Raw genomic sequence first — 69,619 nt, forward strand, 5'->3', positions numbered from 1 at the left:
TCCACCAGTTAGTCGACGGGCGTGGCGATGGCGGCTTACTCCGCCATGCAGAATGGAGCCGAGCACTTTGGTACGCGAGTAAAAGCAAGCCGGCCAGTCGGTTACCACACGAGCGAGCGAGCGAAGCTCACCGCGTCGAGTACATGACGCTACGAACGCCGCTGCGAATGTTGTTACCTCAATAAAACACTTAGATCCCTCCGGTGAGCTTTTCTAATTGAATTTCTCAAAGTAGCTTCTCATTTTATGTTGAAGTCCGCTCGCCTTCTACGCGAATTCACTGCTGCCACTTGAACTACCTCTCCGACTCGCGAGCCTCATTCAGAGCTGGTTTGCTGCTCCAAAAGGAAAACACGCCATGTATTGCGATCATAACTTCCAATCTTTACCTTCCGACCGCCGACGTTTGACAAACTCCAAAACATTGATTGAATTAGACGCAACGAATATTTACGCGTTCCCGTCCTCCGAGTGAGTGGTGGTCGCAGCGACCACCACCACTCTCCAGAGTTACACCTGTACCGTGCGGTGCCTAAACAGATTTGACACATCGAAGCGAAGCTACAGACATCAATTCTGACCGAATGAGAGAAAGGAAGAAATGAAGCTCCGGAGCGATATTGAGTCGTTACCCGTTGGGCTGCGTTGAAATATTGCCAATAAGTAAGTAGGTATATTTTTGGTGCCGGGAGCTTAACCCCCATGCGATTTATCTCTTGCGGCTTGATGCTGCTCCGCTTGCTGCCTATCGCCTCGTACACCGAGGAGAACACATACACACTTCTTTTTTTGTTATTGGATAAAAGTGAAAATAACTTATTTATCCCCCAAAAGCGGGACCGACCGCGCCGAGAGTCTCACAGAGGATGCCTCGAGTCTTCGATAGAGCCTCGGATGTCGAGGCTGAGACTCTGGCCCGAGTAAGTTGGGGTTCTCGGTCCAATTGAACTTCTACACTTTGCCAGCGGGAGAGCGTTTTTACGCCGGGGGATGAGCCCGCTACAAGGCTTGCAGTCCGGGGGAGCTTCTGTCGCGAGAGACGGCTTCGAGTCCGAGCCCTAGAGCGCAACCACCTCACCCCATGGCAAACCGATCGGCTGCGCCTCGAATCAGTCTGAATATGTGAGTAGACAAACCAGTAAAAGTGATATATGCCGATCGAGTGCATGTTTTATCTGGGAGCAGCTCACTGCACAGATTGACCTGCTATGTATGGGAAATCATAGGCGGACTGTTGCACATTCGTCGTATGTTGCCAACTGATAGCTTGCATCGCGAGAGCTGCCGGTTGGTAGCGGAACTCACTGAAAATGAGGACTCGAGCTTTCGAAAATGATTGTGAAGTGTCGGCTCTGGAATCTTCGGTAGCTATTATACGAGGACTCCGAGGAGGGAAATCCTCCCAATAGAGTGTCATGAGTCTTCACCGACGTTTATGGTCAGTGTATATTTTACGACGATCCATCGCCTCGATCCGGTGGAATTTTCCGCTAAATAAGGTCAACTGCAGAATAAAACGATTGCCCGGGAAGAAAGAAAGAAGGAAGGAACACGGCGAGCATCTTGAGTCTGGCATCCATAATTAACAGAGGCCATTGACAACAATGCGACACGGTTCTCCTTTTAGCAAATCTCCTACGGGACTCCTACACTAAAACTCTCCCCCGGTGACTGGGCTCGGGCGGCTTATACTCAAGGCTGGTGGCTAACTTGCCTGGCTACCGCTTGCTTGCTTGCCCGACCGACCGACCACCCGCTCGCCCGCCTACGAAAGAGATAGCAGCCTCTCTACTGATATTATGCTTAATTACAATAAGTGGCCAATGATACCGACGGAGTAGCGGACGGACAAAGACACTCTCAGAGAGCGACTCGTTCGCTTGACCGGCAGGCGGGTAGCCAATGGACTCGGCCCGACAGACAGACATTGTCAGTGATAAGCTCGGGATTCTGCGCTGAGTGACCGAGAGTAGCGGGCACGGGGTAGAGGGCGAGATTTTATTACTGGTCGCTTCACCTGAATCGCCTGCATCTACTCGAAATGTCGTCATCGGAGAATTCCGGCTTCAAAATCACATGGCTGTGCGCTGTGAGAGCCACGCTTCAATTTCGGTATCCGAGACCTCGGAACGAGGGGGATCGAAGTAACCGACGAACCGAAACATTTTTGGTGAAACCAAATTACGGTCGAGGAGTCCTCGAGTGCGAAGAATATATTTCATCCTTTGTATACGAACCGAATCCACGACGACCAGTGAAAAAACAGGAACTGGGACTACGTTCTGTCTGCGTTCCTGGTGACACCCGCCAGGGCTTCACGCTCTAATTTCATCCCTTCCATCGCAGATGTATCTCTCAGCTGCTGCGATCGGGCGGACGTCGTTGTTCGCACCTGAGACTGTCGATTACGGTCACTGTCCACTCATTCATCTTCTTCGTCCATCTCATTCATTTGTCTTCATGAAGCGCCTGGACGTATGGGCTATACATTTTTTCATGATATCATGCTAAGGTAGTGCCTTCGGGGTCCTCATGCGTGTTATACCACGGTCGCGATATACCCGACCACGAGCCGAAGAGCTGTGTCATGAGGCCTGCGTTAAATACGACATACGCCAGATTGACCTAGCGTGCGACCGAAAGGACGAACGAGCGTCCTTCGGTCGGAGCGTATGAACGACGATTGCAATATCCCTGATGGTCCACAACGCACCGACTCCAATTTAGAGGTCCCTTGAGTACCACTGCTACTACTGGAATCAGCACAATCTAGATATCCGCGGATCGAGGTAGCTGTTTGCCAATAAAAGTTCTTGATGGACAATAATAAAGGAACGAACAAACAAACACTCGGTGAATCTCGCCGGGCAGGTAGGAGCTGATTCCGCCGCACCTGCATTGTGCCTACACGAGCACGATGATATCCGATAGCTGCTATGCGGTGACGGTCGTCGCGCGGGGACCAAATGAGGAGCAGCGGGCTCACTCACATCTCGAGCGATCCATTCACAACGCCTCAATCGTACAATACTTTGTACACAGAGCATTCCCGGAGGATACGTCGTCATGGGAGGGTGGGGCAAGGGTCGAATGGTACGCAAAGAGTAAACAAAATAGGAGAAAGGACGCCCGAATAATCGACGTTCATCTCATGTGACTTTAGCCGTGTGCAAGATTGCCGGAGGCTTCTTGTTGATTGCTTGCGCCCATAGTAAAGATGCCAACAAATAAAGAACCGCGGCCCGGGCTCCGAGCGGCTAAGTAGCCATCATCCGACTCGGCCGACATAGATGCTGCTGCCGCCAACGCTGCTGTATCTGATGGTACTGCGATTGCCGGTCCACATTGTTGACTACGATATATCGGGGAAGAACCCCAGCGATGTTTACAACCTCGTGAGGTCACGCATCACGTGTGTATTATCGCGACGGCCGACTAAGCAGATATTTATAGACGGCCACTTAGTGAGTGAGCGACAGCGTTGGCGACATCGACGACAACGATGAAGACGCCGACGACCAGACCTGGATCTCCAGCACGGAGTCGGCTCTCCGAGCGCGAGCCAGAGCCGGAAACTTTCCTCACGCTCAAGTGCTCTGGTGCTCCTTCGGCATTCCATCATCAGATTTCTTTGCCGAAGAAGGAAAATCCGGTGCTCTCTGTTTATTGAGTCGAAGTCGTCACCTTCATGCCCGCGGGTCCCGATGATGACTCTGATATCATAGTCCGTCAGAGTTCTGAAGGATCGCTTTGCGCGTCACTGGCTGGTCACGAACGCCCCCCACAAGCGATCGGACCGACGGATAGACGGGCGAGCGAGCGAGCAAGTGAGCAAAACTAGCGGGAAATGACTCGTGGAGAAGAACGAGCAGAACGGCATAGAAACTCAGGCGCAGGGCTTGATCATCTGTCGCTCGTCTCGTAATTGGCTACCGTCAGGGCGTGGGGCAGGCAGGCGGCCGGTCGGTCGCCAACCGACCGACCGGTGACCGTCGGACGAGCCTACGGTGGCCGAAAAGAGCACGAAAAAAAGCATACGGAGGGCGCGCTGGACTCGAGCAATTAAACAAATCCACGCTCGAACTCCCGGTGCTGAGTAGAGGCAGATGATTTTTCCAGCTCTCTGCACACAGGCATCCGTGGCAGTCATGCTTTACTAGCGTTATCGTCGCAGAACGATTCTCATTCCTGAATCATCGTCACCAGTAACATCAAACGGTACTTGGCTGGCTAGGAGGGTACGGACTCGGTACGAGGTTGCGGAGCCCGAGCTCTGGCTGTCGTTTAGGGGTGGCTCCCTTCTCATGTGTAGTATACGTCTGTCATGATAGTGAATCCGTTATAGCGATGCCGGCGCACAACGCCCTTCGCGTCGTCGGGGGATAAAAGGTGAGGTAGAAGATTTGAACGGGAGCGGTACGGGGGGAATGCCTTTCCGAGGTAGCCTTTAGGCCGGCTCACGTCGGCGTAGTAGTGGGAGCACTTCCTTTGCTAGCTCTGAGGAACAAAGCTCTCTCGACTCTCAGTCGAAAGTACTCTCGGAATACGTGATACTCTCGAGAATGATATTTGTGAAGGAAACGACGCGAGGACTTATCCTTTCCCGATGTCGATCGCGAGAAACCCCATCCGAGAATATTCAAGTCCGCAGCCAGGAGCTTCCTTGTGCCGGTCCCATCGATGCGCGTATTGGACGAACGTGCAAGTAAACGCCTCTGCGCACCGCCATACTCCCGTTGTACGTTTCTTCTCCGCGAACGGTCTTCCGTCCTGTCGTTGATTAGACAGACTGCAGAAGCTGGAGACCGAAAATGCGTGGTCGTCCTCAGCTGAGCTCCCCGAGCCTACAGCCCTCAGCGCTCCCGCAGGTCAAAGTCTCATGCCATCTTCAATCATTTAAGAATTTAGAGCTTGAGTTCATCCGGGACCACATGAAGGAGCCAAGAGCCCGAATGGCTGGAATAAGACGAACAGGAGGAGGAGGAGGAAGACCAGGGCCGGGGTGCAAGTCTGCTGTTCGGTTGGCTGTACGTTAGAGGACGTCGACGGGAAAGCCAGATTATACTTCGAAGGGGAGGGCTTTGACCGACACTAGCGCCACGGAACACTGCATTGCGCAGATCCAGCTCTCTACCGGAACCTCGGACTCTCTTCTCGAACGAATACTCTCCCGTATTTTCGGAGAATTTCCGGGATAACGCGATCAGGGAACTCGCTCCGGCAACCAAATATCTGGGTGTGCGAATCGAATCCGCGGAGCCTTCAGATCTGAGCGCGGAATGAATGAGTTAACTCATGCCACGCCACTGCGGAAGAATCGAGGGGGTGCCTCTCGCACGCCTTGGGTCACCTCAGAAAGCACTGAAGGCCTCACTCGGATCGAATGCCTCGGCCCTTGCCCGAGCGGGGAAACTCTCGGGGAAGAAGCAAAAGTTCTCGCTGTTCGTAAGTTCGCGCCGAGAGTAGGTGGCTGCGGGGTTTGAATTATCCATCATCCGATCGTAGGACATTAACTTGGAAACGTATTGCGCCCGAAACAAGCGACTTTCTGTCGTTTCAGCTCCGGACTCTGACTCGAAGGTTTCAGGGAAGAACACTTCGCTGCACTGCGAAAGCACACCTCGCTCGCGATCATCATCGCCGAGAGCAATTCGTCCCCGCTGACGCTAAGTGGGACCACAATAAAAATGTCAGATCTGCTCGAAGTCGGGTACAGGAAGGCTGTCGGAGCGCTGGGGGAAGACACAAAGATTGTAGTATGTAAATGATACACGAATGAGCAGCGAGAGCTCGCTTTCGCCGAGAGAAGCTGATCGCCCTGCTGCTAATAACTCCATGATCGTATTATCGTGCTGAGCTTGCAATTAATGGATTAACACGAGCTGCAGAGGAGTATGACGAAAGAGAACGAGTTGACGAGCTCAGCGACCGACTGAGTCAGTTTAGGGTCTGGTTGAAAGAGTGAGACAACTCCGGCGGTCTGATTAGCTCTCGATTCCCGCCTGCATAGTTAATAAATTCGGATAAACTTTACAACCCTCTCGACTCGAACACGGGATTAGTGCTTCCTCGCTACTCGAACTCGTCAATAAGTAAGCCTTTCACCACGAGTTTTGGCGCCTCCTATCTCTAGAGACGTTATGCCATGTGATATTCCTGTCTTATCGGACTACGGGAGTGCCAATCTGGGCGAGATTCGGGTGGGTTTCTGCAAACGAACCTCGAAGAGCAAAGTCAGGCGAGCGCGTCGTTTCAAACGTTCACTCTCCCAACGACTGGTCTCGAGCTTCATTAGCATCAGTAATTGACCACAGGCCCGAGGCGAGGCAAGGGTAAACAAGCCTTTGAACTTTAAAGAGCATCGTATGTATCACTGGCCAGCCCCCGCGGTAAGATCAGGCAGAAATTTGCATCGCCAAACACTGCCACCGGGTCAACAATGACACCAGCCACATCATCACATGTTGTGGTCGATACAGCGTCGCCGGCTGAGATCACCACTCTCAGGCAAACGATTTTAAGAGCACCTTTCGTAGCACCGAACTTGAATAATTCTCCAGAACTACACTTCTGTGTCGCGGTCCCAGGTAGAGCATCCTCGAGGAGTCCAGTCGCATTTGCACAGCGAGCCTCCGAGCGGACGAAATCCTCCTCGTAGACGCCCGCCGCTACAATATAGTAATAAATATATTCGGATTATCACTGTTGCTCACAATGCGTTTTCGCTATGGGGTTCCAATATCATATGTTAAGCAGTGGTCACGGTAATCTCCGAGAATGCTGCTGCCTCGGTGGCGAACTGAGTGAGGAACAGGACCGAAGCAACCGAGTTTGCGGGGCACACCACATGATGGAGATTTCGCTATCGCCGAGTAAGCACTCTTTCACGCAGCGCCGAAGACTATGAACGCACCGGATTCTCCGCGAGTTTTCGAGATGATCACGCTCAAACACGCTCCAGACTCCATGGTGCGAGCCCGCACCGCAAAGCTGCGCGGTCCGGCGCGAACTGCGGCAGATATTCCGCAGATCGAAGAGACGACCTGCTCTGGAAGACTTCCAGTCGGAGAGTGGACTGACAGACGTGGCGGAGGCTAGCCGCTAGATTCGCTCGAGGTCTCACGTCCCTCTTGCACGTCTTCATTGGACACGTAGCCATCATCGCATCACGTCCAGCCATCAGCCAGCTCGACACCCACTCGACGTACTGGGTGCAAGCAAACTTGCGGAGCGAACCGCCACGGAAGGGTGCACTCGGTTTTTCCGCATCCTCCCGTTTTCTGACCTCGACCGCGATTCTGGGACCTGGAGAGGGGATCCCTCGCGAGCGACCCTCGAGGACTTCCTTCAGACTTGGACTGAGCCGACCTCCGAGTTGAGTTCCCCACTGTCTCGCGGAGATACAATGGGTGATACACTCGCGCACGAACGGTGTCTTCTGCTCGAACAGAAGAGCGCACTGCATAAAAACTTGTGTACATACCAATTAGGAACGCTCCAGGTCTGATTCTGCGTTGGACTCTGGTAGTGAGACTGCTGTTGCTGGTACGCCGCAAGGGGCACCAAAGACGACACGGAAGACACGCAGTCCACCGACTGTCTGGGCACCCCGGTCAACATGCTGCGGTGGCTGGATGGCGGGGGCCAAGCCAGAGGATTGCACGCAGGTCACGGAATGATCTGGATGCCAAGGCACGCACAAGTCACGCACTCTGCCTACGCCGTCGACTAATTCGTCTGTGGTGCACGCTCACTCGAAGGAGAAGTACCTCCTCGTCGTCGTCGTCGTCGTTCCTCCTCCCCACGTCGTCGTCGTCGATGTTATCCCCCTCAGCCACTCAACCAAAGTCTGTCGCGACCGCGCTCACACACTCGCGCTTCAGATACCACAGACGGGGGACAGGGGTCTGAACCCGGAACGCAGACTTCGACAGAGGAGGATACCCTCAGTAGAAGTGGTGATCGCAGTAGTTTCGGAACGGAACGTCGAATCGACGAGACGCCCTCGTCATTTGCTTCTTGATCACGCCGTTGGTGTCCTGAGGCACGCTCACTTTAGTCCTGATGCTGCAGCCCCACGCCTCCGTCCAGGCGCGACATGACTTCCATGCAAAGCACTCACTAGCTGGCGGACGGACGGACGGGCGGGCGGTTTGCTTGGTTCTTTGCTTGGCTGCTTCGCTCGGCCGTCGTGGTATTTGGATCGCTGGCTGGCAGGATGGTACGCGGGCGGGCGGGCGGGCAGGCAGACAGTTAGGCAGCCCAATGGCTGGCTGGCTGGCTGGTCGCGGTTCGGCCGGCGGCACGCACCGATGTCCCGTTCTGACTGGCTCTCTGAGCTGGGCACGTCCGTGCACGTGCGAAGACTCCCAATGGAGGCTCGTCGTTCGGAATCCGAGGGAGCTGAGGACATGCGCGAACTCCGACGGCTGGCCGGAGAGCCACTCCGAGAGGGCCTGTGACGTCAAAGCTCCGCCTTGATAGCTATTATGTCGAAGCGAAAGAGAGCGCTTATATGGAGCCGCCGCCGTCGCCGCCGCTGCCACTGCTCTAAGTGCTGTAGCCGATCGCTCGCTCGCCCGCTCGCTCACTCGGTGCGGCCCTAAGGCGCTCCGGACGAGTCCCTTCCCTTTTTCTGCCGTTATTTTCTGCCTACCTTCTTTACTATTCAACGTTGACCATCCGAGTAATGGGAACATCGACGAATCGTTGCAGCCCTACACTGAGCCATTTGGTTCGCGGCAAGAAAAAAATGTGCCGACCGAGGGGGAAGGCTGGAAGCATAAGACCCTACGACGTGACGAAGGACTCCACGTAGTCACGCCGTGACGTCGCCCGTCTGTCTCCTTTCCTGCTCGCTCATCCGCCGCACGAACTCGGAAGTGGCGGATCGTATCTTCGAACGGAGTCCAGTCACGGTCTTGTGGCGATGTTGCTTCTTGAGTTTCCCGAGGAAGATTCTGAACCTCGGGCAATGGTGTGCCAGACAAGACATAGGAAGTTCCCCGGATGATTTCCGAAGTCCGCGAAAGCGTCACCGATTCGTCGGGGCTGACGTCGAGAGCATTCACGAATTTCTAACTCGATCTCAGGTTCGTGACCGATATCGAACTCGGCGAAATCATATATGCAGACGATTGATCTGGCTCGCTCAACTTACCTTCGGATAATCCTGTCATGGTTCTATTCTTTGGAAAAGAGCAAAGCGACTCATTTTCCGGAAACGATTTAAATACACCAGCTGAGCTATTTTTTTGAGCATGAAGAGTTGTCTGAGGATTTCCGCAGCCTCGACTCTGCGGTCGGCAATTTGCTTCCGCAAGAGTCGGACGACGTGGAACGTGCTCAGGCTAGCGAATGGGTTTGTTGCTCCATTGTACAACAATGAGAATCTCAATTCTGACGATTTGGCGATGAAATGTCAAACGCGCTGACCGCTCGACCATCTGATCGGCTATCATTTTTCTCCAGCGAGGAGCTGAGGCTCGTCAACAGTGACGAGAAATTCTGCAGCGAATCCTACCCGGTGAGTCGGTCTACGATTCCTTTTCGTCGCTTGTTGGTGGGTCGCAGACCATAATTCTCGGCTTTTCGTTTCGCAAATCTTTCGAGACCGTCCAGTCGTTGAGTGCACAGCCATCCTTGCAGCAAGCCATCTTGCACAATCCATCGATCATCGCTTAATGTGCGAATAACAGCTTAAATCCCACTGACCCTTGATGGAGGGCGGGTGCGGGAGCGGCGGTGGCGGGCCGACGAGCAGACGGACAAGCGAGCCTTCTAGAATCGGTTAGCTTACATCTGTATGTCTTCTTCGTGTGCGAGCTGATGTCCTGCACCATCTTGCTCGCTGTCTTGACCACTCGTGAGATGACCGATCGCCCCTCCAATGATCAAAGTGAAGCTGTTACGCCGGGAGAACTCTTCAGCGCCTGTTTGTTTCCGAGCACTTGTTCGCCGAGTTGAGCCCGAGCGAACGATTGTTCCGCCGTAGGAGAAAAGAGCCTGAGGCGGCGACTCCGTGCCCTCTGGACCATGAGCCCCCGCATTCGGGGAATTTTCCAGACGCGTAACGGAATTCGTTCCCAACTCTATGCCGCTTAGGGAAAATCGCACCGAGGACGCAAGGGGCATGATTGAGTCCTCGGATCGAGGGAGTGAGCAATGGGATCACCGCAGAGCTCGTTCTCCAGCTTGAACTTGGGGGCTGGAGCGTCTATCACCTCTGACCGCGATCATAAAAACAAAGCACTTTAGATTCCCGCTTGTTCAGTGGTGTTTCAATAGTGATGCAGTAAATTGCGCAGCCTCTTTCTCCTTCGCCTCTACCGCGTCCTCGGCAAGCCGCGCCCAAAGCTGATCGACCCACCGTTTTATGGCGGACTTATGTTTGCCTCCCATGACTTTACGATTGCATTATAGTTCCCGTCGGACTCGGTGCTGCGGGAGCTTCTTTTGAATAGCGGAAGCGATTTATGTGAAAATTTGTCAACGTTGGCGATAGGAATAACGACTCTCCATTGAACAGCTTGCGAGCCCTAGACCGGTGGATACACCGACCAACCGGCAGACTTCGATTCGAACTCCCGCACTCTGCCCGCCTGCGCGACCGTCGACGGCGGCGTTTCGCCAATTCATTCCATCAGTTTCGCGATCCCGACTGCTCGTTCCACGCCGCTATAAAGCAGTCCCTTTGAAAGACAGGATTACGAGGGTATCCGCATGGGCTTCTAGCGACTTCATAAAAAAATCTACGCGGCATTCTTCTAGGAAGAAGCGTTCCATTTCAACACACATCGAATACACAGTGGATAGATCTGTTGCGTTTATGGCCGCGGCATTGAAAATTCGATTCTTGCCGGTGTACAGGCCCCAAGCATACGAGACAGCAGCGGCTCGTGCTGACGATTTGCATACAATTTTTTCTGCTCCTGAATAGGCAGGCAATCGTCAGCTCTTCGGGCTCCTTTTCTTCAGTCGCTCGCAGCGTCCTGGTGTTCATTCCACCTGTCGCGCGATTGGGGAAATCCTTGACCTGGAATCCTCCTTCCGGTGTCTGGGCTCGGCGCGCGAGTCGAATCAAAGTCAACCGCTTCGCTCTCCATCCATTCATTCATCCGTCCCTCCGAGGCATCCATTGTCGAGATCGGGTTTACAACCTTCCCTATGGAAGTTTCCTTGAGCGGTGCTACGCCTTCTCTTTTCTGGCCTCATTTCGAGAGCTCTCGCCCTCACGGTGCATCGAATGCTGCTTTGTGTTTTGCAACACATTTTCTCTCTCTTCGTCCCGACTCTTCTATGCAAAGATCTTGAGGGAGCGGCATTTTTTCACACCTTTTGTGGGTGGAAAGGAATGTTGTTTCGGCTTCCCCGGTCACGGGAGTCAATTTTTCGAAAGAGGGACGGGTCGCGGGCATTGGCAAGGAGAACTCACTTGTGGGAAACGCAAGAGACACATAGCTTTGTGACTATTCGCTCATTGTCGACTACTTGTTCTCTATAATTGATCTCCTCTTCGAGTTGGGAAAGGACAAGAGAGACCATCCACTATGCGTGTCATAGGGAAGTGTGGACTCTTGGCTGAATTATTCTCGTAAAGGATGCGAGTCCGATAAGGCTTGCAGGTGCTTCATCACGACGATACCGCAATTCCGAGGGATGCCGTGTGCTTTGATTCCTTGGTTTTGTTTTTGCTGACTCACTCCGTCCACTCACATGTCGAGATGGGTTAGCATTCGAAATTCGGGAGGCCAACTGTCCATCGAGTGGCACGGTAGTCTAAAAAATAGTGTTGGATTTCCTTCGATGCTCCGGCCGCGATAAAGACACATCACCGCTTGTTTTGCACAAAGTTTTCGACGCTATCTGGGCTTTTCTCCAATCGGGTAAACATCTCGTTGCTGCCGCTGTCATCATCGTCACTGGTTGCTGAAGCGGGAGCGAGCTCACCTCCAGCATGCTAATAATATGTGCGAGCAAGCATCGCCTCGTGATACTCGAGATTTACACAAGGCACACGCTCCCTCGAGCATGCTTATGTACATTCTGTTGTCCTGACTTATGGTCATATCCTTGTCGAGTTATCGAATTATCGAAAGCGAAAGCGAATAATTCACCTGACTGTAGCAACACATGTTCCACGGAAAATTAGGCGAGCGAACAAAAAAGAGTTGCTCCTGAGAATTACCGATGGCTTCTGTGGCATGACAGCGAACGCGCGAGAAAGCGCAGCACAGTAAATCTTCGAGCAAATGACCGCACTTCGAACGGGCAGTCGCGCATCGGGTTTGTGCAAACCGACCCCTTCGTGTTATCGGTAAGACATATTTGAAAACTTCTCCCCCGTATCCTCGGGACGCCGGAGATTCCGAACTCAGAGCCCAACACTTGAAACAGCATAGGGAATCGTTTCGAGATCCGATTCGTGACGAGCGTTGGACAGGTACCGATGGGATGAAGATGATTAGGGTCGAGCATTCAAATACATGGCGACAGCGGGGGAGAGAAGAGAAATAGCGTTTTAATTTTCCGGATATGACTTGGCCTCTCGTCGGACGCTCCTGGGCTACTTCCGTACTCGAGTTCCTTCCGGAGGAAATAAACTAGGCACCTTCCAAAGTTGCCCTACAGAGCACGACACGACAAGGGTAGTTGTGACGTTTCTATGGGAGCGCCCCTCTGGGCTAACGAAGTCGGCGCTTCCGCGACACCTGGCAGAGCGATGGCCGATCTCAGACTCCACATGTTTTCCATACGAGACCATGGACCTCCATTCGAGAGCCTGAATCCAGGACAAAAGGGTTTCCAGGCTCGTTCGCGAGCGCCGAAACCTCCAGACAGACCGACACGGCCCACCAGTCGGAACCTAGTGAGAGCAAACATCGACATGGTGTAGTTGTTAGATTCGCACAGCGTCAGCGCTCGTCGATTCACTACCCTCGGTCGGGTAGAGCTCGATGTGCAGGGTGCGTCCAGCTCGAAGTGACGAAGCGACGGGTGTCCTGATTAGCCTCAAGGAACAGGGAAGTAGAGGGGAATCGAGGAGACAGGAGGGAGGGAGAGAAGGAGCTCGTTTCGGGCAGGGGTGATCATATTTCCGTTTTCTATTATTCTACCTGTGCTGCTTTTGCCACCGCTGCCGCGGCTACGAGTAGTAGTAGCAGTAGCAGAATACCCACCGATGCCACCTCTTACAGCTACGTGAAGCAGCAACAAGAGCAGAGTTCGAGGCAAAGCGGTTATACCCTCCGGTGGGCATCTCGTTCCGCTGGTCCCTCAATCGACCGGTCAGCAGAGCCGGACACGAGCACGAGTTATGATCAGTCAAGGCGAGGAGAGGGGAGGCGACCGGTGGCAGCCGAAGAGTCAGCAACAGGAGAAGGAGGACTCGTGATTGCCTGATTAACGCTTAATAGAAGGGGAATAGTATCAACAACGACAACAACAACAGAGGGATGAGCGAGAGCGTGCCATGGGGGAAGTGGAAGCCTTTCTTCCCGAAGGCTGCATAGAAAAATAGAGGAGAGAATTAACTGCTCAGCCACCATGACCAAGCCGGGATACACAGACAAGCGATCAGGAGGGCGGATGCTCAGGCATTGGCACAAGCGAACAGCGAACAAGGGGTTTTCCCGGAGATGATTCTGCCGGGGTATTTGACGCGGAGCAGCCGGGAGATTTCGCGATTGATGCGAACTCGGGATGCTTGCGTATATTTGAGTCGCATCGCAAATATTCGTGTCTGAGACGCGAGAAAAGAAGAGGAGACAGTTTGTTTGCTGAGGTTATCCACGGGACGGGAAAAAACTCAAAGGAGCCGCTCAGTATTCCCGAGGAGAAATGGCGAAACGGGAAGAAAAAATCGCTGAAAGAAAAGCTCCGCGTACCAGGAGCACAAGCGGCTTCCGCGCTCGTCCCTCCTTGTCCGCAGTAAGTTCCAAATTGGCTTAGCGATAAAGAGGCTAGCAGGGTGTCACCCTGTGATCCTATAGGAATGCATCCGCTGCATATGTGCGGGGAGATCTGTCGTCGTTGTCGCTTGCTCCCTCCTGTCTTCTCCTCCGCGGTGTTTTTGCGGCTATCGATGAGCTACCGGCTCGATTCGGACGAGAAGCGCGCTTGGGAGCACATGCAAGAGACCAGCGTCCATAGATGACATCTTTATGGCCGAGCAGTTTGTCTATTCGTCGGCGCTCATAAATGCACCCTGAGCGCCACTTGAGTGCGAATTGCCGAACAGAATCCGTATGTACCCACATTTCACTGGTATGCATCGGGTTTGTGTCCGCACCTATGCCAAATGTAAGTCCGTACAATTTACCTAACTGTCCGGATTCCTTCTCCGTGTAGAACGGAACTCGAGTCCCGCTTCCTTGGTCCACCAAGCGACGCTTCCTGCTCGTGGCCAGCACTCCAACTCGAGAGGGACAGACGACTGCGATTGACACTTCTCCCCAGTTCATCGAGGTCATTTCTATGCAAATGCTGCGGTCGCTGCCGCTGCTCATCCGGAGCAATGATACCCATTCGTTTTCCTTTTCGCGAACTGTTCTACGGAGTCTTATTTTCTTCCGCTTTTTCGTCACCAATTAAAGTCGCAACTCAGCGATGAACACGCTTTCGTCAACGGCGCGGCGGCTTCCGTCATTCCGCAGTGAACATCTCGCGCTCGACGCCGACCTCGTTGCCCCATTCGCTACCGAGCAATAAATCACGAGATAACACAAGCGGGTTAATTCAAGTCGGAGGAGCTCTCGCCCAAGCTTTTTTCTGGGAAGTCGAGGTCCGCTCATGATACCTGCTTCTCGGTTTGCCGGTCTCATCTCTTCTCGGTCTGTCGTTCTTCTCATCTCTTCTCGATTTTAACAATGAGAATCAAAACATGAATGCATGCATGCATTACTTAATGCATAATTATTGTGAGCACTCGAGTATCTCTTGACGATAGACTTCGCATATCGCTCAGTCAGAAGCCAGGCCTGGCAGCAGTAGCGTCAAGACGACGAGATTTACTCCCCGAGGATTTTGCGCGAAGTCACCGCAAAGGATCAGATCCGAATCGGCCAGAACACAGAGGCATCACTCTCCCGGATTTTCCCGGAAAAATGTCGAAAGTGCTTTTCCAGGAGGAAAGAGTGTTTTAGATCAATATTGTCATGAGCTCGAAGAACGCCGAGCCCTGGACATTCGCAGTCGTCTTCTCGATGCTGGGGCAACAAGCAAACTTCTTGGCGCAGCTCACTGATGCTCAAGCGAGCGAGAGCCGTATCCGATATGAAACGATCTCGTACGTGATCTCGATCTCCGGATATGCGGCCGTGCATACGGCAAATGTTGAATCATGCATGGTACGTGCTCGGCGAAGTTCCGTCTAATTCGTGTTGCATTCTCCGGAGGGAGCTCTGCCCGTGCTGCGAAATACGCTGTGTAACTTTTCTCAGTCAGACGACGGCCTTAACCGACCTTCTCAAGGACTCCGCACCGCCCGGGGACCTATACTCTGAGAGAGGTTGGATCTCGAAGCAAGCTCTCAGCGGCTCGACATAAGAATCTTTACGCTGCGATAAGCTAGTCATAAAGGCATTTAGCCTCCCACGCTGAAAGCTAACTCGATTGGCTCCCGCATGGAGCAAAAGAAGGAGAATGCCTAGATATAATAAAGAAATAAACGGCTGTATGTGCTCTTCGGATTAGCGGCTTTCCCTGAGGTCTCCGCATCGTACACACATATACACATCAGTGTGATTCTCCCACTGGGGAGCACCTCCGGCCCCTTCCCCAGCGGCCCATCTCTTTCCCCAGTGCAATCCAGCTCAGAATCGTGATTTATATCACTTGCGTGTTGGTCCGCTTGTTTACGGAGAGCGTGCCCAACGGATCAATCAAATCCATCTATGATTTCCTTTAGCCTGATACAATACGACTCCACAAGGCTGCCTCGACTCAACAGTGGAGATTCCCTGAAGCCCTCCCGGAAGAAGATAATTACCGCGAGCGGATTCAGAGCCCCCTCTCACCCAACGGCTCCACGGTGTTCATAAAATCGACTCATGTTCTGACCAAATTCAGCCTCCGCGGCGAGTTCGAAATCCACTGAATTTGATGATGACCGCCTACGAAGCTTTTTCCTGCGCACTGATCTCAATCAAAATTTATGGCGGTCTTCGATGTGTGTCGTTTCAAAACTTTGCGCTGCAGAGGTAGGTTCGCCCGCTCCACACAAGCCCCTATTCCGCTCGCTCTCCATCAAGCCTGATTCTAAGCTGCGGAGAGTGTTGCTGGCCGTAAGGTGCGGGAGAACGAGGAATTTCATTCGGTGTCCTCATCTCTCATCGGCTTTCTCAGTCGAACTCGGGAGGAGGTGTTCATATCGGCCGCCAGCCGACAGTCTCGTGCTGCTTGCGTGTAACATTGTGGTCGAACTCCGAAGGGTGTGGCCATATATACCGTTATGGATAGCTCGTAAGGCGCCGAGAGACGATAAGCCAGCGAGCGAGCGACTGACCGGGCGAACCAAACTCAAAATCTATATATGGTTCTGTTCAGTTAAAAGCTGCTCGCTAAGTCGATGGCTCCGCGATATGGATCTGACCAGGGATCGAGGCGGGGGTGCTCAAGAAGGAAGTTTGCTCTCACTGGAGAGTCCGCACAGCGAGACCTCTACCAACAAAGTATCCGGAACCGCTTCTCGCATGACCGCTCTTCGGTGTCGCATAAGGGGAAGAAGAAACGTATGTGAAACGTATGAAACTACCTATCCCTTCCCGCCCACGCTACGGGAACGCGGAACACATCTGCATGATGACTGACAGGCTCGGGAAACAATCGGAAAAGGAAGCGGAATCGTGTTCATGAATCCCTTGCAAGAATCCCTGGAGCCGTGGGTGGTAAAGTCATCGCGGGCGCGCCGGGATATCAGGGGGCACTTAATGATAATCATCGAGTCTCGATTAGGGGGTTCGTACAACCGTCGCCAGCCGAAGTGGCTTTATTAGAAAATATTACACGAGGGAGAGGGAGACTTTGAAGCAGCTCGTTCACTTGCTCGGAGCCCGCCTAGTCTTCTACTCGTTTCTCTCTTTCTCTCTGATCCTCTCTCTCTCTTCGTTGGGATCAGCAGCTCAAGGTGGGAAATTTACATTTTTTTCTCAAAATGATACTCCTCCGCTGCATTCGGTCCGCGGCGCCCATCTCTCCCACCTTCTCACTTAAAAGCCGCTAAACTGGTGGGCGGATCAACACGATTTTTTTAGCAGAAACGACAACGAGCACGATAAGCCCCAACCTGTTATTTTTCTTGGCTTGCTCCAACGGCCAACGTTCACCTAGGTGAACAGTTTTCCCACGTCGCGTCGTCTTGTTACTCGCAATAATCCCTCGCGCAATATGAGGGTTTCTGTCCTGATTGTCACAAGTGGAATATGAATCTTCTACCAGAGGGAACCAAGTCGAGCGAGCCGTGCCGACGGGTGATACTCAGAAGGAGGTGGGAAGCTGCATCCGACGCTAATCTTCACTGGGGAAGGCGAGAAAGACTTCGTTAGAGCGGCGATTATCATGTTGTCTTTAGCGAGAAACAAGTGCTAGAAGCAAGCGCGATGAGACTCCGCTCGGATCCGAGTCGGGGGCATTCTGACTGTATTATTTTTTTTTCTGGTCGGTTCCCTGCGCTGCCCGAGTTTCTCCCGGTGCCAAGTCCGTTCGGCTGACTTCTCCCTTTTCATGATTCTGAAGCGCGAAGTCTCAGCTCAGCTCCTTCAAAATAATGCGTGAGCTCTCGACGCATCCCATCTCTTGATGCCCAATGCTATTAAGAACCCCTTAGGTTACCGATGGAGTCCGCGCCCAACGATCCTTCATTCCGGCCCATTCCGTTCATTTCTCAGCGGAATACAGCTGGTCGGAGCTTTTCTCTCGCAGAGAGTATCTCCAGTAAAATCATTCGATCACACGACGCCTCGAGCTGATCAAGCGATGAAATCAATTGCTTTCTTGCGATAGTCGGTAATCTATGAGGAAGCCTCGATCATCTCGACACTGTTGAACGCTCCAATTTTGCTCCCAAGCTCGGCAAAAGGAAGATTGGCGGAGGAAGCTCGATCCGATCCTCTTTCACAAGTCACCAGCATATCTTGGAATGGGGGATACTCTCGGAGATGTACATATACCTACCTCCTCGCAACTTTCGGAACGTGGAGCGAATCTCGGACAGGGTCTCGTGTCCCCTGCCCGTGCGACGAGAAGAGAAATAAAAAATTGTCCCAGCAGGTAAATTCAATTGTGGACATCGCCGTCGATACAAGTCTGATTGTACAAAGAGTGCTCGATTGTGAATTTCTTTGTGCAATTACGTCGCGAATGTTTGAGCCAACCCAAGGAGCCACTCTCTGAACACACAGTGACACATGAGAATAAAAACGTTTTCAACCTCTTCCTGACGATCGAGTCGACCAGGTCCGAGCGACTCTGAAAAGCGCTGCCCGCTCAGATTGGTTAGAATCTGTGTCCTGTTGCCACGCAGGGTGGATGTTCTACCCATTGCCGAGTGTGTAGCTGAGATAGCCGAGAGCCACTAGCCCGGAGTCGGTGGATTCAGCTGGCCGGATCATTTCCATATTATCTCACGCATTGGTCCCAAACGACACAGTGGGGCGAGGCAGACTCAAGCGGGATTCGCATAGACGGAGAGGTCCAACGACAACGTCGGAGGCGGCTGCGGCGTGAGATAACGATCGCTTACTACTCCTTCGTGAACAATTATTCGCTGAGACTCGACGCAGAAACCCCGGCCACTATGTTAATTCGAATTAGGAGGAAAGTGCATAATTGAAAATTCTAGCCACCGGCGGATATCGTGCAGTGGTTAAGTGGTTGAGTTACAACTTGATCCGCGAATAAAATAGTGGAGACGACGAAATCATGTGTTTACGACCTATATGACCGAAGCGCGGCATATTCTCTCTGCTGAAGATGGCACTGAGGTTTACTCGCAACGGTGAAGGCGGAAAGAATCAAATATAGTTCCCGAACGATGCTGGACGGGCGTACAGTCGCACGAGGTGCGGGTTGTCGGTGAACGAAACGTTTCGCATACGTAATGTCTCCGATTGGAGTGCTCCATCAGAGCGATTGGGGTGGTCCAGAATAGCAGGGAAGATGGGAAAGAGAAAAAGCTCAAGGGACCGTGTTTAACCGCTGGGAAAGTTTTACCTACCAATATCCATTCGGCGTTCTTACGTTTCATGTATTTAGATCCGTGTCTGCGAATTTCGCCAAGAAGGATTGGGCCGCATGGGCGAACTGAACGGCGAGCATTGCTCTTCGGATATGGCTCATTTGGGCTGCTCTGTAAAATCAAAGCATCTGCGATTGACGCATATTCGCGGCCGCGCTTCTGGGAAGATTTCCGTGTTCGATCTTCGGCGCGAATTCAACGCTCACTCACTTATAGGGGCGTCTCTATTGAGAAAGCAGGGGAATTCCATCCTCGAACGGGGCATTCCCAGAAATGCGGAGGTACAATGACTGGCATTTATGGTTTCCATGCTCACATAGTGACGGCAGGACACGGGACCCGTATGCACGGATCGATGGGGAAGGCTTCCGCCTGTTGCGTTTCCCCCGCTCAGCGACGGCGCGGCGGCTGAAGCTTTCGGATCGAGTGCATGGAGTAGTAAGTGCACTGTGATTCGAGGGTTTTGGGGAAGAAAGGCACGGCTGCACTCCTTATGACTCCTTCGAGGGCGATTTGAGTTTTATTTCCAGTTATTGAAATTCATGCTCTTTCGGTCTCCTACCTCTCTCCGAGGGAGACGGAGCAGTTCAGGACGCGTCTCCGCTCCACACGTTTCCATTTTGATTGAGGGACCGACTAGACGGCGCTCCTCTGACCGACTGGCGAATGCGGTTGTGCGAGCGAATCCACGGCTGTACTCGTCTCCGATCGGCAAGTTGGACCGTTGGTGGTTGGTCGCTCGGTCGGGCGGTTGGTTGGACGGTTCGATGTTGCAAAGGTAAAAATGTGCCCTAGCCATGGCTATAAAAGCGCCGGTGGGTTTTCGTTTCCTCGAATCGAGCGAGTAGATCTACATAATTGGATCTCTCATTCAGCTCCCTGGTCCGTCTCTTGTCTGTGCGAAGGAGTGTGAGTTCAGCGAGTGAGTGAGTGAGTAGCTGACTGAGTGACTACTGACTGAGTGAAAAAGAGAGCCACGGCGAGTCTCCGGAGGAAGAAGGACCGCTGGTGGCTTGCGGTGTAGGTGAAGTCCCAGCCAACACCGGTGGGGAAGCGATTCTTTTCCTTTCTGATGAAGCATTGTGTCCTCGGAAAGGAGCGGGGTCTACCGACAAATAAGTATTCTAACCTTATTCCGAACAATGCCTAATCTCCCTTGTTGTGCTTCCTCCGTTTTCTTCTCGAGAAATCGGGTCGGGAATTCTGTTCCCGAATCACCGACGGAGCTCCGCTCCAGACGGACGATACGACGTAGGAATGTTCTTCTCAGGAGCGCTCACAGCTCAGTCAGATCTTGTTTCCGGAAGTTTGTACGGTCCCCTCAGTCGGGGTTATCCAGCAAACGTCTGGCTCGCGGAATCGTATCAGCCGTCGTCAGCGTATCCGATCGAAGGCTTCGGTGACAAAAGTGGGTGATGAGGTCAAAGGTGCCAATCGCGATAACCAGCAGCATTCGACGGCATCAAACGGAGAGGAAAAGAAGATGAGAACACCAATAGAACGAAGTCAACCAAAGGCTTCTTCGAAGGATGTGCTTCATCGAGCCGAATGTCATCTTCAACTGTATCTATCGGTTGCTGAGCGGAATTCGTTTGGATTAAAATCCGCTCGGCTCGGATATTTTACTTTTTCCTTCCGTCCCTTATACTACAGAATCTCACTGGAAACACTTTCCTCAATTCCGACAAACAGGGTCACCGTAGCGACGACCAATCGAAATAGATCGGAGTAAGAAGAAAGCCAATATTGGAACCAGACGAAAACCAGATTTATGATTATGTGAGCTGAAGATCTCGGAACAGCGAATGCTGTCAGCGGAGGGCGAAAATTAAGCGACCCTCGAACGGAATACCGATCGAAAGATTTCGCTCATCTGCCTGCTTTTTCATAGGGACCGACATCTATCTGGAAGGATTTCCCGAAAAGTCGAGTCGAATGAGAGACTTCTACTGTAGTCGGAGGAAAGTAGAGTTCACAGTGACGAAGACGGTTTCATTTCGGTCGGAAGAGCTCCACTCTTTTGTTCTCACAGCGGGCAATCAAGAACGGTATTACGCGTGCCCAAAATTCCGAGGAGCTCTTCGTCCGTTCAGCGGCGTGTCCACATCGAATCCGATCATCTCCGACAGGTCATAAACAAAAAGCTCCCGTTCGGTGGGCTTCATTTTTCTCTATGGGCTTCAGAAGGTACCGCCGCCACCGAATCAGCGCAGCGGAGAAAATGTGGGCGAGCCTCACCTATTCCCGCGATAATTTTTCCAAAACCCCCGAGCGTCGACCCGGAGTCCACATGCCGGAAAACGGGCTCATCATCCCTTCGAAGGTTTTCTTCCAGTCGCGGGAGAATCCTAAGATCGCTCCAGGGATCTGGACTTCAGTATCGCGAGGAGCCCGCGTGTGCTCGTCCGCACCGTCCGTGTGGCTTCCAGTGTTTCGCGTGATAAGAGTGTCGCCAGTGAAAACTGAATCCTATCTGAGAACGGTAAGCGACGCGATGAAATGCGGATGGCCACGGCTTTCGAAAGTAATTATCCCAGAAGAAAATCTGGTCACTCGCAGCGACGCTCCTCGCCTGCATGCTGTGAGCAAGTACCTGACAGCGCTGATACGCGGAAGAGCGGCCCGAAGCGCCGACGAGATTTCTCACAAGCAGAGCAACATACCAATAAAGAGTACGTCGGACTCAGTGTCGATCATTGAGCGTTTCCCCCATCCAATCCAGCTCGGCGAATCCTCGAAGAGTCGTTACATGCCGTGAAGTGTTTACGGAAGCGTTCTTCGGTACCTAACGAAGTGAGCGATAGCTTTAGCTTGACGGCCCGGTACGTCGGCAGCTGCGACCTCCCTGGTTAGCCGGACAGACAGCTCCGGTATGAATGCAGATAAGCATCTTTGCTTACTGATGTTTTTCTAATTAATAAACTTCGTTAGGCTGGCCTATTCGCACGCAATATTCGTGTTCGTCAGAAGAGTTCCCGGCGTATTCGTCCGGACAGCGTGGATCGAGCAGAGTTCGGGCCAAAATCGGGTGGTCTTTCGATTTCACTGGAAACGCACCTCATGATCCGGAGACTGTGTGTCTGGACGGGAGCCGGGTACCTCAAAATTCGAGCATTGGGATTTTCCGGCTGCGGGACTGAGCTCGAGATGTTCCATTGATAATTCTATGCTTCTACGTCGAGCTGTTCGTGTTGGGGTCGCGTTTCACATCGCGTCGGCGAACTTACGCAGCTCTTCAGATTTGACAAGGAGTTGGCCTTCTTCGTACCCCTCATTGGTATTCGACGATGTCTCTCTGTCAGGTCCGGGATCACTGCGCCCTTTCGACCGGCTGCTCTTCCACTGACTATAACGCCAGTCGGGTCGGTCTTTCGTTCGTTTGGTCGGGCGGCCGTATGTCACCATTCAAGAAAAGAGAAACGATGTGTTTTACATATATCTGACTTTCCTGACCGTCAGTCGACTGTCGGCAAAGTTTTGTCGCATCTCTCGCGAGCGTCCTGTCACCTAAGGCTCGCCGAAACTCTTGAAGACATAATTTCTGACGCCGGTGCCGCCTCGTAGACACCTCCCCTGACCCTTACTCATCGATACCCGCTCACTCACTCAGTCAGACACCTCCGATGTCAAGAAACATATCGATGACGATTTCCGTCGATATTTAGAAGTCCGTGTCTTGCCGCTGTCGACGCGCTCGATGCAAGCCGATGCCGATCAATCAATGACGAGCATGTGTGGATGATCTGAGCTTTCGCTAATGGATAAACGCTCGGTGGCTCTCTATGAATTACTACATCAATGGGTTGCTTCAGTGAGCGTTCGACTTACCGTGTCGGCACCTTGTGAGCGGGGTCCTGAATACCGTGCCCGAAATGGTAGTCGCTTTCATCAGGCACTGCCCCGCCTCCGAGTTTCCTGTGGATTGAAGAAATCTCAAATTATGATTCTTGATGAGTGAGGGGATGAAGATCGCTGAGGTGAAAAAATCCCGCGAGGGAAGCGGGGAATCGACGTCGGGCGGAGGGAATCTCGGACTGTGGTCCCCAGAGAATCAAAGTTGAGAATTTCAAAGAAACTTGATAGATCGGAGAGAATGCGGAGGAAACCGTTGGGAGAAGTTTCAATGTGTTCTCGACGCCGCTCCATCGCTCTACGTGCATTCTAATTGTTTTTATTTCTGTGTATTCCTCCCAGAGATCTTATCTCAGCCCCCATCATCAACGGAAGGGCACGGCGCGGCGCTGTTACGGTGGCAGAAAATTTTCGCCAGATCTCCGACACCATCATTGTTACCGCTACCACCACTTCAACCGCTTTGTGCTACCACCATCATGACATCAGAAGCCGAAGGCGCGGAAAAACACGAAAAAAAAAATACGGAGAACGAGTCCACCGAGAAGGGCGAAGTTGCTGCCGCCTAGTAGACGAGGACGCTTCTACCTCGTTCACGAATCGGGATGCACAGATGAGGTGTGGTCGCGCGGCGCTCCATTGAGGAAAAAAGTAAAGAGCATCACACGCGATTGGGAGGATTCCGAAGCCATTGAAGGGGAGTAAGAAGCCGTAGAAGACAGCTTCGATAATTAAATCACATTTATTTTTTTACCCGAGGACGAAGAGAGAAGAAACAAATTAAATGGCCCTTGCGCTCTTGTGCTCTTCGCCCAACCCAATAACTGTTTGCTTTGAGAGGAGCCAGAAATAAAGGAAGACGATAGATTCACGATCATTCACAATCGTCCTGAAATTCTCTGATATCGGAGCGTGGAAGGAGGTATCGCCCATCGTCCTGCTGTGAACAGCGTAAGCCACTGCACACCTTCCATCGTTTGCTCCCGTGATCTACTTATTGGAGTGGACGGGAACTCATATCTGCTCTCCGTGTTGACGTCCCCTTCCAAATGTCTATCATGAGACCGCCGGTAAACAACGAGGAATATTCGGTCGATCGATTGATTATCCCCGATCCGATTATTCCTTAACGTTCCGTTGTGGCCGACGTAGCGACAGTTCATTAATCCTCTAAAAGTTGTTGTCGTTACAGATTACGCAAAGTCTATTCGACGGTAGCATCGCCCGGTCTTAAGACCAGTGACACAGTGACTCTGATTCGTTTCTAGGAAAAAGAAAGGAACGTCGCGAGCGACGCTTTCGTTCCTTCGCTCCTTCATAGTTATCGAAAACGGTGGTGGTGGTGGTGGTGGCGGCGGCGGCGTCGGTCGTCTCCGACGAAAATCGGAGGCTCGCTTGCGGAGGCAAAAGCGAGCACAACGGGCTGAAGCGCTGGCAGGAGGAGACGAAAACGACAATCTACTTTATCTGTCGCTTCTTCTTCTCCTGATAACCCCGAAGATCTGCAAGGCCAAATAGGAAGGACTATCTGCCACCAGACCGGAACACGAAGCTGCCAGGGACCGAACAGACGACAAGGCTCTACGTGTATTTCAGTCCGTATCGGATCCATGTCGAATCCTTAACTTTGCCTACGATCGTCATCTTGAACGATTTTCATTTGTTGAATTCTTTCTCGAGAAAAGGGGAGCTCGCAATTAGATGTCTGTCGCTGACTGCGTTTCGTAATAAATTAAGGTTGAAGATGCTCGTCCCTCCGTATTTGCTCGCCGTATCCGCGTATCATTGCTCTGTCGCGCCTACAACCACACCATGTAACGACCCAAATTCTGGATCACCACGGAGTCCCAGGGGGTATCCGAATTCCGGGGAAACTCGTCCAGAATTCCAGCCAGATCATCGGACTCGATGGAGGTTCTGCCGGTCTCCGGAGTGAGGACCCACTGACGCGGGTCTGGACATCGTGCACAAACTCGAGACCATTCCACCATTTCGTCGGTTGAATTTGAAAGATTCTGAAAATTTCGAAGCAGCCGCGCCATTCACGGTTGGTTACAGTCTACGACAGTTTTATGATCGCCCTCATCAGGAGTTTGGGACGTAGAGCGCTCGTTGATCGGAATTCGACGAACAGCACTTGAGCGTAACGGAGTAAATGGTTATGGTTTTTGAGACATAAAACAGGAGGGGATCCACAGGAAAATATGCATGCACCACCAGCGAGACTCTTGATTATTGACTGCCCGGTGCACATTGGAATACGATGACTCGGAAGTAGACATTTTTTCTTCCGAATGATTTTCAGAATCGATCCCGATTTTTCCTTTCGGAATCCGAGCGGAGTATCATCGTCTGCTGCAGCATCGGGTCGACGAAAATCTGGGGAACTCCTGGATCGTCAAGGACCGTACCGAGTTGCGGCTCTGAGATCCAGTCCGCGAGCGCTCAACCGTGCGCTCGAAAATGTTTACGGGCTTCCGAGATTGATTCCAGGTAGGGCCCTGGCAGGGAGAGAATTTTCCCGCATCTCGGCGGTGACCCGCTCCTTTTTTGTTTGCTCGATTCGCGCGTGTGGTTGCAGGCAGGACCATTGGCGAAGATCAATTGGTTCCAATCGGGCCCGTTTGCTGCGGCTGATTATTAATTGATGGAAAGGAAGATCGCGACCGCATCGTTCAGAAATCAATATCGGGTGCGGCGTGCAGTAAGCCAAGCTGCCAGTCAACGAGTCAGTCGGGCAAGCTGGTCGAAAGTTCCTCCCAGACCATCTTCGGCCAACAAGCCTTCCTCCTTCGTTTGGTTGGTCCGTACCCTCCCTCTTCGCTAATTCGCTTCCCGTACGGCTCTCGGGAGCTTCTGCTTCTGCCGAACGAAATTTATGATCGTTCCGCGGCTACTACCACGGCGAAAGAGCGAGCGCGTACGTACGCTAGTTACCGGCCCCACCCAGGTTCATTCATGTTGCTGGCCGAAAACACTCTTAGACCGATCGCTGTTGTAGTCGCCGCTGTACGTATTCGTCGTCTACGCTTCGTCGATTCATCTCGACCGAATGCCGCGGCCAGCGAGCGACCGAGCGGACAAGCGAAGTAGTTCTGAGGTGCGCTGCTTGTTCCAATTGGCGAGGATCGAGAGAGGACCGAGTCAAGAATCGGCTTGTTGGGCGCCGAACGATCGCCGCGGGGGTCTGACGACTCTGTTAGCGGTGGCAGGTCGCCGACAACACTGAAGTCAGCTGTCTACGTGGCTCCGGTAGAATCACAAACGTTTAGCGTCCTCAACGGACACCCTCCTCAGAAATCAGCGCTCCCGAAACAACAGAAGGCCCGAAGTTCTGCTCGATATCCGTCGGGGAGAGAAAATCACCGAAATTAGAGGAATTCTCATGCTCACGGCGAGCCTCCTGTTTAAAGTCCCGTGAAATGCATTAAATTGGTAGGAGCCGCGCGAGGAACTTACGGCAGCGAAGTCCTTCTGGAGATCTGGAGTCAGAATCAGCGTACCCACCGCGATGCATCTGGACCCGTATGACCGGAGTTGCAAAATCAAAATGATGAACGCTCCCCGTCGGTTTGAATCAGAGCTGGACTTCAAGCGGTGACTTCTTACCACGGACTCAGTTCACACCTTCGTCGGCTGCCTTGCCGCCGAGCTTTTCGACTGACGGCGCCACAGTCCGACCGGTTTCTGTAGCGAGACTTTTGTTTCCGTTCCTCGTTGTAGTCCAGCGGCGATTATATTCCATTTAGGTGCGAGAATAGGAATGGTCGACTAGCTCCGTAGGCATTTATCCGACTGAGACGTCTCGACGCTTGAAAAATCCCATTTATGAACTACTGGTCTGAAATGTCTCGAGACGCGTCTAACAACGAACGTTGAAAGTTCACAAACGAGAGGCCGTGTCGCGAAAGCTGGATGAAGTCATTGCGGAGAATCGTCGGAAACGAAATTGAGGGATGCCTCTAAACAGTTGTCGGTCAACTTTGACTTGGATTCAGACGGGTCCAAAGCTCCATATGCGCTGTTCATGCTCAGTGCGCAAGTTGACAGAGCGGAGAATAATCAATGAGACGAATTCTAAGTTTCGAGTTCTTCTCGCCCGGGGTGTCACGGAGAGGCTGCAGGATGACTCTCGTTTCCCCTTACAGACCGAAGTTCCGTTCCACGAGCTGGAGATCCGCCTCAGAACTTTCCCCCTTTCATCTGACTCTACGTGAGTTTAAAATCAGATCGAAGGATCGAAAATAAGAGCGCTCGAAGCGTGAAGTCAGGGCTCATTGAATTCGGATTTTTTTTTACGCTTGTAAGCGTTTTCATCTGCGACAGGCATCCCTTGTTCTTGGGCGAGCCGTAATGTAACAGACGTAAGACGTCGTCGGTGTGAACTCAAGCGATGCCTTCGTGTCGCCCCGGACGTTTGTGCGTAAATGGCACCAATAAATTACTCGTGCGCATTCGCTTTTGTTGTTGCTGCTGGCGCTGCTGCCGCCGGTGCTCGTGCTGTTGTTCAGCTTCAACCTCAAGCTCAGAGAATACGAGTAAAACAACGGAGTCCTGAGACGGGTTTTTTTCACAAACATTTCACCGACCACAATGCATCATCATATTTTTTCTTTGCTCTGCAGCCTCTCTTGGGACGGACTTTTCAGAGCTCTATTTTCTAGAGTTTGTTCTAACTTTTTGGCTAACAGACGCAAGAGGGATCGGTGTTTTTTGTCACTTCCCGCTGCTTCGCTCTTTCTCTCCCATTCGACGAGGTGCTCGGCACAAAATCGGAATGAGCTTGTAGGAATGAGAAACATTTGAATGTGACACATATGAAGAGAAAGTGCTACGCTTCTTGTGGCTGTAGCTTCTCCTGTCCAGTAAGAGGAGCTTCTTTTATCGGATTTCGGTGGAGCCATCAATTCTGCTTTGGAATCTTCGATACATCGGAGAAGCCGCTGCTGCCAAGCTTTCTTTCTTCTTGTCATTTTCAAAAGAAAAAGTCTGCGCGTAACACTGTTATTCGATACAACTAGGAAGTAGCGTCCGAACCTCGGAAGATTCCGTCGGACACGATTCCTCAAATTTCGACCGACAGCTAAAGCAGGTGTCTGAGAAAACGAATCGATCCGCGTGAGTACGTGGATCGCGTTGGAACCGACATGAAGCTTCGTCGAGCGACCCAAAGCTCCCATGCGCAACTGCTTTGAGCAGTTGCGAGAAACGGAATGTATGACTGACGGGTGACACTAGAATCCGAAATTTCTAGTCGTGATCGAGAAAATATAACACGGACAGAATTCCTTGGTCGCAGAAAACAACGCCCAAAGGGGTCCACGTGAGCGTATAGTGAAGCAGAAGTCGTTCGTGTGATGAACGCTCAACGTAATCCACCGAGAATAATTTCGTTCTCCAGCCGAAGAAGGCGGACTCTCAGCCTTGCGTCGATGGGATTGCGCGAAAGCACAACGTCAGGGAGTGGTTTCGTCCCATCCATGTTGATGACCGTGGATGAAAATTGTGTCGGGCGGTGCAACCCGGTGATCGCGTTGGACGTTTACGTGGTCCCTTGTTTAATGTATCTCGATCGTGTGCGCTCCGACATCCGCCGGTGCGATGCTGCAGATAATAATGAGACTCCGATCGGGTGTGACCGTGGAGAACGTCGTCATGTATTCCATGGAGCGGCTTTGGAAAACATAGAGAATCCAAGGAGAGAAGCAGACATTCCGGAGGAACTTCCACGCAGAACCAGAGGGACTCATTGTCAAATCTGGAAACATGTCAGCGGAATTTCGGGATCGAGATCCAGCTTCCCCGGCTCTTTCCCGCTCAGATATCAAGTCTTTTGATCACCCGTGGCTTAGATTTTGTCGGCTGAAAGGGACATTGAGGTCGAGGTTCGTCGCGCTGATAGGGCCGCGTGAGGTGTCAAATGAAACTACAGCTCCGATTTCCCTCAGCTCGCGCATCGCACGAGTGCTGTCGGGGGCTGATAAGCGAGAATTTATCTCGAGAGAAAGAGGTAATTATCATCGTCGTCATCATCATCATGATTCTACTCGGAGCCACTGACGGAAACCGCAGCGACGCCGCAAAGGCGTCCGTTTCGGAACCGAGAGGCTGAGAAGAAGACGTCCAATCATCGTCTAGATATGACCGCGAAGGAAACTCGATCCTCAACACACATACCTTCGTACGCATGTACGTACTTACGATTGTCGACACCGAGTTGCCGTGCCGAGCGAACATTCAGACGATCATGAAACCTCAGTGAGCGTCGGCACCATTACGGAGCAAATGAATTTTCAGCTGCTTCGGAACCCCATCCCACCACACGGCGCAAAACTGCCATTGGATGCGAGTCGGCGGACGTTCGCCAAGGTTCATCCGTACGAAAAGCTGCTCCGCGTACAATGGAACCCCGGCTGACAGTTCGAGTTGGCTGTCTGGTCTTCGAAACGAGAAAACACGCGACGAATGCAGCGTCAGAGGATCACGCTCCAGAGTCCCGTTGACCGCGTGTACGTGCCCCCGCCGGGTCACGTTCCCAATAAAAAATTCTTCTCTCGATCCAGATGGGCTCCTTCCCCTCTCCCCCGACTGACTGTCACACCGGCTGCAGAGGAAACTGGCGGTGCACTTTGCCCGCGCCGGCTCCGAGCTTGACTCCATGGACTACATCGACGCAGGAGGAGATCGGCCAGCTCCAGCGCACTCAGGAGCTTCAGCGAACATCATACAGGTTTCGTTTCCCTCGTCAGAGGATGAGCGATCGCCGGATGATGCGCTTTGAGCATCGATAGCCGTGGTGATCAAGAACACCACAAACAAGGCCTTCTTGTTTATCAAGAGGAGGGACCCTATGACGTCGATCCTGCGTGAGGGATGCCGCTCGGTTGGGACACGTATGAATCGATGTAAATCACTGAATTCTCCGTCAAGTTTTTTGACAAGACGCGTCAGTCGGTCTCATTCATAGTCACCACCAATATGGCCATAGAGTTCCGATATGCGTTGAATCGTCCTTGACCACAGCGCTCCCCCGATACGAGGCCGATCGTGCCGCCACCATACCGGCTCACTGAGAAGGATCAGAACCTCAACTCCCACCGAGGTCCCCGACGTTGCTTGGAGGACCACAGGGGTTCCCAATGATTCCCCATGCCTCGCCGCCATGGTGTCGACTAGCTTCGCGACTCGGAGACACCGCGTCGTGGACATTTTGTCCTCCCGCGATGCTCAAAGTGGGAATATGTTGGTCGAGAACCTGCATCATTCTTCGGAAGAAGCCGTCGACGGAGCCATAATCTGAAGAAGCGCCGGATGAGACCTGAATACGGCAGCGCGGCTCCAAGGGCTCGTAAAGCATATCAAGGCATCTCCCAGAAATCGAACGTTTCTTCTTAACGAATTTCGTCAACTAGATGTCGGCTCGTCTTAGTCCTAAAAACGTCGACATTCGTTGTGTATCGTCATCTCGCAGACCTTGACCTCTGATCTTCTCAAGGATAACGTTCGGAATCGACGCCTTCGGCGCCAGACTGCGCACTTCATCGGTCGTCACATGTTCTCTCGCGCTCCGTTTCTTCTCCCAAAAAACTCTGATGAGTGGGTCTGGTCAATAGCTCTTGTCAGACGCACGCTCGGGAATTTCGGAGAGAAGCTGGAAATATACTCCAGAGCCGAAAAATCGGACCGAGTCGAGATGCTTCGGTAATGACGCGAACCCATGAGCACGCGTCTGATCCTACGATCGGTCATAAATTCTAGTTCCCCTTTGTCAGGAGATTATTGCGGCAGGCTTCCACGCCCGACGATTATTTTCTCGCGCGAGCATCTGATTCCGTGGACCTACCTGAAGAAATTGTACGCGTTGGCGTCGTGAAGGTCCATTTCGAACTCCACACGGCTCGTGATCTCTTCAGGGAAACTCGAAGCGGTCACAAAGCACCAAGGCGTTCACTCCGAGATCCGTCGAGGTCGTCCCATACCGAACTCGGGTTGCTCCTCGCACTGATTATAACTTCCGCCGGGTGGATATCGGCTCGCTCTCTCTCTCTCTCTCTGACTGACGAGGATTGTCGAGCGATCAGAACTCTGAAAGCTTATCCTTTGCCTCAATCCTCCGCGCAGCGTGTTCACACGTCGGCGCAGCTGCCCTTTCACATGTTGTTCACACTAAGCACCACCACGGAGCGCGCACATCGTAGCGAGAAGCCGCCACCGCTGCTGCCGCCACGGAAACTCCAATATTTTTTTCTACTCGTTCTGTCTTCTGGCTCGTGTTTTGTATTTGAAGATCTGGCGACTGGCGTCAAGTTCCGATTTGACGTTACCGTAACGCTGGATCGTTGGTCCCTTCGGAGCAAGGAGGAAAGACCGCCCGGAGGAGGAGCCATCAGACACTAAAGGGGACCCGGGCGGGCCGGACACATTGGGCCCCTAGGGCGTGTCTGGGGACACTGGTAAGGGACACACGGAAGGCAAGTAGGCTGCAAGCCAGCGAGCCAGCCATCCTGTTTGCCAGTTGGGCATCGGGTCGGGGGGCAAGACAAACCTTGATGGTGAAAGTATAACGAAGCCGATGTCACCCGCCGTCGCTAGATAAGGCTGGCTCCGAACCGGCTCGTGTAGAAGAGCGGGAGTCGCTCCGGGCACGGGAGACCCTACCGTTCGGTTCGAGATCTTCGATCAGCGACGGTATTCGTGTAGCTCAAAGTCCGCTGGATTATACTTTTCCATTTGAAGGAGATGGAAAAATTACCACCCTCGATGTTAGTTCCATCTGCCGCGTCGGCCATCGGCAAAAATCTGTTGCGAGATCGGTCCCGGAGCTCGATCGGCCACGGTCTTAGACACCCAACCCAGAAATTGCCGCAAAGAAAATGTAATTCCCAGGAGGAACCCTACGGAAACCCGAATGGGAGTTCCTGAGGAAACCCATGAATTCCGCCGTGACGCTTCACTGCACAAAGCTAGTGGAATCATGAGCGAGTAGCGTTCGGGAGGGAGTTGCAGGGTTCGATACGTTGAGAGCGCAGGAGGCTCGCCAGGATAAGAATCGTCGCCGAAATAGAATCCGACGATGAAGGAAGTTTCTGGCAAAGTCCTCTGAAATATCTATGTCCACACCTTTCTGATCCCGATTCCTACAACTCCAGTGTGAGATGTAGATCCGCGTGACATCTCTGTTAAGTGTCAGGGTGGCGTTTCAGATCCATCAGAAGTGTGCTGTGCGCCGCATCAAGCGAAGCTGAGCCTGACGTGCATAGTCAAAGCGTGAGCGTGTTGCCATTCTCCATGAGTCAAGCTAGCTCAGCGACATGAGCAGTGATAATAACGATAATAATACTAATGAGTGATCTGATTATAATCGGTGGATAATTTCCGAGGCGGACCGCAATAAACTCGGAACATTGAGCGTGAATAAACATAGTTGCCGGATTGTCGCTTGTTGAATTCCCCCGTTCTACTCACTAAGTGCCGTCTCGTCAGCAAATCGTTCGAGCAATTACTTTTGGCTCAGCGCATCCTTCACGAGGAACGAGGAGAGGACCTTCATGAATACATGATCAAACAATGCGAGCTCCTCCTCAAGGGATCCCGGAAAGTCTTGGCCGACTCCACGTCGACAGCTGTTTTTTTTCTTCGTCTTTCTCAGCGAAGGACAGCTCCGGAATAGCGAGCTTACGTCCGTAGAGGATCCGATATGTTCGCGAATCCAGGGAAGCTCCCCGTGCCCCGCTCAATCATTCATGGATCATAAGATCAAAAATACCGATACTTTACAATTTTTAGAAGCAGAGTTACACTCCATTCTGATCTCGACTCGATGATTCCACGATCCCCACCGGAATTCGTCTGAGTCCATCATGGAGTGACGGCACGGCCATCGGACTTATATTCTGATCCGCTCCAATGAAAAACGCCGCTCACCTTGCCCGCAGAATATGCAAATAGAGGAGGTAAAGCTGCCGGTCGGCGATTGAATAGAGTACGCGCTCGAGTGTCAGAAGAAATATTACCCCGGATAGCCGAGAGCAATAATAATAAGCACAGTCATGACACTTATAACCAAAGCATGGAGCGAAAGTTCAGACGGCGACCGTCAGGAAACATAAAATAAATCGAGCAACTCCCAGTGTAAATAGCATTCTTCCCGGTGATGGATCGACCTAAGTCACTTGTGCTCGTCAACAACTCTGAATCAGCGGCGGTTTCTCGTGATGTGGCGTGCCCTGACGACGTGTCAACGAGATAATTCCTCCGCTCGGCGACGGGAAGCTCATCAGAAGGGGAGATGACAATTGTTAAGATAATCGCTGACCGAAACCCAGGCGAGGTCGAGAGCATTCGCAATTGCGGTTGATTAAATGCTGCGAGCTCGGAATGACGCGACGTATGCAGAGAGAGAAATCGGTCCCGGACATTTTGACACGGGATCTGCTCAAGATCCAGACCTGGGAGCTCGAACGCCTGCAGCCGAGCATCATGCAAACTATAGATTGGCAATATGAGCATAGATCGGACGCGAAATATCGCAGAAACTCGAGCACGTTGAGAACGGCATGCAGAATGACCGGAATGAGCACAGAGTCATCTGGCTGGGCCTCCTCAGCTGGAAAAGCAAGGAAAAGGCAGTACGCCCTGATTTGAGGGAAGCGAAGCGTGGGACTCGGGGGTATCGAGCAATGAACAGCGGAATTCAGGGCTCGTCTGAGAACTCTCCGAGCAGCGGAAAACATCCTGGGCAACGGACTCGAAAGCATGCAAGTTTGATCCTCATACACTGAATGCTCGACCAGAAGCGAACGCTAGACGGGAGGCTTGAATCGACGGTCCGGCAGATTCTCCTGCTCGTTGTTCCATAATGATACACGCGTATCGCGTGACTCGTCAAAATTTTCGTTACACGGAACCGCCTATTCGTTCGCCACGACAGGCGGTTCTTTAAGAGTGAGCAGAATATTGAGTTACTAGATATGTTCTCGATGACCCGTTCCGCTCTGCGCGTCGACATTCAGGTTCGTGAAGGGGGCGCGCAAGCTTTCGCGAAACGACGTGACGCTGCGATTGATGCCCCATCTTCGGAGAGTATGTACATGCGACTTCAGGGAGAACATCATGCGTTCCGCAATGATCAAGTTTATTCTTAGGGTGCGATCGATCGGATCCGAGCTCGGGATTTTTATTCGGACCGGCCGCTGCAAAGAACGGATTACTTTCCCTGAACTTGATGGAGACACCAAGCAGGCAAACTCTCAGAAACGCGCCTCGCATAGTTAATTCGGCTCGGAGCAACTGAAACCCGAGGCTCTTAAATGTGGAGACAATTTTCAAAGTTTGTCCACTCTCTCCGCGTCAGCTCTCGGTCCCCTATCCGTGCGCGGCTGTGGATTCGATTAGCGAAAAATAATCTCGACCACTACACTTATCCTTGAGGTTGATTGAGCGCCGACGAATCCTGAATTATTAACTCGAGATTAGAGTGGATTCGCCGGAGTGGAATTATTGGACCTCGGGCCGAAAGCTGTCGCAGCAGCGAAAGTGCCCGAGTTTTGAGCGAAATCACGGTTGGGCAGCGTCAGAATCAGGTACACGATAAGCTCCGACAGAACACACCGGATGATGGCTGGAATCAGAAAAACTCACCGATTCTGAGATTCCTCTCGTGAGCCATCGCAGGAACCGGAGCATTCATATATCTAGAAAAGTCATCCGAGCATGAGGGCAGTGAGTCCAGACGAAGCACATACATCAGCGCTCGTTGGAGGATCACTAATGCTTGAACTTCTGCGACAGGGCCGATCGTCATAGACCCTACTCCTCAGATTTGAGTCCATTATTCATCCTAAACGAGGAGTTGAAAACGAGTTGGCAGGCTGCCTGACGTCTTCTACGGCTCCCTTTTATTTGAGGGGGGAGCCGTCGACCTTAGCGCTGACGGTGGCTCCGATCTTAAGTGTGTAATATGCAGTTCAGACACAGCATAGAACCACCATAAAACCATAAAACTAATTGCCGCCTGACCAGCAGTAGTTTTCGCCGTAAAAGAACAACTTGGCGATGCTGGTGGTCCTGGTCGCGAGCTGATGCTCATTCACGCCGGAACCTTCCGCTCTTTATCTCGTCTACTGTGTAAGTAGGACCCATCTCCAGATCAGTCGATTGGTTGGGATTCAATGGTGTCACGCGCCATAGACTCCGAGCTCTAGGGGAGAAACATCGAGCGACAAAGTGAGGAACTCCAAAGGGAAGGAAAAATCATCTGTCCTACACAATCCATACACTTATGTTCATTTTTCTACTATCATTTGCTCATGTCTACTTCATAGGCGAGAGATCAGCTTGACGCATGCCTCGAGAAAGATTCGGTCGTCGTACACTCTCCAATCTCAGAATTCTGATTGGAACTCCCATCATGTTCAGTGAATGTATCATTCATGAACATTCGTATACACACGTAAATAGAACGTTTGAAAATAAATATTTATATGAATGTATATCCTTACATGCTATTCAGAGGAAGATGGTGGAAACTCAGGTTGGGCGAAGGAACATCGAGCTGCGATCAAAGATTCAGGAGAGTATCTGATGACGGCAATCGCTCCAGAACAGCTCCCGGTCCCGATCAGCCCGCTTTAGAATTACGCCGCGCCGAATTCTCGCACTCCTACAAGACTTGGAATGCAAGTGACTTATTTTTAATAGTCGGCACGAATGCGTTGCCCTGTAAGGGACTCTGATTGTCATGATTTTCTCAGTGTCCAGACGAAGAATCATCATTAATGTTTTCTTCGTCATCTCTGCTGCTGCAGTTTCTGATGACGCCGTCGACGGCGACGCTTGCTTATTTGCCGACTCGTCCACCGTTGTGAGTGACAGAGGAGCAGGCGGTACTTTGAGAACTTCATCGCTGTTCCTTTTGAGTATCTAATTGCCACTAAATAGAGACGTCAACTTTTCCTATCCCTGTCTTTACCCTACTCTCTCCGTCTACTTTCATTCCTCCGGAGCACTCTGAAGACAGAACACTCTTATGAAAAATCGTTCCGACCAACCGACCGGCACGGAAAGAAGAGCAGCTCTCCCACTAACGCGAGCTGACGACCCGAGCTGCAATGACTCAACTAGTCGACTCCATTTTATTTAGAAGTTCCCTCTTCGTCGACGATGAGCGCTCGACTATGCATCCTGGAGATGTACACCGTTTATTCTTCGAGAAGGCTATCTCATTGAGATGAGACGCCGAAGGACATTCGTCTTACGCCGTGCCGTCTCCTCAACGGAGGAGTTCGTCTCTTGGGTTTCGGGTTGAAAGCATTCTGGATAACTTGGAGTTCACGGGACATTTTCCCTCCGAATAATGATCGCGACATACCTGCATTTAAAAATAACAGCAGTCCTGTCATCAAACTTTGGGATCCCGTCAACGTAGGATCCGGAGAAAATTACGAAGCATCATGTTCCTTGACCAAGCTAATTTGCTTAAACAGACATTTACGGATGAGCCGGCTCGCATCAACGAGCGATCCCCTCCCAGACGATTTTCGCTGACAGTTTTCTGAGATCCTCCCAACTCGCACTTCCTTCGCCCGGTCGCCCGCCCGGCTAGCCGGATCGCTCCGCAACTCAGGCTCTGAGAACGCAGAAATCCGAGTCATCTTCAGCGAGATAACGAGCATTGAAAATTGATTTGGGTTTGTAGCCCCGTTCTTTGCTGGTACGTGACGCTTCAGACGGATTCCGCAGAAGGAATCACCCTCTCTTCTCGTGTGCGAGAGTGCGAGTCCTCAGCATCGCGGGAAGAGTCAAAGGAGTCCGCAGCCCATATTCATAACGACCCGTGATTTAAAACTCGGCTCGGCGTAGTTACCACAGTGGCTCCGACCGTCAGGAATTCGATGATTCCTACCGCGTCGCCGCAGGCTACCGAGGAATGGACGAGCAGGAGCATCTGTTTCAGAAAATTTCTCTCTGTACAACGAACTGATTACAGAACAATACTTGTATTGACTCGCTTCGTCGGAAGCTCATCGGAGCACGCAGCGGATAAATGTACGTCGGCAGATCGTAGATGGAGTAGGGGAATTCATCAGCGGTTTATATGCTCCAGTTCATAACAGCAGCAATAAGAAGATTACGTTAGAACCGCGCAGCGGTCAGCGTCTCCAAAGGACGAAAGCCGTCGTTTCGATTCGTTCGTGTACCGATAGTAGTCGAGCAGCTCGAAAAATTCGTCTATCGGAATCCGCGTGCCGCGAGTTCTGCCGAGACGATCTATTGACTAATTTAGAGTCACGGCGAAGTACGGCGCTCTCTTTCCGTACTAAGTGTGACTGTTCTTTATGTGGCTCGGGTAAGCGCACTGTTGCAATAAATAAGCCAAAACCTCCATTTTAGAGTTTCCTTACCGACTGAGGTCATCTGAGAAAGCGATAAAAGCAACATTTGGAGATTCTTCACGCCCTCCATAAAGCCATTAGAGCTTCGGCCTGAAGAAAAGGATCGCTGAAACAGCCTAGGGAACCATGGTCGCTCCTCAAACAGCGAGCTGGCGGCCGGTAAGCCCAGCCGTGCAGCGATCGACGCCGCCGGGACTGAAGAACCACCCGATGATGATGATGGCATTTGCATGATTTTCTACTTTTTATTCGCTGCTTGTCGAGCCGACTAGGATATTCCCTCATATTCGAGGGAAGACAAATGCATGATTAGCGCTTTCCCAAGGAAAACTTGCGAATGCTTCGTCGGACTGACTGGCAGCCATCGATAGAAAAATCGACCCGGAGTGTTACGGCAAGGAAGTCGCACGAAAGGATCGACAGAGCGACTCGGGAAGTGTCACCCTCTCACGCTCTCTGCCTCACATAGGCATTGCCGAGACGGGTGCAGTGTTCTTGCACCCCAACATCGCAGAGTCTAATGTGGGAGCATCAGATAAAAAACTTGGTTTCACTTTTGCAAACGAAGCGTGCCAGACACAAATTGGATTCCACAACACACGAGCCACCGCCGCGCCATACAACCGGTAGACCGCCGGTAGAGAGACGAAAAATAAAAAGAGGACGAACAGGTACAGCTGCCACCGCAAAATTCGACGCTCGCCTCTGCGGGAAGCACTCTATCGAAGAGCCGCGGTTTTGCATAAACCACTTACTGACAGATCACGGCTCCACACACTTTTAATGGCTGGGCTTTTACATCGAGCTCCGACAAAACGATACCTTTGAACGCTATCCGGCAAGGACGAGGGCTCGGAGGCATCGTCAAGAAGTGTTTGGGAACCTGAAAGTTTCTCCGACAGAGCCGAAAGCCTCTTCATATGTTCTCCTACCTGGAAGCATCACTCCCTACAGATCCCCAACGGGAGGATCTGTAGGTCCCAGACGTATCGCCGAAGATCCTCGGGATCGATCGCGGGATCTACCGATCGACTTGACCGCAGAAGCCCTCGCCAAAGTGTCGGCCGCCGACTGGGTCCGGGGATGCATGCTCGAGGAAATGGTCAGACCTCATCTCGCCCTGAATGAAAGAAACGAAATTTCTTCTCTGACGTAATGATATGATTATCATAACTATCCGACATGTGAGGGGAACAAACCCGCTACAAGTAGACAGTGTGAACGCCGCCACGGAGGACGCGGTCATAGACAGAGCGGAAAAGTCGTAAGAAACAGCAGCAAACGTACGAGGGTGAAGGAAATTATGGTGAATTAGACAAAGTCCATAAATCAAACTCAAATTGCCCGAACGAGGGAGAAAAAGGGGCTCTTAGTAGGGAACTCAGCCAGAAACCGTCAGACAGCCTAGCCGCAGAGTGAGCTTGCAATGCTCGCGACTACAGGGCTCGGTCCAGCAAGGGACGCTCTGCGGCTCATCCCCGGAACTCACGAGGTCGACGAGTCCGAAATTCAATCGTTAGAACGTTGTCCTGTGAGCCGATGTGTCGTCTGAGCAATTTCTCAGTTGAGAGGTGTGATGTCCGATGTCCGTCGCCGACGGTAGCATTGTGTCGTCGCTTTTGAAAAGTTTAAAACGGGTTACTATTCGACTAACCAGAGAGGAATTCCATTGCGAGCATGGAATACAAGCGAAGCATGAGTTGAGATGAATTATTATTGTTAGTATTGTTATTTTGATAGTCCCCGTTGTCTCACACTCGCGTCGAGAAACCGATTGGATGAGTTGATAAGGAGGGGAAAAGATGGAGGAGCCATAATCACCTTTGTCAGCCTCGAGACTTTGTTCATCCGGCCGTCCACCTACCCATATGTCGGCCGCTGAAGAACACAGCCATGTGTGTAATCGGTTGGACGTCGGGCCGAGGCATTGAAGGTGTCATGTTTCTGACAGCGGCGTCAGACTCATTATCCTCGAGTAATTCTCATCGCAGCAGAGGACGAAAGAGTTGGCAAGTCATTTAATTGCGATGAATCAAAACGTCGTGGAACGTATGCCGGATACCTTACTCCTCGAAAGCGCTTGCTCATAATGTCCTCCGTATAATTAGGAGGTTGGTTAGCTCGACCAGCGTCACCCAGAGCTGCCTCTGGCGATCGAAACTCACATCGGAAAACTCACTACCGTGCCGAGATTCCGACAGCGAAGCGTGTTTGTCCTCCCTCAGACTGACCTGTCGGTTCCGAAATATTTGCGGAGCCTAAATTCACTTATTGGCTTAGGTCAGTGCTTGTTTTGTCGTTGGAGGCGGTTTCTCGTTTTTTTTTGCTTTCTTTCTCTCTTTCTTTCCGATTTTTCCTTCGACGGACGGGGGAGACTTCGGCAAACAATTGAGACAAGACCCGTATGAAAGCATCAGGGACTCACATGAGCCGCCTCGTCCTGATTCTGAAGGCTATTCTCGCGACGAGAGGAAACGGGAGGCAAATGAGTAGCTCGGAATCGAGACGAAGGCATGAATAGTGCCAGGGTCCGTCGCAAAGGCACCATCGTCACTCTCATGAACTCTCTCTAACTTCCTAACCCTTTGCGGATTTTTGCGGCCAAATAATGAGTGAGCTCGGAGTCGGTGCTCCGAGAGGTGAGTTCCAGAAGTTCCCTGGAGGATCACAGGCGACTCGGGCAACGAATCCGGAGAGGCTGTGCTGATGTTGTCTCTGACGACCGATAGGATACCCTGGCAATGAAAGATGACTCCCTAATGAGTCCGTTGGGCACAAAAGTCGCCAAGCGAGCTCCTGGACGTTTTGAGAAATGGAGTGAACCTCATAGTTCTCTAGTCATTACGTCGGACCACCCGGCAAGCGAACCGCTTGGAGCTAGAAACGATGCATGTGCGATATCTAAAACAATTATAAGTGAACAACAGAACTCTCGAGAGAGGACTCACACCTTTGGTTTCGCGGGCCACCGACCAACCAGCCGCTTGGTCGGCCCGCTCGCTCGCTCGCTCACTCGTCCGCTTGGCCTGCTAGACGGACCGGTCGAGCATTCATCTACACGGCAGCATCTCTAGTCAGATGCTATCTCGAGCAATTTCAGCCTTTTGTAAAAGAGATGCTTCTCGGTGGCGTATTTATCATCATCAGGAAGCGTTACCGAACAAGACACCCGAGCTTGATATCCATAGACTGATTATTCCATTCATTTTCACACGCTCGGGGAACGCATCCGGATCAAGTCATGAATATTTTGCGTTTTCGAGTGTACATATTTTGATAAATTCATTAATTGTGCGGAACGGTTTTCGCGGTGTCCCACCTCAGAGACCGATGTCAGAAGGGAACTTCGTTAATAGCCTCGGACGACGCGTCGTTACCGGAGCGATCCTGTCCGACAAGACTCGTAACATGTGAGCTTTCCTTATGATCCTCATGACGCTTCTTAAAAGAACTGACACCCAGGACGTTGAGACGAAGATGAATGTCAAGATCGGTAGTCTCATTTTTAAACGCAATGCCGTGGAGTTCCCATAGGCGGAGGATTGCGGACCCTCGAACTCATCGGTAAGGTTGAAGGCGAGACCAGACACTCAAGCTTTTGATTCGCCTCGCGTCCATTCCAATGGTCTTCTCACTTCGAAGCGCTCCGGGATGAACTACATGTCGTGTGAAACAACGGATTCACCGGTCGCACATGGAGCCGTCTCCGTCAGACGCTTGAGCAGGTCTATGCTTCATCCGTATGCTGGAGTTTAGACTGGAAAACTCCTGGATATTTCCCGTGGAAAGGAACAGAGTCAGGATAGATGAGATGGGGATTTGGGCCGAGACCTCGGGACGGGGACACATTACTAGCTCAGGCGCGAGGGAGCAGACAATGACTTGGTTGAGCGATGGTCACCATAAGGAATAGGGGAACGGTTCTTTCTCCCCAAGAAAGAGTAATGGCATCTGCGCCAATTTAATTTGCCACTCCCGGGCCTAATTCTGCTGACTGACCAACCTCTCCAATGCACTCTACTGCTTTTCTCACCCGTTGTTGCTCTTGGGGTTAAATGAGACCATCGGAGCAATAGTGAACCGCGGGCTAAGACGCCCGACCTCTCCGATTGGTATTTTTCCATTCCTGTGGTCGTTCGTTATGAATTTCGAAGGCCGCTATCGCGTTAAAACAGTTCTGAGGAGGGAGAGAACATCGTTCCGATAGTGTAAGCGTGACGAGACAGTCACCGGAAGACCGCGAGACGCCGCACTCTCTTCAGAACCCGAGCCACGGCTCGGGGGTTTATTCGAGTGGCCACTTTGTATTGACCGGTCAGATGGACGCCTAACTAAGTCGTTCTCATTCGAAGCAATCAACGGCTCGGGTCCCTCTTTTTCTCCCCACGTCGTTTCCAGTTCAATTTTCACTCGAATAATAACAGTGGCGACTCCCGAAGATTCTCGACATCAGTCAAACTGGCAACTGATGGCTTATCCCAGCCGAACAAGGGTGGAAACGACTTATTTCGAAGTAATGCGGCAACATATTCCTCAGACCTTCGATGATGAGGATTCTCAATCGAATTCCGAGCTGATGCCTCAATGACCCTCTCAAGACCTCGGCGCTCGGCAGGATTCGCTTGAATCGTTACCATGACAACACTCACGGTCAAGTACACAAGCACGTTGATGTCGCTCTAGGAGCCTGAAAACACCATCTGCTCGTAACTGGAAGCCTCAGATTCTCCGTTCAAATGGATAATCGACCTCCGACGTCTTCCGCTCGGAGACCCCCGTCAAGCGTCCGGCCCATAACCGGTTTGTATGGGAAGTCACGAATGCTTGACTCCCCCCAACTTGGAGTGTCCCGGTTTATGTATCAGAGTATTCCAAAGCTTTTCTCCAGAGTTCTGCGTGCTAATCGGGTATTCCATGCCGTTCCAGGCAGGAGCAATATCGCGAACGGATCCGTTCCGGGAACGGCGAGCCGTTTGGTTTCGGCTGCGGCCAATCAGAGACCTGGATCTCGTGCTACTCGTCCACCTTCCCAGATTAGCGTTGTGGATAGACCGACGACTCAACATGGACTCTACGCTCCGAAGACGGGTAATTTTTTGGGAACGCTCAACCGGATTTATTTTCCTCACTCGAGTTTGAAACTCGTTTCATGGAGTAGTTTCGTCAACTCCAGGCACACGCTCGGGCACTCAGCGACAGATCCAGGATAAGCCTTATTTTATGGCGCTCATACGAAATAGGATGTCAGAGCTGTACGGTGAAATCAATCGGCTTCAGAAAGAGAATGAAGTCATGCAGGAGGAACAACGGTGAGATTTGAGGTCGGAAAGTTTGTCCGGTCGCGACGGAAAAGGGGGCGGGAGAGAACACTCCCCGACTGCGGCTTTCGAAAAATATTCTGTGCACAGGAACGCCGCGATCCTGCAGAAAAAGGCAGAAGCCTTGGCGGCTGAGCTCAAGAGCCATCAAGGAGAGCTGGCCGATTACAACATCGTGGTCGATAAGATGAACGTCAATGAAGGCGTGGAAGACATTGAATCTGAATGCGCCGAGTTGAAGGTAAGCTGCCCCAGGCTTCTCTGCATCTTCATCTGACGCTTCCCAGTTGCAGGGTCGAATCCTATCGTTGTCTCATTCCAGACCCAAAACGATTTGGAGGCTCGGGCTGTGGAGAATCTATTCGAGCAGCGACAAGAGAACGAGGCCAAAATCCGCGAGATCGAGAGGGAAATTCTCGACGCTAGGTCAGTTTCAAACGAATTTTTCACCCTTCATCTCGTCATAGGGCATTCAGAGCGGGTCCGTGGAAGTATCTCGGCGGCTAATTCATAGAGATCTGCCTCGTCTTCGAAAACAGGAACACTGCGGACAAAGTGGTCTCTCAAATGACGAACGAGCAACGACAGAAATATTTAGAGTTGAAGCGTCAGAGCGACTCGTTGACATCGAATCTCGAAAAGCTGCAAGAGGAAGCAGCCTCCATAGTCGCGAAGAAAAAACAGCTCGAAGAAGAAGTCTCTCTCTCCCCAGTGAAACTCGAAGCCGTTGCACTTTATACGAAGTTGCGAGAGGCTCAAGAGAAAAGAGATGCGTTGCTCGAAGAAGAGGCGACCAAGGGAACTCCTGCACAGGAGCGGGAGCGTTTATTGAAGCAGGTGAAACAGGACAACGCTCAGCTCGCGGGTGAGTCTGCGAACGCATCACATGGAGAGGGACCGCCAACCTCACGATCCATTTATGAAAGTTCTTCGGACCTGATGACTAATTTTTCATGGAGCAGGTATCGAGGCTAAGATCTCGGAGCTCACCAAGAGCATGGCTCGCGCGAAGGATGAGATCGAGCAACTAGAGAACGAGCTCGACGATCAGAACTCGGAGCGGTCAGCGAAATACAGAGAGCTGAAAAAACGTACGTGATGGTCCGACTAATGCTTGAAGTGTTTGCCATTGAGCGAAAATCGGGGACGATTATGGGGATATTTACATTTTTCATTTCGCCCTCGGAAATCGGCTGAATCGCCTTGTCTGACGGTCCATTATCTGATAGGGGAGGAGACCATGGACTCATTCCTAGACTCGTTCGAGCAGACGAAAGCAGCAGAGCTAGAAAGACAGGAGCACCTGAGGGAGAGTATCCTCAGGCTCAAGCAAGACACCGATCAAAAAACGTTCCAGGCCGACAATCTGCCGTCTCAGAGGGAATTGCATGATCTGAAAAACGATTTGAGGTTTGTGCAATGCAAAGCCACGATCGAGGAGCGAATTTCGTTAGGCTTGCTTAGGCTCGCAGTCTCCCTCTTGTCCCTTCCTGATCCCTCTCCCCCTCACCCCTTCCAGTTTCAAAGAAGGTGAACTCGAGAAGAGCAAATCTACGGTTACCGGGCTCGAGGTCGAACAGCGTAAGCTCGCGTCGGATCTTCAGAAGGTTCGTATCTCCGGAGACTAGCGGTTTATCAGCTGTAAAATTCGCGGAGTCCGTTCGAGTACGAGTAGATTTTTGTTGAGTAAGGATAATTTGTCCCTAGATGGAGCAGCTCGACAGTAAAGTTCGGCAAGAACTATCCACCATCAAAACGCGCCTGGACAAGATGAAAGAGGAAATCGTCATCTACGAAGATATCGACAAACTCAAAACCCAAGCCCAGGAGAAGCGGGAGGCTCTCCTCAAAGAACAGACATCTCTTCTTCTGCGTAAAGATACCACAAAAAAGTACGCGTATCCGGAATCTCCGAGTCGAATACTAGTAGTCGGTCGTCGGGTTAATCATCGCATCAATTATGTCATTCTGACATGCACGTCATTGGAAATCCGTTGCAGATAGTTGACTCTCAGAGCAAAGAAGTCGAAGCGCTGCGACGTCAGGTCGAGCAAGAGGACACTTTCGTAAAACTGTCTAACCTGGAGAAACGATGGCAACACGTCGAAGCGACAAACTTCCAAATGAGGGAATACATTGCCTCGAAGGTTTCTGAGCACTCCTATCGACACCTTCAACAGAAAATCCAATCGGAAGTTGCCACTTACAATGAGCTCCTTCAGGACAGCCTGGTCACCACGGGACCCACGATGCTCTGAATAGTTTTCGTGCGGACGGAACAGTTCGGTCATGATAATCCTGTGTTGGATAGGAGATTTGCGAGGCGAGGTCAACAGGATGAATTCTTGAGCACCCTCGGTATCGTCGGATCCGGAGAATTCTTATACGTACTCCGTAGTCGGTGGTACGACGATTGTATTGCCGAGTCGCTCTAGACGTATTGGTTCTCCCGGGAGCCTAACAATAAAGGGTGGTATCGTCTTGTAAAAAACTGAAAATTTATTCAAACTTCGTCGGCACGAACAATTTTGACTCGCCAACAGGTGTTCATTGTCCATGGATATATACACAACTTGGCTGATGATCTAACAAGGCACTTCCGAAGCTTGTGCATTCCGTTCCCTCTTTCCCTGTTTCCTCTCTGTTTCCTTCCTCTCTCGCCCCCTCCTTCTTCGTTTAAGGACTCAAGAATTCTTCTCTACAACGATCCGAGTATTCCATCATCGGATGAACGATGTGTCAGTCAACAGAGTAACTTAAATGTAAAACCATAACCACCGATGAATATTAGATTGAATTTAGTCAAACAAAGCGCAACAAATCTCGAACGATCGGATTCTCCTTGCGGGCGGCTCGCTTCTGAAGCTCGCCGCCTGCCTATCACGAAGAATATATCCTTAACCAACCAGTGGCAACCCTTCGAGTTGAATTCACATGTTGAGTGGCAAATCTTAGCCGTCATCGAAGCTAAGGTTTGTGGGTTTTCGACTAGAAACTACGGTCAATGACACCGTGGCAGCTTTTTGAGCAATGCCGTCTGCTGGCAGTGGGAGGTGGACATGGTGTCGCGAGTGTAAGACCTTGGAAGAATTTACTCGTCTTCCTCGCCGGAATCCTCCTCCTCGTCGCTCACTCCACCGTGAAGGTACTGTTGCACTTTGTGTTGAACTTTCTTGCATCCAGTCGACGAGTACAACTGGTAATCCGCCGGAATGTATTCCAATTCCTTCGCGATCGTGTCGACCTGGGATGGAGACGCAGATGTAAGTCCCATTCCATTTTATTAAGAGAAAAGATGCTCAACGAGCGATCTGACAACAGACACTGAAGTGACGAGTTTCCTTGGGTTTCAAGCTATGTTTCCGTTTTGTTGAAGGAAGGACTTACCATTCTTCTTGTCGGTTCAACGTGCTTCCTTACGAAGTCATCGCGAATACATTGGTTGATCTGACGTTTTTCCAACGGCAGGAACGGAACGAACACGTCAATGAGGTTCTTATCGACGATGTCGGCTCTGTAGAGGCCGCCCTTCTCGTTGAAACTGCCCAGCCCGATCACCGCTTCCATCTCCTGCTCAGAAGAAGCGATTTTCAGGAAAACTTCATCGGAAACGATTCGTAGATACAGATTCTGGGACTTTTTCAGGGTTTCCGCGGTTTGGTCCAGACGAAACAATTCGTAGTGTTTCGCTCAGGTACAGCCGACTCTAAAGCCCACCTTGAGTGAGATCTTGTTCCTTTCGATGCCGTTCTTCCAATATGTAAGAGCTTGACGAGCGATCAAATCTCCAGCGGTGTTCGATAAGAAGACAAATATGCATTTTCTGTAATCCACTCCGTCAAGAGCTACGTGGAAGTCCAGAAACGGTTTAATGATATCGATGAGACCAGCCGGCATTTTGTCGATTTCGTCAAAAATGAACATAGAGCGAGGACACTTCTTCACTTGGTCGACGATCTCTTTCTGGAGCTTCCGCTGGAAATACGAGTTTCGAGCTATATTGATGCACTCAGAAAGGTAACACATTATCAGGAGTCCCGCTTGGAATCAGCTCCCCCACGATCGAGGGGACGCGTCAGACTGAGAACTGGAATCGCTCACCTTGTATCGACCGATCTCGTCGCTGTGCGGGAAGTGGAGCGTCGACACATAAAGCTTCACGTAATCGGATTCGAGGCCTTTCTTGTACAAGTAGTTGGCGAGCAACATCGATGCATAGTTCTTACCACCGCCGGTCCATCCATGGAAAGACATTACTAGAGCTTTCTTCGGATTCGGATTGCAAAGATGTTGAGCAACCGCACCGGGCACCGAAGCGTAAACGAGGGGTTGCCCGTGCAGAGACTGCTTCAGAACGTGTTCCAAATCTGTAGAGTTGAACGCACTCGTTGTGAAAGTTTCCTCTAAAACTCGCTCGATTGGGAGTCGTCGTGACGACTTGGAAGACATAGGCGACGATATCGACGCGATCTCGGCGTACCACTCGGATTAGTATGCAAAACAATAAACACATCAGACTCACAATGGTAGTCGTTCTCCTCGAGGGTGACGTTACCTGAACGTGCGAAAAAACCACTGCACTCATTAGTTCATTATGAGTTTCGCTTCACTACGGTCATGCGTGAAAGCAGGTCTCGGTCTACCTAATTCGAGAATATGCACGCGGAATAGGTACCTACGAGACAGGGCTCGCGATCTCGCTGAAATCCCATTCTTGCCTCGTTCCTCTTTCTCCGGATAACGTTTCGCGGACGAAAAGCATTCCGCCCCGAAACTCTTTCGAAAGCAATCAGAACGGTCTTTGGCCGATCGGCTTCTCGACAGATCGAATGGGGAAACTCAGAAACTTGATTTCCCTCATCGAAAAGCTAGTGCCCACCTCGATTATGTAAAAGGGCGGCGAGCCGAGGCCGGCGAGCGACCTACAAGAAGACGGCGTCGGTGCTGAGATGCTCTGTGCCTACGGCTCACTCGCAGAGACTCGAGCCTGGGCCAAACTTATTCTTAGCCTTTCCGGCCGCTTCGACCAGAGCCGCAAGGTGAAGCGTATGGACAAATATCTGATTTCCCATGAACAAGATTCCTCGAAACAGGCGCAACTCGAAAAAAAAACTTCATGCGACATCAGCTCTTGGAGTCGACGTCTACTCTTCCGAGATCAATACGTTCAATTTCGCGTTCTCAATGGCAGCGGAGTGCACATGCTTCCCTCGGAAGTTTTCCGACAAAATCGCGAGGAAGAAACCGATATTATTGTCACTCAGAAACTTCCGCTCAAATGCGTGCACACAGATTCATTACCGGGTGATTTTGACGAGCCGAGGGATTATCGACTCTAATGACAACAAACGAGAACAAATCCTTCATGGATCGAGGGAAAAATCGTGCGAAGATTTAAGAATCTAACCATTCTCAAACCATTTCGGGGCACCTCCTTGGCCCATGATCACCGCTCGATCCATTCGGGACAGAAGTCCTGTCGAGAGGCTAGCTGCTTACAGAATACCTACGGTGTATCCGATTAGTTTCGTACTCACTGTCCTTGACGTCTTTGCCTCCTTTACCCTGACCCGTGCATTCTGAAATAGAATGAATGAGATGGATGAGTTGGGTCTGATCCGGGACAATCGACGGTGGAACAATTTTTTTCATGCTCATCCGAGCGGCAAATCTCGGCACCCTAGAAGGGAGTCGGCACTCACTTATTCTTCTGATCCACGGTTCTTCGCAACATTCTTCGTGCCGACATTTGAAGGCACTGAACCAGGCTAAGCCCGCCGATGCGGCGATTGCTACCCCTCCGACTGCCATCGAAACCGGCTCGATAGCGGCCACGGGTCCCCAAAAGGGGCCCGCCACTAAGAAAAGCACTACGACCCCCGGCCACGGTCTCATCGCGAAAGCGAATAAGAGCCTGCTTCAACTACGAAGGATGAGCACCGATAGAGATGCAGCGCATGAAAAGTTTCTCCAGCTCCGAGTGGGGCTGCTGAAATTTTAGAAACTTTCCATAGGCGTCATAAGACTTCCGAGAGATGCGCTCTTTATGAAGTTGGGTTTCCTTGGAGCTGAGGAGCAGAAATCCGCGTTTGGATGCCGAACTGCATCTAGCCATCGAGGTTCTGACGCGGCAAATTCAAACGCGCTCATGGAACCGCGCACTCGCGGTTCGATCGAATTACAGATCGCAGCAGCGCATAGTTGAGTGAGGTGAACAGATGAATCAGAATCAGAAGTGTTAGCCTTCTTAGCAGGGGTGACAATCTTGGGATTCCGGGAGCTCTCCGAGCTATGCGCAAGTCTCCATTTCTCCCGAGCTTTCTTTATGTCTCCGGAGGCATTTATTCGGTCATCTTCTCGATTTTCATGAAATCACTCAGAGACACACAAACAGTCATCATGGAGCGATTCGACACTCCAATCGGGATTTTCAATTTTTTATGACACCAGAATTATTTATGCTAGCTTTGGTCTTAGCATCTTCGGCGGGGCGCGACCGTTGAGGGAACGTAAGTTTTCCACTCTTTCAAATAGCAGCAACCCAGCGGATCGTTCGATTGTATCGAGAGGGACCTGGAGGATGAAATGCGAGATGACGAAGACTATTCAAACGGAACAACATCGTAGTCCGAAGTACGAGTTGGAGTCCGACGGTTCTTACCTGGAAGGCTTGCAGAGGGGTCGCGTCATCTATCACAGCGTTCGGCATGACGTAGGCTTCCATGTCCAGCTCACCGGCGCTCGTTTCGCAGATCGCAACTTTGAAGAAATGCGTGGGAACAGCTACATTGTTGTTCCCTATCACTCTATAGTGAACGTAGCTATTGCCATCCGCCTCTCGCCTGCGGAAATATTCGATTTCAGGGGGGAGCGAGACCATGGGAGAGCAGAGCTTTCGGACAGGCCCATGGTGTTGGTTCGGGCAGAAGGAACTACGAATTCGGGTCTCTGGAATACCTTGGCAAGTAGAGGGGTCCGGTGCAAACGTAAACATTTTTATAGTTTCTGGTGAGCTGGCGCATGTGGTTCTCCAGACGATTCCAGGAATCTCGATTGAAACCTTTGCCGACCTGGAATTCGACGCTTAGGAATACGTTCGAGACCTTCCGTTATTCGGGAAAGGGGACACGGGTCGGAAATCTCACAGGACGTAGAGTAAGATCGCGCGAGGATTCAAGATACTAACTTGCGGGGACATATTGGACAGGAAGAAAGTTTCATCGCAATGCTGCTGGGATAATCTATGGTTTCCAGCGGCGGCTAGATGTCCTCTATCGAAGCCGGACCGTTTATAGTCAGCATTCGAAGATCGGAAGTACGGATGTATCTTCAGGGAAATAAACCTAAATGAGCTCTTGAGCCTAAATGAACTCCATACATTCGAAGGCGCGGCGGGAAATTAGTGAAGCCGTCTTACCGAGGGATCTTCCCGGAATTCACAATTCTCTCGTTTGACAGCGTCGCTCCTTCTGATACTCTCAGCCGTGAGTCGCTCCATGACCCAGTGTGCGGTTCGATTCCGTTTGTCATATGACAAAACGTAGTCGGAGAAGAAGCGTACATTGTCCATACCGGGGAAACCGTGTTTCATGATCTCGCTGAAGGAGGAATCGCTAGCTGATAATGAGTCTTAAGCTGATGGACGTCGAGACAGGAATATCGTCAAACAAAATAGGAGTGCGGCATCGCCCGGCAACGGCATACCTGGGTCTGTGCTCGACGGCTGTCGATTGCAGAGGTATGAGTGTTGCCGCTTCCACTCGCGGAGAGTTCCGGAAACATTCCGTAGCCGCGGCTCCGGCCATGAGCCCCACGAGTCCGGCAGATGCGGCTACGCGGAGCCGAGAAGTGAACATCCCGTGTCAGGAACGGCCTCGCCTCCCGGACGTGGGCCCTTGAATAGAAACTCAAGCATCATTCTTCTGGAAGGAAAACCTACGAAAATGTGTCTTACCCCGAAATTGGCATAGGATACGGAAACTTTGCTCTATCCAAGAGTGCACATATGGTGCAGCATGTTGGGAGCATATAATACATTCGTCTGTGCCGGACTCCTTGACCCACCAGCCATCAGGGTGGTTCTCCTTACCAATCGATGCAGATCGTTGAATATGACAGATTTAAGCGGGCTCTCACCCGCAGACTGAAACCCTCGAGGGATCCGCTAGAAACTAGGTGCCACTTGGAACTGTCGCGTTTCGCAGACGGACGGAGAATCGAATCGGTTCAGCTTCAGAGAAGAAGTAATCATGAGCGTTCATTCACGGCGTTCGCCGGGAGTCCCCGAATATCGCTCCCGGAAGAACTGGAGCTTGTACCTCGCGCAGTCTTCGACCTCCAGCCCCAGGGAGATCCTACCGCAGAAAACCCTCCCTCTAGGAGCGGGACTCCAATTATTGAAGAGACTCACGGATTGGAATGGAGAAAATCCCGCGCGCGCCGGTAACCTTCAGAGTTCTGTTTTTGTTTAGGAAAGAAACTTGACTCTCTCCTTCGGAGGCGAACACCTGATCACAGATCTCATTCTCCATTTAGAGTCCAGACTGTGCGCGGTAAACTGCCTCGGTCTCCCGTACCGAGCTGCTCGCGAATCGGCGAGATTTCGGCAGAGCGTGCTTCCATTATCTTGTGGATTTCACCGCGGTGGATGTCTGTCTGTCGCTGTGCTGGCTGCCGCGGCTCTGGTCCACCGAGCTTCTGATAATGGTTGCCATATGTACTACACTTCCATGAAACGCAATGGAACCGTACGGCTCATTCATTCCTCGGCTCCGCATATGTAATCGATCTCAGAACTTCTTCTGCGGTATCTGGGGATGATTGGAGCAGAATTCAATCCCTGTCCCCGCAGAGATAATAGAGGGGGCGAATGAGACGTCAGGGGCACTCTGTGGAACAGCCCTGCGGAGTCCAGTGTCAGCGGATGATAGAACAACCGCAGCCCTTCCACCCCTGCAGTTCAGGGGGAGGGGAGATGTCGAAAGATCCACCGAAACTCGCAAGATCGGGGCCTAATTCGCGTCTAGGAGCCCATTGCGTCGAGCTCGGACATGCGCTGCGGGAACATTGCTCTAGCAGAAAACGGTTGTCACCGCTCTTGGTTAGGATCCAGTTCGGTCGACCCACATCGATTCTTCATCTCGGAGGGGACCCATCAAGTCTCTCAGGACCATGGAACTCATGCCAGTCATTTAAGTGGGCGCTGGATAATCCGCAGTCACTGTTACTGTCTGTGTTCGAAGTTCGCCGCCACGACGACCATCAGTATCCAGGCTGCTTCTTCATCTAGCTTCCGAGAGGTGCGCGGTCTTTCGTTCTCGCTTCTCGGGAACTCTGACAGCACTGGCGCAGAGTCTCAGGGCTCGATCGGATGTTGTGACCACGGAGTCCAACGGAGGAAAGAGTTCTCGATGTTCCATGGATAACCTCACCGGAAGGGGGCTTCTATCTGAAGCGGATTGGGAAGCTCACACGCGTGCCGGTTTGCTGAGCGTATTTAGTCCTCAGCATCACATTCGGATTCATCCGAACCCAGCTGGGCTGTGTTTGCACCTGAAATGCCTTGACACATTTTGACTGTTATTTCGAAAGCTTCGGCTCCTCCAGCACGTTCGGGCCTTTTCCGGATGAGAGGTGAGTCTGCTCTCAGTGCTGCTGAATAGTCATTGAACTAGACAGATCAAGATAGTGATGACGTTACATGAGCTGTCTTATCGTAAGTCCGATTCCGACACCTGACGCAGACAGGTTCCGTCCGAACAGAATCAATGACTCTTGCTGGAAAAGGTCACAACTTGGAGTCCCGAGTCCGAGAATATCGTGGGACGGGAGGGAGAAGCGTCCAATGTTCGGGGGAAAACTTAAGAGCAGAGGCGATTGGGGGACTCCGATAAACAAAATTTCATTCGCTCAGCCCAATCTCCATGAAATTCTCCACCGAAAAGAGCTCAACCAGCACTATCGTTCATCGGGAACACGAACGGGGACCGAGATGAAACACTAGATCCTATAGAGTAGAATGCCTTATATCGAGTAGGCACCTGCTATATCCGATCACTTTACCAGATGGTTTCATTTAATATTTCCATCCAGATTATTTCTGACAACGGGACATCGTGCGTCCGGATGCGAAATGGCTGAGTCCGGTGACGCTCCGAAAGCGAGCCTTCCTGTGAGTAAAAAGAAGTGGTTCACGAATGGTTTCGATCCCCTTATTATCCACGGGGCCAGCCTTGTCAAGTGGCTCTATCCTATGCTTAGTGGATTCGATATCAGGGACCTGACGCTCACTTTCCCCCCCCCCCCACGCTAGAGGAGCAGAACCGCGACGAGCTCCTGAAACTCTGTAAGCGACAAGTTTTGCTCCTCCAAAAGACCAAGGCGAAGCTCGACGGTAAGACCCGTGAATTTATCGTTTAGCAGAAGGCAATTGGGAATGGCATGGAGGGATGGGGCGGAACACAAGCAGATCAAAAGCTCCAACCTCCTGATCTTGGTTTGCGAGGATCGTGCCGTCGCTATCATGAAGATGAAATTTTGGTAGGGAATTTCTTGATCCTGTGACAGCGCGATGTGTGAGGCCCCGAGAGAGTATCTTTTCCGCGCTGAAATGACCATGGGAATCGTTGGAAGCAGCGAGAGAAGAACACTATAGCAATACCTCGTATACCGAATTCAATGTACGATTCCGACGGGGGCATCAGAAATCGTCGATCTGCCTCCGTTCCACGAAACGATCGGGGTCCCCTCGCGGGTGTCCTTCAAATTCTGAGGTTTTCATCTCCTCCTGGATACCGAAGATTGTATGCGACGCCTGAGCATCCTACTGTTTGGAGCATGATTTTTTGTGAGGTACCTGACCCGGATCTTTTTGACACTTCCCGATTCTATTTCCAGAGCACAAAACCGAATCTGCGGAAAAGGAGTCTCGGTTGTTGGCACAGCTGGACGAATTATCAGCACAAAATGGTGTCCTTCAATCTCAGATCACAGAGGAGGGTCAGATCCGCAACGATCTCTCAAGAAAGATGGAGGTGAAGTGAAATAGTATCAAACATTCGTATGCTAATGTCGCTGTCACAGCAATCCTCAGGAGAATCACGCCCAAGTGTACTCATTCCAATTTGGCGGTTCCCTGTAGGAATTAGAAGCGCAAAAAGCTCAGCTAGAAGAGACCGTGCGTCAGGTGCAGGCCAACTCAGCAAACCTGAATGATTTCAACGAGACTACGAATGAGTTGAACCTGCTCCGAGAAGAGAAACGGAATCTTCTCGAAGAGTTAGAGTCTTTAGGGAACATTAAAGAGAACGCCTTGGACCTCGAGAAACAAATCGCTAAGGTACGGTTTCACCGAGGACCTCTTTCAGATTGGATATCAAGGAATCCGCTCGATGAAGGAAGTGTTTTTCCTGCGTATTTCTCACAGTCGAGCTTGATATTTTGCGCGCTGATCAATGTTTTTTTTTATGATTGCAGCTGCTCGACGAAAATGAGGATCTGACTTCGCATTTGAAAGAAGCAAATGAGAAGTCCTCGAATCTTGAAACAGAGCTCAAAAACCATCAGGATGAATCTGAACGCATCCTCAGCGAACTCCGCGAGGAATTAATGCAGTCTGAATCGCGTAATACAGAAGTGAGCGGATAGGAGCACGAGAGGACGCTGCAGTCGTGTCTCTTTGTCGGCATGGGAAGCGAAATGGAAATTCGATTCATCGTACTCGTCGCGACATTCACCCGACCCCGTCGGTTTTCCAGATGGAAGAAGAGAGGCAGTCGCTCCTCAAGACTCAACATAGAATGCTGTCTCGTATCGAGACGCTCGAGAGCAACGAAAGAACTCTGACCGCCAATCACGACAACGATCAAGCTCACATCTTCCAGCTGAGCGACAGTCTTGAGAGGAGTTCACAAGAAGAAACTATAGCGAAGACTGAGTAAGTGATCCCTGATCGAAGGGCGTGACCCTGGAATCGTCGATGATCCCGGCGTAGTATCGACGAATTAAATCTGAAGTTTCCCTCTTGATGCAGGCTCCATAAATTCAAATCTCAGCTGATGAAAACTGTCGCGCTGTTGGTCAAGGGATTGAAGGTCATCTACGAATCACCCGTGAATCAAGTCGAACGATTCCTCTACCTCAGTTGTGACATGACCGAGGAAATACTACAGCTCAGTCCGCCGCAAGATCCGGGCGAAGGTTTAGAAAAATTCAGGGAGACCATCAAGCCCAAGCTCCAAGGATTCATTCGAGGGGCTGAGTGTTCGCGAACGCTCGAACAGGAGAAGCAAAAGCTACTGTCCAGTCTCAGCGAAGCTACCGAACACGTGAGCTCCACTTGCCTCCCTTGTGGAAAAAAGTTATGCCCCCCTTTTCGCGTTCGCGGCACCTGATCTCTCGAGCACCTCCTCATTCGAATTCTGCCCCCAGGCCGAAACTCTCAAAGCTGCTTTGGACGTAGAGAAGCAGAAACGGTCGGAAACAGAACAAAAACAACTCGAAATCGCTGAGGAATGTCAGATCCTGAAGTCAACGACAACGGCCCTGACCAATCAACTTGAGGAGACTCAACTGAAGCTGGAACAATTGATGAGTTCTCCCGCAGAAGCTAATTCCACCGACGATGACAAGAATTCCTGCGATGAGGCCCGAACCGAGAGTCAATTGCTTGCTCTCCGGGAGAGGTAATCATGAGCTCTGATTCGTCTTAATCGGGAGATCTCGATGATCCGCTCCGCCGTTGACGGTTTCCCGAACATTCGGAAACGTCTTTAGGCTCCCATATTCTTCAGGGTAACGAGTTTGGAGTCCGATCTGGAAAACGAGAGATATCTCCGCGAGGAGGCGCAACGCACCGTCAACTCACATCAGGCTTCTTTGGAAAGTATCGAGCAGAGTATGAGTGAAAAGGAGACAGAGAACGCACGCTTGGGAGCTGAAGCGACAGAATTGAGGTCTCAGTTGGAGATTTTGAAGGAGTCACTGGTTAGTCGAACAGGAAGGCAATGGAGCTGGAAGCAAAACATCGCTCGATGTGAGTCTGATCTCCATGTTGCTTGTTCCAGGTTCAAAAGACCGACTTGATCGAATCGCTCCACTCCACGATCGATGATATGGTTGAACAAACGAATCGGTGAGTGCTCCCAGCCATACGATTCACTCCGGTGCCGAGTCGATGCTTCGATTTGGTGAATTAGAGAAGTCGCCAACGAGCTCAGGGCGACTGGATTTCTTTTCAGGAATGTGTTTTCTCATCCTGATGACGGCTGTAGCGTCTCTTGCAAGCTCTTGAGATTGTTCGAGCAGCTGGCTCAGGATTCCGAGAAGCTTGCCGATGTCGAACAAGAAATGCAGCGGATGAGGGCTTCTGAGGATCCCATGGAAACGTGAGTGGATTAGAACCGCCGTCTGCAGGGACATGCTCCCGATGACCAGTCCGAGCACTATCTTGGCTGCCTCCCCCGATTACTCCGTCTTCCAGTCTCGAGACGGGAAAGGTTTGAGTCGTCTTTGGTATCCGCCTTCGCAGGTGGCTACGAAAAAGTCTCCAACAGCTCATAACTCACATCAAAGCAATCGGTGAACGGAATTCAACACCAGCAACTAGCCCGACCCCACTCGCTGCCGACACGCACGCCAACTCCGATGCCGTCGCGATGCTCAAGGAGAGGGACGAGAAAATTGTGAAACTGAGAAATCTCCTCGTCAAAATGAAGAAAGAGCTGGTCGAAGTCAAAGCGAAACAACCCCTAATGGCCAATAATATACAAGTAAGTACGCTCGTTCCGATACGGATCATCTCAAGCCGACAGAAGAGTTGAGGGGCGAGCCCGTCCAGTGCGCCTCATGCAGAATGTGCGCATCCCCGTACTCTCCCTTGAGATGAAAGAAATCGCCTCTAGAGGGAAAAGTTCGATCCCGGCCGCCGGCGGACTTCGCAGGTCTCGGCCAGGTCTACCTGGCTAAGTATGTGCGTCCGCTCCTTGGATGCTCTCGAAGGGGCGGAGAAGGTGGACCTCTCCGACGATACGCGAAACATCCTGAATCGAGTACCGTCAAAGACATCCTTCGCTGAGCGATTCAAGCGTCGACACCTCCTTGATGTGATATTGTTTTACCACTCTTCAGAGTCTTCAGAACGAGTATGATAAAGCCGTTGACAAATTGGAGGCAGAGAAGAATACCGGAAAAGAGTTGCAGAAGAAAATCGCCCAAACGATGGAAAGAGTTGCGGACATGGAACTGCAGTTATCCCAAGTGAACGATGAGAAACGTCAGCTCCTCGTTGAGGTAGGATGGATTCCTAGCCGTTCCTGTAGCTCTTACAAGTCGAGGGCGCAGATGCTTTCCATTCGGCTCCGATGAAAATTTCACAAATTATCACCCGCAGATCGAAAGACTCCAGACTGGAATACACTCAGCCGACGCAGTCAGGGCCGAAGCCGAGGCGCAAGTTCTCGTCGTTCAGAACGAGCTCGAGAAGAGTCGCCAGGAAGTGGACCGACTGCGAGACGAGTTGAGCCAACATATCCAGCAAACCACGACCCTGCAAGTCGAGGTGAGAATTTTTCTCTGGCATCCTCTTCTCAGTCGGCAGGCTCCAAGCCGAGATGTTCTATTGGGAGTAAACTGCAGCGAATCTAGACGGTTCTCGTTGCATTCAGGTTTCAGGGTTGCAGCAGCAGCTCGAAAAGCACCGAGACGCTGTCGACGAAGGACAAGAGCTGATTGCTCGCAACAAGCAGTTGGAGAGCGAAGTGAAACTCGCGAAAGAATCCTTCGAGAAACTAGTCATTGAGAAAGCGCAGTGTGAAGTGAGGCTAAACGAGATCTCGACGCGAGCTGCGGATGCCGACGACTTGGCGAGATTACGCGAGCGTCTCGAGAACGAATTGGAAGACACCCACAACAAACTGGCCGAGGCCTTACGCCAAATCGAGCTCCTTGAGGCGTCACTGACCACGACCGAGGAGCAGCTCCAGAGCAAGAACGAGGATCTGAGTGAACTCCGCCTCCGAGAATCGGAGAGATGTCAACGAATTCACGAGCTCCAAGAATCACTGCAGACGCAGAAGGATTCACAGTCACGGATGGTACGCACATTGGAAGGAAAGGCCAATGCTCTCAAGAAAGACTACGACACCGCGGTACTCGAGCTGCAGGAGTCGAAGAAACAATTCGAAGCCTATAAGCTGAAAGTCCATTCTATGATGAAAACGGTACGGTCCGGATCCATAGGAGCTTCGAGCTCAACCTTTCATGCTTCTAATTCTCCGGAAAGCGAGCTTTCTGAGCGAAAGGTGTTTCTTTCACAGAAAAAAGAAGCCCCGGAAAAGAAGGCGGAGCTTATCGACACGACTGAAAATCAGGCCCTGAAGGTAGGTATCTAGCTCGTTGGAGGAACACGGCATCCGCTCCGTGAATCAGAGTCAAGAGAGGATACCTAAGCGCTGATTGAGATTCTCACCTGGTACCTTTGCAGGCTGCGGTGAGTGAACTTACGCAGAAGCTCGAGACTTCGAAATCAGACCTGGAAGCGGCTCTGCAGGAGATAGTCAAGCTCCGGGAGGCCTGCGAAACTTCCCAAAAGGATCTCAGAGCGCGTTACGAGCAGGACAAAATTGCCTTATCGGCTACGATCGAAGAAGAGAAGAGAGCTTTGCGGCTGGAGCTCGAATCCGCTCACAGAGCGGAAATAGATGCGATGATGATTCGCCAGAAACAGGAATTCGAGAGACGCGAGATGGCGCACAGCAACCTTGTCGACATTCTCGAAGAGAAACTCGTCGAGGCTCGATCCAAGCTAGAGAACCTCCTAGAGGAGCGGAAGAGTCGAGATGCATCTCATTCGCCTGTGATAAGCAGCAACAGCTGCAATATCGTCAATAATAATGGTGAGCGATTCTTTTTTCTGTGACGATCGAGGTCAGAACGCATCTCTGGTCATTCGGGACTCAATTATGATATCTTCTAGATGTATTCCTCGACACGCCGGTACGCCAACCCGCGGAAGGATCCGAGTCCACTGGAAACGCACCGAGTTTCAGGAGTCTGCCGTTCGATGTGATCCCGTCCTCGGGCTTCCAACCTCTTGACAAGCTACTGGAGCATCAAGACTGCCCTTCCTTCGAGACCTTCGAGTCGATAACTTCGAGACTCGAGGAGGCCATGAAACGCATCGATCACTTCACCGAACTGCTCAACGAAAGCGAGGTGAACAATCTGCGTTTGAGTGAGCAGGTTCGCGTCCTGAAGGAAGAAGTTCGCCGTCTGGAGCGGAACAAGGAACGTGAAGAGCAATTCGGAAATTTGGAGTATTTGAAGAACGTGGTCCTCAAGTATCTGACCATGAAGTCAGAGAGGGAGAGACTCGTGCCAGTGCTCGTGACCATGTTGAAGTTGAGCCCCGATGAGAGGAGGGTTCTGCAAGAAGGAGATCAAAGCTGGGGCTTACTCCCCAAATTCCTCTAGTAGTGATATATCACCGTATATAATGCCTTCATGTAAATTACCAGCGTGGTTTCAGAAAGGAGAAATAAATTGTTAATGAACTTCATTTATCGTTCCAATGACCTCCAGAGAATTCTGATAGTGGCTCGGAAAAGATAGTGCTTTCGACGTCCTCCATTCCCCACATACATTCTCTCGCTCAGCGTGAAGTTTTAAGGCTCCGAGATCGAAGTCGCCCGAGTCATAAAGAACTCGTCATCTGCGGCGGAGACTTGGCGGAATGTCCGGACGAAACTACTTAGGAGCTCGGTTCCTCGATGGGGAATCAATCACGAGAGAATATCGTATCTAGAAACGCCCGATTGTTGTCCCTCGGCCGCGACATGACCTGGAATCTTCGCATCCGCATGGTTGAGATCCGTTTGACGCTATATGCGAATAAGAATGTCAAGCTCACTTCGAGACCTCCCCTTTGCATTCAGCCCGTGCCTTATATTAATCGGGCTGTCATGGGTTCCAGATCATTAAAGAAACGTGTGCGGCAAAGCCTTCTCCGGGAAACATTCATTCAGGCAGCCTCATTTCTCATCCGAGTCCACCTCAAGGGAAGGCATCCGGAGTTTTCTCTTGCGTCCTTCGTAATCTGCCCGCGGAATTTATACTTTGAGCCGGGTCACTACCTCCGAGAGAGATTTCAATCCGAAGTGAAATCGGATCGACATCGCGATAAATCAGGCGAGACCGTACGCGCGACTCCCTATTCTCCAAACACTGTCAAATTAGCGCGTTTCCCTTCCGATTCGATCAGGATTCAAGATGCTGCCAAGTCAGAGTCTCGAGTTCCTGTCCTCGGGACTCCACGTTCTCGGCTCGAGTTCTCAAAGGCCAGTGTTCTTAGTCTAGCACCCTGAATGGATGCTGGACCGATCGCGATAAATGTGGTATGTAGAAATGTTCGGAACCCAGCCGGGTCGTCGTGAGTAGTTGCCTTTCTCGAGCGCTGAACCTCCGGCACGTCAGTGAATTCGAGATTCTTCCAATACCAGCAGCTCCTTAAGAGCAAAGCCAAGGGCGACGAGAATGAAGGATGAATGCTCTCGACGCAACGAAATTTGGCAGCTGCATGTTCTGCGGTAGGACGGAAGCTCCGTCTCGAAAACAAATATGCTCGCATGATTCTGGAAACGCAATACAATCTCTAAAATACTTCCCCCTTTCGTCATCAATAATTTTCGAGTCGAGACGGTTCCGCATCTTATCCCCTTCATTGGTCCCCTTGATCACCTTATGTTCACTGTCGTGCAAATTCGTTATGGTATGCTCCCGAAGTTCGCTCCGCAACCTTTGCGGAAGCCCTGCATTATGCAGCCTCTACGTGTTTGGTGCTCGGTTTATAAAAAAATCAACATGAACCAACCGTCGTGTTTATCGCTCGGAAGCCCTTTGTCCTCGACAGTCTGTATTTGCCGGCGGTCAATCCGAAGCCTTGATGAAACGACGAATCCCTTGCCGTATCCGATATTCGAACCTCCAGCGGTCTGGAGTCTTGTCAAGACGTGCTCCGTGTTACCTACTCGAGAAAGCTCCCCGAAGAAAAGGCATGACAGCCCCGTTCCGTGTTGAGATAACAGTGGAAAGAAAAAACACCGTGCCTACAAAGCACTTGTGGTTCCTTGCTCGTAACATCACCTGAGCTGAGGACGGCGAGAAGACAGGCGGTCGGACAGTTCGCGCCGAGGTCGGCGCGGTCGTCGAAGAGTCCCCAAGAAAAAGAGGGATGTCGAGTTCAACAGATGTTCGTTGGGCCCCTCAGCTCCCCCGCCTGCTTGTTCATTCGTTCGTTGAGTGGTTCGGTTGCCCGTCCACCTCAGGGCCATCGCACCTGACAAATCTCAGAGGAGGAAGCAAAAGTCGCTATTGCTTTACTCAAAAAGGGAAAAGAACTCAACGCGCACATCGCCCGGGTCCGACAGACGCCAACAACAAGGGTCCGGGCGATAGCGGGCAGAGCAATCAAACTTTTGTGTAGCGGCATCGTCTACTTCGTCTCACTCGGCGGCGGTGAGCCTTACCAACATTGCTGTAATTGTAGCTGCCGTAGCTCCGGATCATATTGGGATTGGAGCAATTCTCCCGAAGGTTTGACTCAGCGCTGTCTGTCGTCTCGTGCGACGACGACGGAACGTCGAGATTTCCACGCGGCTCAACGGGAGGGTCGAAGAAGAAGAAGAAAAGCGCCGAGAGCTAGAGAGACCCACTAAGGCAAATGGTTTCCGCTTGTCAATGTGTTTTATGACTGGATCTAACCACAGGAGAATCGAGCGATGAGATCTGTTTTCTGTCCCCCTCATTCTAATGCAGAAGTCAAAGAGAATTATTAACGACCGGGGAGAACGCTTCTCGAGAGCCAGCACGGTTAGAGAACAGTAGATGTTATTTATGTACTCGATGCGGAACACTTCTCGCCACTTCTCTGCAATGTCGCGACGCTTCTATCGGAGTTGCTGCCGCCGCCGCCGCTTTCGCTCAGCTGACTCAGTCACTCACTCAGAAGATCGAATCAGGTCAGATAGGATGAACGTCGAGTTTCACTTGATCCCTGGAACCGTTATGGGAGCTCCCGTCTGATATATTGAGTGATTTTTTTTCAAAGCGCCACTTACTGCGCCCACGAAGAGATAGCTGTTCTGGCACGAAGATTGTCTTTCCTCTGCAAGCCTGTGACAAGTCATGACTTGCCCGCGAGTGTTTTTCATTCCGACGAGTGCGATCGGTGGCGTATAAGAGTTTGCATTCGTTTCGGAATCGAGATGAGGGCGGCAGGAAATGTTAGAGTCATACAATTTTGCCTGTTCAAGTCACCAGCTGCCGACAGAAGTTAGTACTTTGCAGCGACTACGATCGTCCGATCAGACGTTCCCTTTCGTATCATTCATGAGCTATCTTTTTCGAAACCGTGTTCTTATTGTTAGCTCAGATATGTATCACCAGCTTGAGCTAGAGCAGTCAGGATTCTAATATAGGTAGCCCCGTGTTTCCAGACAGCGGATTGCCTCCGGGCACTTGAGTTGCTCCGCTAAGCGCGCGCTATCGCCGGACTGAAAATGAATCCGACTCTTCTTGATTCGCTCCGAGACTGTCAATAACGTCTGTTGGCTTGACAGCTCTTGTAGATAATACAGTAAACTTGTGCGGTAGCGATGATTCATAGGCCCTTGTGACCTACATGACTGCGCGATCGAGAGCCGGTCGCTTGGCGTTGTTCGGGAGTTCTTGCGGTGTTCGTCAACATATATCAAATCTTTGAATTCCGGTCTTCTAGCAAAACTCACTCAACCTAAGAATACGACTGGAGGAAGGCGAGTCAAGCACGGAGAGAAAAACATTATGATTGCTCTGACAATTGCTGTCCACTTGTGGGCGGTACATAGGAGGCGCACTAAGGTCATTTACCTCTCCGCGCGGGAACTTGCGATCTGAAAGAAGTATAAGCGTGGGTCCTTCAGGGCTCCGGGTGAGTTTCGCCGGCCGATAATGCGGCATTCAAGGGGTATAATCGACCAGCTCGCGCCACTCTCTTTGCGCGCGAGCTTATTATTGATTACGCGATGATGATGATAACGCATCATTGATGTTTATTTGACCGAACGCGCTACCCCCCATGCCTATGTTATATCATGATTTGAGAAGACCCGGGTCGAATTCCACCTTGACCGGTACGGTTTCGAATATTAACTTCTACGGAATTCCCGAAGAGGATCTCAAAGCTGTGGAAGCTCCGACGTGACCGCACCCGCAGTCCGCCATTTCTGGTGGAGCTCCATGATGATTCACGCTACTCCGGAAACCAAACGCAAAGTTGTTTCCGGAGACTTCCCCGCTCGGTAGTGACGCTCACACTAGACGAGTGGAAGGTGGCACTCGCAACACATGCTCATGGCCAAAAAATATTAGGCGTTGATCCAACTTCTTCGTGGGTGAGCAACGGTGCCTATACATTTGCGCGCAAGTCAACTTGCGCGCAGCGTCGATTTGAGCGCAGGTACAACTAGCGCGCACCTTCAATTTGAGCGCAGCTTCGATCAGCGCGCACCTCCAATTTGAGCGCAGCTCCAATTAGCGCGCAGCTCCGAATTGAGCGCGGTACCGATATGAGCGCAGATACGATTTGCGCGCACCGCTGATTTGGCGGATAGATGATTCGTTGAGACTTTCGGAGGATATAGTCAGGAGTTAGATGTGAACGCGGGCAGTATGTAGAAGAAGAACAAAAAATTAATCACGTGAACTTCACACTCCATTCGACTGAACGTCAATTAATTCATTCAAGAAAATTCCGATGATCTGAGTCAGACTATCACAGACTATCGCACAAGCTTTTCTTCTGTCAGGACTAAGACTATTTCAGGACTAAAAGACACATCGATCCTCACAATTTTATATTGTGTGCAATGGCCTTCAAATATTCCAACCTCGGACGATTGGTATAGAATTCGACGACCTCTGCCAGCCGTTTCGTTCGATCTCGATAAAACTTCCTCGGTTTGCTGGTACGTTCTTGAGCGAGAGAGTTCGTTACCGTGAATTCTGTTTTAGCTTGCTCCACTCTCAGGCATTCCAAAAGCTTAGGCAGGGTTGGGTGCTGGGCGCCTAAACTCAGAAAAAATTACCTAAAGGAACTTAATAAACTCAGATCGACCCGCCACGGTTTACTCCAACGTTATTGAGTCTGTCGTCACCATCGCGGTTGGCGGGCAGGTAACTCCCGTTTTTCGTCAAGATCATGAGTGCTCATGACTAGTCTATAGCCGGGAGGTAGCGCAAGATAACAGTTGGTATCACCGTTCAATATGTGATTAGTGTGTTCGAGCTATTCCGAATAAATTAAGTGACGCTCCGTCTTTTTGCTGGCCTTCACATCTGAACCATTTCTCCACGAAAGTCTCAACGAATCATCTATCCGCCAAACCGCGGTGCGCGCAAATCGTATCTGCGCTCATATCGGTACCGCGCTCAATTTGGAGGCACGCGCTAATCGGAGCTGCGCTCAAGTTGGAGGTGCGCGCTGATCGAGGCTGCGCTCAAATTGGAGGTGCGCGCTAGTTGTACCTGCGCTCAAATCGACGCTGCGCGCAAGTTGACTTGCGCGCAAATGTATAGGCACCGTGAGCAACATCTACGCTTTTCGGTTGCACGCGACCCGATGACCGCGCGGCCGACGGTGCGAGCTCAGCCGAACGGCACAAATTTAGGCCTCCGTGTCTATCGAAGGAACTACGTCTTATCTGCTCTTAACTAGACTCGACTAGGATACGTGAGGAACGCCTGAGTTCGGGGTTGCCAAGCATAGCCGACGGCAGGAGTTACAAGCGGGTTAGAGAGGTGACTCTCGAGTTCGAATCCCTCTTGGTCGGTATTGCATAGTGCGTTGGAGATAGACTTCCGTAAAGCAGGGAGAAGGACGGTGAGTATAATCCTCTGAAACTTAGGATAGGATGAGAAGTAGGGGATGACGACACGACAGGATCGCTGAACGGCCTTTGAGAATCTCGGTCGGGCTTTGACTCGAGGGCAGCTCATCCGAGCCGCTGTCCTCTTCCGAGAAGCCGACCGTGTGCCCCAGGGCTGCGGAAATCGAGAATTTCTGCTGACTCCCCAAGGGAGATTTTCCGAAGTACCCTACCATGACCAGAGCTTCTGCTTCACGAGCCACAGAGGCTGTTGAAGATCATACCGCAGGGAGCTCGGATGTTTTGATACCTCCCCATCGACTGCTCTGTAGGAGAGGCCAGCCGAATCCAAGTCTCGTCCCCACCTTCCTTCAAAGTTCTCTCGAGACTGTAGCGTTCGAGCCCGGACATGCCGCTCGAGCAGCTTCAGTTTTCGAAATCAGGAGCGTTCAGAAAGAATAGAAGGGCAACGTCTTCTTCGCCACGTGCTCCCGACATCTCCGCGAGCATATTGAGGATACAATGTTCCTCAATGGCGCCCATGACTGAGCTGGAATTTTCAATGATAATCACTCATGCAGCCTCAGAAATATTCTCGAAGTTCCGTGGTGTTTGAACAGACGTATCGGGGCGCGAAATTTTCAAATGTCGAGTTTCCTGCTTTTCTCGGCTGTCTCAGAAACGTTCCGTGATGCTCATGATGCTAAAATGCGTCTCCTTGCTCGTTATTGCGTCGTTCGCATCCCTTTGTCTCTGTCTTGAGTTTTGTGAGCCCCAGAACGTCCGCAGAGCAGAGGAGGTAGAAACCTCACGTGTGGCTTCTCTGTGGTTCACTAAATGCGGTCTCAAGTTGCTGAGGGAGTGGAAAATCCCCCTCCGCTTTTTCTTGTCGATCTACAAGATCAGCTGCGTAGCTGTCCGTCTTTGTTTCGGCACTGTGAGGATGTCGACGTTCAGAAGCTCAGTGGGAACGAAACATATGTCTAATTGTTTGACATCTTTCTACAACTACCTTGTGCATTTCGGAATATTCGAATACTACAGAATGAATGAAACTTGGCCAGGATCCTCCACGGAGATTGTTTCGAAATTCTTGGAAGACTGCATCAAGTGCGGCATCGCGGCGAACCTTACCCTACCGGAATCAGCTGATATATTCGTTGGGACGATAAAGTGGTTCCGTTCGCAGTTAGTGTAGCACGGACGAAGAAATGAAGCCCCGAAGAGAGTTATCCCGTGTAAGCTTCTCGACTCCCGAATTTTCATCGAACGACAGCTGAGACTGAATTAGGTAATTGGAATCTCAGTCACGCAGGAGCTTCGACACGAGGTCGGCCAAACTCAAATTGGAAGTTCCTAGCCGCGATTCGTGGATAAAAGAATCATCAGAGAATAAAACTTATACATCAAGAGTTTATTCATGATTCTCCATCCTCTCCCATATGGAGATGGTAATATTTACAATAATGCATATAAATATAATCTGTTCGTAGATGCGTATCGCGATTGTAAGTTTGGTTCGTTTGTTCATACGATTCCTGAGGTCCAGGTTGCTGTTTTAATACACTTCTCGAAGAATTCCCCATTACGGAAGAATGAGGGATTCCCCATGCTCACTGTCAAGTGGCACAGCACAATGAATGTACGCTCGTTTGGGCCTACTCCGATGATGGAATTCACGGAGATGGCGGACACCTCGAGGCTAACAATGATTGTTTTCTAACACCCCCAAAAGGAGGCTGGCTTCTTTCAGTGGCATTGTCGATCGGCATCGATTCACTAAGGTTCGTTGGTAAGATTCGCTCGTATATTCCATGGTAACTTTTTTTTGAAATTGCATTAAGTCATCTATGCTCCCGTGCGGAGACGAGCTCATCGAGCTTCCCCTGACAATAGAAGGTCGGAGGGGCTATCCTTTGAGTCATTCTCGATCCGAAGTATTCGTTCGGGGGCCGAGGTTGCTGTCACGTAATTGCTGTTATCACTACGTAAGTAGATGGGGATAAGAGAATAATTCCACTGGGTCGCGGTCAAGACACTGTTCTGCAGAGGGGATCCCCATGGTGCGCTTCTCTCGTCTGCCGTCCGAGCAGTAGCGACACAGCGTCCTCTCATTAAAGAAAAATCCCGCACATTAATGCCATGAAAACAATGGAAATGATATTACAATGTACAATATGTGGGCTCTCGTATTCGACAGAGAAGGAGTTGCTTCCGACAGCGGCGGCTCCGCAGCGATTGTCCCGATCCGTACGGAAAGCCTTCCTCGGGGAGAGTTCCTACCGCACGAACGTTGGAGGAATTCGCGGTCTTCTGCGGTCCCTGTTCGTTGAGATAGCGTTGTAGACGAAATCCATGAACGTGTTCGGATTCTCCAGAGCTCTCTGGAAAGAGCGAAAAACGAAAATTGTTAATTTTCTCCAGAGCCAATCGAGTCCGAAAATCCGTTGCAGCAGCCCTGTCTCGTGCTGACCGATACTCCGACGACGGAGAGCTCATTGGTCGATCGTTGGCTCAGAAAACGACTTGAGAACTCTTTGGAAAGTCGCTTGTGTGAACAGATGGATTTACAAACCGGACGAGCTCCAGTCTGCTCAGCAGTATCAGTGTCACCGTCGCCACACGTAAACAGAATCGATGCCGAGAGGCTCGAGAGAACACGCTCTTGAAGCAGCCACTTGTCAAGGTGATCTTGATCATACATGTGTGGCTGCTCGATTATTTGACGGCTCGCAGCGTGTCGTTGCCTGCTCGACTTGAGGCGGAATAGACAGCTGATGAGGTGGGCAGGGCTGTCGGTCTGACGATAGCGGTTCGTTCGGCCGTCTGTCCGTCCGTCCAGCCGTCGAGGCAGACACCCGCCTCCACCTATCGCGAGCGATGTCTATCGAGATCAGTTCAGATTATATCACTGACGAGGCCATTAGTAGCACGACCACTCGCCATCTCCGGCAAACACGAGCGTAAGCCAAACGCACGGATTCGAGAAGTCAATTCCGAATGCGCCCTATGTCTCTAGAGAGAGAGAGAGAATGTGTGTGACTCTCATCGGTAGGCTAATATGCTGTCCCTTGTATCGGAATAATAAGCTCAGCTGAGATCCTCTGTGACTTTGACAAAGCACAAAATGACAATCTGCTGCACAGTGTGCTTAGAGACGATGACGGTGAGCTATGAAACCTGCCCGCCCGCCTGCCTGCGTGCCCAGCCGTTCGCATCGCTCGGGGTTGCTTGATGGTTTAGGGACCCTAAACCCGTTCGCTTAGGACGTCTTCTGGCCCCTTAGGGTGGCTGTTGGCGGTGTGGGAGGCTCCCACCATCTGGCAGCTGGTGGTGGTGGTGGTTGGATAGCTGGTGGATGGCCGAACGCCGGCGCGGAGTGAGAAGACCAAGAAGACGACGACGACGACGAAACTCGGGGCACTCTAAATCGAACAAGAGAAAGCAAAAGCTCTGGTTGAGACTGGTGCCCCCTTGTAAATATCTGAATAACAATACACCACCGCCGCCGCCGCCACCACTTCCACTCAGTGTCAGCCAACCAGTCATCATCATCATCTAGAAACAGCTGCTTCTCTGCACTGACGACGACGGTGCAGCTCATCCCCGAGCCCCAGCCAGGCGGCGAGATTTTGATCCGACCCGCAAAAGCGCACTCGCAAATGCACGAGTTCTCAGCGGACAGATTGCCGCCTACGAGCATCGTCAGTCGTTCCGAGTCGGGGCCTCGGCTAGGATTCGGACCTAGCCATCCGACCCGACAACCTGATCGAGCAGCCATCGAGACTAATTTCATAAAAAAAGTGCTTCGTCACTCTCTCTCTCTATTTCGAGCCAATGTCGTCTAGACGTTTAGAATCCTACTCAGAAGGTTTTGATAGTCGTTAGGCGAACTTAACCCGTTCCGACTCGAACACAGGAAGCTGTTACATAATGCGGGTCCATCTCGACCTTGGATAGCACAAGGTCTCGAGACGTCTGCGACGCTTTCAGGCAATGCCAACCTTGACTCCTCGAGACAAATATGGAACGAAAGCGTGTTCTGCTTCTTCGTGTCGACACAGGAATGGAAACTGCAATGGAGGAACTATGGACTGATCGATTTACCTTCTGTCGGCGAGCGTCTTCCCAACGGTCCGAAAGCCTCCGTAGCTCGTATCCAATGGTTAGGAAATCCACTCCATTGAAGGAAGCGGCTCTCCTGGGCAGACTTCTGGGCAAACGACGTGGAACTACATCCGGAACGTTCGGGTTGGTGGAGCGTGCCGCGAGGCCGGCGAGTTCTGGAAAGGTCAAGGTTTTGAGATTTCGATCTCGGTCTGAAGTGGATCTTTCGAAGATTTCTCGCTGACGAGGCCGGAAAACGTCTGACTCTGTGAGGTATAGGATTCGGATCCGAGGTTCGATCCGCATCGGAATGGGGCAGAAAAGTCGAAGCTCGACAGTGGTTTGTTTCCCGAGCAGCTGTCATCGTCGAGAAGGGCGAACCCGGGACGGATCAACGCGGAACCCCGCTGCTACCCTACGCCCACGGATATTTGGTTACTTCAATCAGTTCTTGACTGACTACGTGTTACTTTAGCTGTCTTCGTAGCCATCGATTAGCTCGAGGAGTTCTCGCGGACTTGAATCAGGGGCCTCATCTTCTGGTCAAGCAGTAGAAAAGCTAGGCAAACGGACGGGCAGGCAGAGCGAGCGAACGATTGAGCCAACACCCACAGAGGCCTCAGACGTCGAAGACGGGGTAACGAACAGTACGCCACCCCTCCGTAGACACCTGCGTGACCCCGATCAAACATCGACCGGGGCGAGCGGATGAGTTGTCCGGAGACCGAACCAGCCGAGGAACGGTTCGGCCGGGGAGCGAACGTTCGAGAGAGCGATGGAGCCAATGAGCTGCAACACTTCTGTCAATAGTCGACA

The 69,619-nt window shown here is 51.4% G+C and overlaps 5 protein-coding genes across 5 annotated transcripts in view; 2 read left to right on the forward strand and 3 right to left on the reverse strand.

Annotated features, from left to right (window-relative positions):
- Positions 1–42,215: 42,215 nt before the first annotated feature.
- Positions 42,216–45,055, forward strand: LOC100902968 (intraflagellar transport protein 74 homolog). Its single transcript, XM_029113216.1, has 11 exons — positions 42,216–42,279; positions 42,406–42,567; positions 42,653–42,788; positions 42,888–43,038; positions 43,120–43,223; positions 43,337–43,662; positions 43,760–43,888; positions 44,027–44,207; positions 44,317–44,404; positions 44,505–44,693; positions 44,798–45,055. The coding sequence occupies exons 1-11, from the start codon at positions 42,216–42,218 to the stop codon at positions 45,053–45,055; spliced, it is 1,788 nt and encodes a 595-aa protein (XP_028969049.1).
- Positions 45,056–45,281: 226 nt separating this feature from the next.
- Torsin (torsin family member) lies at positions 45,282–48,861 on the reverse strand. Its single transcript, XM_003739138.1, has 7 exons — positions 48,500–48,861; positions 48,335–48,376; positions 47,320–47,352; positions 46,899–47,164; positions 46,515–46,772; positions 46,185–46,367; positions 45,282–46,041 (listed from the first exon to the last, which is right to left on the reverse strand). The coding sequence occupies exons 1-7, from the start codon at positions 48,690–48,692 to the stop codon at positions 45,889–45,891; spliced, it is 1,128 nt and encodes a 375-aa protein (XP_003739186.1). The 5' UTR covers positions 48,693–48,861; the 3' UTR covers positions 45,282–45,888.
- Positions 48,862–49,031: 170 nt separating this feature from the next.
- LOC100899818 (endonuclease G, mitochondrial) lies at positions 49,032–50,950 on the reverse strand. Its single transcript, XM_003739139.1, has 7 exons — positions 50,887–50,950; positions 50,502–50,691; positions 50,215–50,395; positions 49,984–50,124; positions 49,755–49,867; positions 49,459–49,639; positions 49,032–49,370 (listed from the first exon to the last, which is right to left on the reverse strand). Exons 2-7 carry the CDS (start codon positions 50,651–50,653, stop codon positions 49,254–49,256), a joined length of 885 nt encoding a protein of 294 aa, XP_003739187.1. The 5' UTR covers positions 50,654–50,691; positions 50,887–50,950; the 3' UTR covers positions 49,032–49,253.
- Positions 50,951–52,929: 1,979 nt separating this feature from the next.
- On the forward strand, positions 52,930–59,347 carry LOC100903107 (GRIP and coiled-coil domain-containing protein 2). The gene is made up of 18 exons (XM_003739158.2): positions 52,930–52,968; positions 53,073–53,190; positions 53,694–53,830; positions 53,938–54,135; positions 54,273–54,431; positions 54,554–54,732; positions 54,829–55,123; positions 55,227–55,480; positions 55,589–55,781; positions 55,862–55,929; positions 56,036–56,182; positions 56,326–56,566; positions 56,925–57,086; positions 57,187–57,354; positions 57,461–58,015; positions 58,112–58,174; positions 58,279–58,690; positions 58,771–59,347. The coding sequence occupies exons 1-18, from the start codon at positions 52,930–52,932 to the stop codon at positions 59,265–59,267; spliced, it is 3,885 nt and encodes a 1,294-aa protein (XP_003739206.1). The 3' UTR covers positions 59,268–59,347.
- Positions 59,348–66,758: 7,411 nt separating this feature from the next.
- LOC100903250 (uncharacterized) overlaps positions 66,759–69,619 on the reverse strand; it is a 13,746-nt gene continuing 10,885 nt past the window's right edge. The window contains exons 3-4 of the mRNA XM_003739159.1: positions 68,804–68,979; positions 66,759–67,080 (exon numbers count right to left, since the gene is read on the reverse strand). Of these exons, the coding sequence (XP_003739207.1) occupies positions 66,976–67,080; positions 68,804–68,979 (281 nt within the window). The 3' untranslated portion in view covers positions 66,759–66,975. The remainder of the gene's footprint in view (positions 67,081–68,803; positions 68,980–69,619) is intronic.

Source organism: Galendromus occidentalis, unplaced genomic scaffold (assembly GCF_000255335.2).
Source record: "Galendromus occidentalis unplaced genomic scaffold, Mocc_1.1 scf7180000076421, whole genome shotgun sequence".
Classification (NCBI taxonomy): Eukaryota; Metazoa; Arthropoda; class Arachnida; order Mesostigmata; family Phytoseiidae; genus Galendromus; species Galendromus occidentalis.

Bases quoted from the DNA above. Each gene is read 5' to 3' on its own strand.
- LOC100902968 (XM_029113216.1), top strand. From the start codon at position 42,216: ATGGATAATCGACCTCCGACGTCTTCCGCTCGGAGACCCCCGTCAAGC. The intron at 42,280-42,405 runs GTTTGTATGGGA...ATGCCGTTCCAG, and splicing joins AAGCGTCCGGCCCATAACCG to GCAGGAGCAATATCGCGAAC. The intron at 44,405-44,504 runs GTTCGTATCTCC...ATTTGTCCCTAG, and splicing joins TCGCGTCGGATCTTCAGAAG to ATGGAGCAGCTCGACAGTAA.
- Torsin (XM_003739138.1), bottom strand. From the start codon at position 48,692: ATGAGACCGTGGCCGGGGGTCGTAGTGCTTTTCTTAGTGGCGGGCCCC. The intron at 48,377-48,499 runs GTGAGTGCCGAC...ATTCTATTTCAG, and splicing joins ACCGTGGATCAGAAGAATAA to AATGCACGGGTCAGGGTAAA. The intron at 47,353-48,334 runs GTGAGTACGAAA...TCGCACGTTCAG, and splicing joins AGGCAAAGACGTCAAGGACA to GTAACGTCACCCTCGAGGAG.
- LOC100899818 (XM_003739139.1), bottom strand. From the start codon at position 50,653: ATGTTCACTTCTCGGCTCCGCGTAGCCGCATCTGCCGGACTCGTGGGG. The intron at 50,396-50,501 runs GTATGCCGTTGC...TTCCTCCTTCAG, and splicing joins GCCGTCGAGCACAGACCCAG to CGAGATCATGAAACACGGTT. The intron at 50,125-50,214 runs GTAAGACGGCTT...ATTTCCCTGAAG, and splicing joins AATTCCGGGAAGATCCCTCG to ATACATCCGTACTTCCGATC.
- LOC100903107 (XM_003739158.2), top strand. From the start codon at position 52,930: ATGGCTGAGTCCGGTGACGCTCCGAAAGCGAGCCTTCCT. The intron at 52,969-53,072 runs GTGAGTAAAAAG...ATTCGATATCAG, and splicing joins CTCCGAAAGCGAGCCTTCCT to GGACCTGACGCTCACTTTCC. The intron at 55,481-55,588 runs GTAATCATGAGC...CATATTCTTCAG, and splicing joins TTGCTTGCTCTCCGGGAGAG to GGTAACGAGTTTGGAGTCCG.